The sequence below is a fragment of the Oncorhynchus gorbuscha genome, linkage group LG13 (assembly GCF_021184085.1).
Source record: "Oncorhynchus gorbuscha isolate QuinsamMale2020 ecotype Even-year linkage group LG13, OgorEven_v1.0, whole genome shotgun sequence".
NCBI classification, from domain to species: domain Eukaryota; kingdom Metazoa; phylum Chordata; class Actinopteri; order Salmoniformes; family Salmonidae; genus Oncorhynchus; species Oncorhynchus gorbuscha.
In genome coordinates, this window is record NC_060185.1 from 45,955,822 (window position 1) to 46,026,906 (window position 71,085).

The 71,085-nt window shown below is 42.7% G+C and overlaps 4 protein-coding genes and 1 long non-coding RNA gene across 11 annotated transcripts in view; 1 reads left to right on the forward strand and 4 right to left on the reverse strand.

The window, feature by feature from the left end:
• Positions 1 to 2,141: 2,141 nt before the first annotated feature.
• Positions 2,142 to 8,034, reverse strand: LOC123993007 (calpain small subunit 1-like). Its single transcript, XM_046294736.1, has 11 exons — positions 7,877 to 8,034; positions 7,502 to 7,573; positions 6,776 to 6,812; positions 5,675 to 5,767; positions 4,210 to 4,267; positions 3,996 to 4,060; positions 3,771 to 3,839; positions 3,088 to 3,166; positions 2,795 to 2,911; positions 2,629 to 2,687; positions 2,142 to 2,484 (listed from the first exon to the last, which is right to left on the reverse strand). The coding sequence occupies exons 2-11, from the start codon at positions 7,546 to 7,548 to the stop codon at positions 2,458 to 2,460; spliced, it is 651 nt and encodes a 216-aa protein (XP_046150692.1). The 5' UTR covers positions 7,549 to 7,573; positions 7,877 to 8,034; the 3' UTR covers positions 2,142 to 2,457.
• A 5,299-nt stretch (positions 8,035 to 13,333) lies between these two features.
• On the forward strand, positions 13,334 to 21,520 carry LOC123993008. 4 transcript variants are annotated; one of them, XR_006831343.1, is made up of 7 exons: positions 15,196 to 15,744; positions 16,601 to 16,702; positions 17,126 to 17,199; positions 17,470 to 17,542; positions 17,656 to 17,708; positions 20,742 to 20,914; positions 21,180 to 21,520. It is a non-coding gene; the product is annotated as an uncharacterized LOC123993008 (long non-coding RNA). The 4 variants fall into 4 exon arrangements; XR_006831344.1 differs by lacking the exons at positions 15,196 to 15,744; positions 20,742 to 20,914 and adding an exon at positions 13,334 to 15,186; XR_006831341.1 differs by having other exon boundaries at positions 20,742 to 21,520.
• A 1,223-nt stretch (positions 21,521 to 22,743) lies between these two features.
• LOC123993005 (A-kinase anchor protein 12-like) lies at positions 22,744 to 34,299 on the reverse strand. The gene is made up of 3 exons (XM_046294734.1): positions 34,135 to 34,299; positions 24,452 to 26,287; positions 22,744 to 23,437 (listed from the first exon to the last, which is right to left on the reverse strand). Exons 2-3 carry the CDS (start codon positions 26,094 to 26,096, stop codon positions 23,415 to 23,417), a joined length of 1,668 nt encoding a protein of 555 aa, XP_046150690.1. The 5' UTR covers positions 26,097 to 26,287; positions 34,135 to 34,299; the 3' UTR covers positions 22,744 to 23,414.
• A 6,384-nt stretch (positions 34,300 to 40,683) lies between these two features.
• On the reverse strand, positions 40,684 to 57,745 carry LOC123993004 (nesprin-1-like). 4 transcript variants are annotated; one of them, XM_046294731.1, is made up of 14 exons: positions 57,495 to 57,745; positions 53,259 to 53,743; positions 52,495 to 52,621; positions 47,695 to 48,005; positions 47,296 to 47,446; positions 46,960 to 47,142; positions 46,699 to 46,836; positions 46,268 to 46,462; positions 45,767 to 45,986; positions 45,474 to 45,574; positions 44,549 to 44,815; positions 43,109 to 43,255; positions 42,840 to 42,934; positions 40,684 to 42,392 (listed from the first exon to the last, which is right to left on the reverse strand). In XM_046294731.1, exons 4-14 carry the CDS (start codon positions 47,970 to 47,972, stop codon positions 42,179 to 42,181), a joined length of 1,989 nt encoding a protein of 662 aa, XP_046150687.1. In that variant the 5' UTR covers positions 47,973 to 48,005; positions 52,495 to 52,621; positions 53,259 to 53,743; positions 57,495 to 57,745; the 3' UTR covers positions 40,684 to 42,178. The 4 variants fall into 4 exon arrangements, with proteins under 4 accessions (XP_046150687.1, XP_046150686.1, XP_046150685.1 ...); XM_046294730.1 differs by lacking the exon at positions 53,259 to 53,743; XM_046294729.1 differs by lacking the exons at positions 52,495 to 52,621; positions 53,259 to 53,743 and having other exon boundaries at positions 57,495 to 57,744.
• Positions 57,746 to 63,912: 6,167 nt separating this feature from the next.
• The window catches only part of LOC123993006 (CAP-Gly domain-containing linker protein 3-like), a 24,156-nt gene continuing 16,983 nt past the window's right edge, over positions 63,913 to 71,085 (reverse strand). The window contains exons 7-14 of the mRNA XM_046294735.1: positions 69,887 to 70,123; positions 68,712 to 68,847; positions 68,222 to 68,371; positions 67,878 to 68,012; positions 67,644 to 67,767; positions 67,339 to 67,406; positions 67,143 to 67,215; positions 63,913 to 67,009 (exon numbers count right to left, since the gene is read on the reverse strand). Of these exons, the coding sequence (XP_046150691.1) occupies positions 66,955 to 67,009; positions 67,143 to 67,215; positions 67,339 to 67,406; positions 67,644 to 67,767; positions 67,878 to 68,012; positions 68,222 to 68,371; positions 68,712 to 68,847; positions 69,887 to 70,123 (978 nt within the window). The 3' untranslated portion in view covers positions 63,913 to 66,954. The remainder of the gene's footprint in view (positions 67,010 to 67,142; positions 67,216 to 67,338; positions 67,407 to 67,643; positions 67,768 to 67,877; positions 68,013 to 68,221; positions 68,372 to 68,711; positions 68,848 to 69,886; positions 70,124 to 71,085) is intronic.

The window sequence follows — 71,085 nt, forward strand, 5'->3', positions numbered from 1 at the left end:
TCATCTGGGAGCAGCAGTGTGCAGCTTTTCCCTTTCTGTTTTCCATGAGTTTGCATACAACTCCAGCACCTACGGAAAGTACCTGGATGTGTGTATGTTCTTCAGCCTTTGTACACAGGTTACGTATTTAGCCATACTTTGTAACTATTTTAAGCTATAAATAAATAGATAAACAGTGTCAAAGCGAATAAATAAATAGATAAACAGTGTTGATGTGATGGGTCAAGCTTAGCCTCCACATAGCCTATATTATAAGATAAAAGCACCTACGTCTATAAAGTGATAAACACTGTTAAATCGCCTCTAAACTTACCTTTAACTTAATGTATATGAGTGGTCGTGTTTGCCTTGACTTTGCCCAACAATCCACTGGAGCATCCGTCACCTGTTTGTTCATTGATCTACCCGGTCCCTCAGCATCATCTCGAAGGTTTTTGTTCCTGCCTTCCAGGTCCGCTCTGCACTCAGGTAAGTCCGATGACACGCCCCGATTACCACCCGCTCACCCAATTGGTGGCTGACTTCGACCTTACACCCTGACGAGTGGTGTCTCGTTTTATTGTCTCTAGTCCTTCCTCCACGATCACGCCCCCTTGACCAGCCGTTCTCTCGTTGCTCTGGAAACAGCCCGGATACCTGTGCTTGGCATCATCCGCTGTTCTGTGTTCTTCTCCTTTTGCCCATGCAGTGTGTTACTGTAATTTAATTATACCAATATGTATTCATTAATTGAATTCCCTCAATCTATTTTATGATAATTTGTAAGATTCTTGTTTGCATAAAATAGACGGAGACCAGTCTTTTCAATAATAGGTAACATAATTTATTCTCATTCTCGGAGCGCGCTACCACGTTACCACGAGCAACAGTTTATATACAATAACATGAAGTCCTTTCATTGCTTAACAGAATCCCCTCCTCTCGACCGGGACAAAGGGAACTTTAAAAGTTAATTCTGACCCCCCCTAGCACATACACAGGACACACAACACAACTGAATTAACTTTTGAACCCTCAACATTATCGATCACCACTTAGCTGAGTTCTAATTAACAGAAAACCTAGGAGTGCACTCACTGTCTTATCTAAAACACCCCAGAGCTAAGTTTTGTCGGTTCAACCATTGGTTAACTACCTTATCTGTTTACTTAATCCACAAACCATTTCTTTCTTCCTAGTTGGAATGGTGTTCATTAACTTGAATTACTCCTTGTCCGTGTCACACAATCCCTTCTTATGAGCTCATATTGTTAATCAGATATAATAAAACAGAGTATAAGTTTACTTAGTTACAGTTCCATTTAAAAATTTGTTCAGTCATTTAATCGTAATTTTCCTAACAGTGTGTAAATCAAATTAATAGGCTGCCAAGCGTAGGCTATTAGCACTGGTGGAAAAAGTACCCAATTGCCATACTTGAGTAAAAGTAAAGATTCCTCAATAGAAGATTACTCAAATAAAAGTGAAAGTCACCCAGTAAAATACCTCTTGAGTAAAAGTCTAAAAGTATTTGGTTTTAGATATACTTAAGTATGAAAAGTATCAAATTAAAATAATTTCAAATTGCTTATATTAGGAAAACCGGACATTTGTTTTTGTTATTTATGGATAGCCAGGGGCACACTCCAACACACAGATATAATTTACATACAAAGCATTTTTGTTTAGTGAGTCCACCAGATCGGAGGCAGTCGGGATGACCAGGAATGTTCTCTTGATAAGTGCGTGAATTGGACCATTTTCCTGTCCTGCTAAACATTGAAAATATAATGAGTACTTTTGGGTGTCAGGGAAAATGTATGGAGTAAAAAGCACATTATTTTCAATTAGGGATGTAGTGAAGAAAAAGTAAGTTGTCAAAATTATAAATAGTAAAATACAGATACCCCCAAAATCGACTTAAGTAGTACTTTAAAGTATTTTTTACTTAAGCACTTTCCACCACTATTAGTCGGTGATGGAAGTTAAGAGAGGTGCTGAGGAATAACAATCACCTTTATTAATGAATTGGTTTGTAAAAGTTGTGAAATTACTAACAATAACACAAAAATATGAGTTATTTAAAAAACACATGAGAGAACATTTATTTAATGAGCGAAAGTAGAACATAGAAATGGCAATAAATGAGATAGCTGCAAGTATTAGGTAATATTGCCCCCTTTATTGAGCACTAGAATGTATATATTACATTACATAGCAGTGTGGAATGTTTGAACAAAGGTGTGTTGCCAGAAAAAAGGAAAACACAAAACGTTCAAATATTTGGACTGTAGAAAGGTAGTAAAGTAAATGTGTGCTTTCCTGGTGTTTCTGCTATCTAGTGATAAATTGAATGAACATTCATGACAATGATGTATGAACATCTGTCAAACAATAATAACAATGGTAATATAAAATAAAAATCTTAAAATGGAGAGAGCGATTAATGAAGGCTTTTTGTAGGCTTTCCCTGATGTTTTATGAGTACATGGTCAACTGAAGCCACTGTGGAGAAAGCAGAACACAAAAAGATGTGTGGTTATTTAGGTCTAATTTCACTTCCTATATCCAGTCATTAATCTTAAAAATAGTCCCTAACCCTAAACACACTGTTCAAATGCAAAGAGAAAATAGAGAAAACTAATGTACCTCCTGGATGTTGACTTTGATAGTTCCATTATCATCTTTGTCCAGAGTCTTGAAAGCTCCTGAAAATGCACAAAACACTATTACTGAAGGGTAATGAAAAGGAAATAGTCTGAAATCAAGAACATAATCGGACTGAGCAGGGGAGGATTGAGGATCAGTCACTTACGACACATAGCGTCCAGTCTGACCAGGCACCCAATGAAGTTGTCAAAGTCCATGTTGCCCTGTTCATCACTGTACCTGCGAACCATCAACTGGAAGAGCTGATCGTTGAGAGGGAAGCCTGCACACGGACATAACAGGAGAGAGACACCAATGAGACCAAACACATATATGCAGGGACAAGCTGGCTTTCATCAGTTGTCATGGCTGTTTGTTGTCACGGTTATAAAGGGCCTTACAGTATGATGTCAAAGATATGCAATTCCATGTTCCGTTTCTCCTGGTCTCTGAGCTCACCTGCAGCTTTGAAGGTAGCAGGAAGCTCTTGTGAGGAGATGTGCCCGGAGCGGTCCGCGTCATTTGATATGTAGATGCACTGAATCATAGCGGAAATAAAGATACACCGAGAGGTCAAAGTTCATCAAATCAAACTATTTGTCACCTGCGCCGAATACAACAGTTGTAGACCTTACCGTGAAATGCTTACTTACAAGCCCTTAACCAACAGTGCAGTTCAAGAAGAGTTAAGAAAATATTTACAAAAAATAAAATTAATTATAAAAAGTAACAACGAGGCTATATACAGGGGGTATCGGTACCAAGGCAGTGTGCGGGTGGTTTAGGTTAGTCAAGGTAATTTGTACATGTAGGTAGGTAGGGGTGAAGTGACTATGCATAGATAATAAACAGCCAGTAACAGTAGTGTACAAAACAAATGGAGGGGGGGTCAATGTAATAGTCATGGTGGCCACAGCACCTTTTATTAAGAGTGTATTAACATAACATTTATAAAACAACATTCTTACATTAATGGAGTAAGAGGACTATTTGAAGTTGTAGGTGGTTTTATATGAATGCCTTGCAAATACATGCAAATAATTTATAGCTCAAGGCAAACGTTTCACTGAAATGTCCATCATTTCACACAATTGTTCATACAGTGCCGATTGTCAAAAATGTAACAAGAGGACTGAACTCACCTGCCATTTCTTGATGTTGTTCCATAAAAACTTGAACTCATGGAAACCTAGCTTTCCTGTGCTGTCGCTCTGTGTGCTCAGGGTTAAGGTAAAACGTAATATCAACTACTCTGATAGTATAGTATAGTATAGTATAGTATAGTATAGTATAGTATAGTATAGTATAGTATAGAATAGTATAGTATAGTCCTCCGTCCTAATACAGACACTGATGTGGAAGGATACGTCCATGACAGCCACCATGCTCCTGCATGACTCGATGCTAAAGCCATCAGTCTTCAGGTCACTACCTGAAATGAACACAGACAGACCACTCCTTCACTACAATACAGAAAACCATTCCCTGGAACCAGTCTTGCACTTCGACTCCATTATGTGTGCAAGAGGTGTACAAAGACAAATATAGACACAAGCATGGTGTTTGTGCAATAGGACTCACGTTTGCCAATGATCCTGTTGAGGATGTTCATCAATTCTGTGGGGCTCACCTCCATGTCCTATAATGCACAGAGAGATACAGTAAATCCTCATACGCTCGATATGCCTTCAAGTACTTGGGTCACAAGTCAGCTGACAAAAGGATAAGGACACCGAGACTACTTTAATGAACATATGTTTTAGGAGTACAATCATGGACCCAATGCATCTCTCTCTCTGGATTTGTGCGTGACATATTAGAACAACCTAAGTCATTGTATCAACTTTCAGCAGACACATTTGCGGCAGGTATATCTTCAGGTTTCATTCCATATGAATCTTGTGTTTCCCCCCCTTATGAGTGAGGCCTCAATGAGTTTGGGCTAGTCATCAGTTTAAAGTCGATCGTTGCCAGCTGAGCCTGCCAGTAGAACATGTATCCACCCCTATCTATGACTCACACAATCTACAACCCCACCCCCACAAAACCTAACCAGGCAAGAGAGCCGCCCTGTCAGACAATGGTAGGAAGCACATAGAGGAGGAACCAGTCCCTCTTCTTGTCAGTGGAATAAACCAGGGTTGGATTGTCAGCAAACCACATCCCGGGTCTCTTACTCCACCACTGCCTGATCCCACAGCAGTGAATCATTGTGAGCAACCAGGCACCCAATGAAGTTGTCAAAGTCCATGATGCAGTGTTCGTCACAGGAAGGAAATGTCTGTGGAGCCCTGGGCGTTAGTGACTATAACCAATGGGGCAGAATCAATGATTTAAGCCAACCGGAGCTCTTCACGGTACTCTTCCAAAAGGCTTCTATTAGTCGGCAGCAGTGCATGACAGACAGCACATTTGAAGCTTCAAATTCACCATGTCTGTGTAGATAGTTGAACCACATTCTGAAGACCGGCTCCAGATTAAGCAGGGTGAATGGCTGGAGGGGAGGGGTTTGGAATGCAAACAAGACTTAACTGGGATACAAGAGGCAACAACAGGGTTACACTGATTGTGCCAGTGTATCATCAGCCCAAAAATGAAATACCATCCATGCCATGGATAGTTGGCTGCACCTACAAAAGTTAATACACCACAAACAATACTGGAACTTAATTAACACACTGGTCGTTGGTCTGCACTATATTACAATAAAACACTAACAGTGGGTTAATGTAAATCATTTTAACAACTGTGTGTTGTCCTTGTGGAAACCCACATAACGAAACAGCCTCTTTAAAACATTCAACAACAGACCTGATTATACAATGGCACACTTATGGAAACTGAATTTGATAGCCGAAAGCCTTAGGTGAACGTCTCTCAATGACTCATAGCTGGAATCAAGAGAATCAAGAGGCACTCTTGACTTGACTTATCTGGGCTCTTTACTTCTCTGAATAGAATAGGAAAGGACAGTAGGTTTGGAGGTAAATAGGATCACATATGATAGTAGTAGGAGTGCATAAGTTGAAAAACAATAACTACTTACATCCCCAGCAAGTTGCTGGAACACCTTGCGGAACTGTCTCTCCTCGTCGTTCTCATTCTGCTCCGCGTAGGCCAGAGGTCTGCGTGGTGGGGGCTAGGACACAAACACAGACCAGGTTCTGTTAACACTAACACTCACAGCCCTCTTCACTGCGGTCTAGCATGCAGGACAGCAACAGTTGTGGCTCCTTTGCTCAAAAGAGTAGTGTTAACTTCTAAAACTTTCCAGTCGGCAGTGAGTGCACTATCATAAGACTATCATAAGACAACCGCTTGGGTTGTGCTGTGTCGGAGATCTTTGTGGGCTATACTCGGCCTTGTCTCAGGATGGTAAGTTGGTGGTTGAAGATATCTCTCTAGTGGTGTGGGGGCTGTGCTTCAGAAAAGTGGGTGGAGTTTTATTCTGCCTGTTTGGCCCTGTCCGGGTGTATCGTCAGATGGGGCCACAGTATCTCCCGACCCCTCCTGTCTCAGCCTCCAGTATTTATGCTGCAGTAGTTTGTGTCGGGGGGGGGGACCTGGACTACCTGGCCTGATGACTCCTTGCTGTCCACAGTCCACCTGGCCGTGCTGCTGCTCCAGTTTGAACTGTTCTGCCTGCAGCTATGGAACCCTGACCTGTTCACCGGACGTGCTACCTGTCCCAGACCTGCTGTTTTCAACTCTCTAGAGACAGCAGGAGCATTAGAGATACTCTGAATGATCGGCTATGAAAAGCCAACTGACATTTACTCCTGAGGTGCTGACCTGTTGCACCCTCGACAACTACTGTGATTATTATTATTTGACCCTGCTGGTCATCCATGAACATTTGAACATCTTGGCCATGTTCTGTTATAATCTCCACCCGGCACAGCCAGAAGAGAACTGGTCATCCCTCATAGCCTGGTTCCTCTCTAGGTTTCTTCCTAGGTTCTGGCCTTTCTAGGGAGTTTTTCCTAGCCACCGTGCTTCTACACCTGCATTGCTTGCTGTTTGGGGTTTTAGGCTGGGTGTCTGTACAGCACTTTGTGACATCAGCTGATGTAAGAACGGCTATATAAATACATTTGATTGGTTGATGATGTTCTGAAGGAATATTGGTGCTAAAGGATTTACTCACAGGATCTGATGGCACAAATTGACCAGGGTCGATGTTGCTGTTGGAGAAAACAAGAAAGACATATTACTATTTAATAAATGTTAGAAATGTCATGAATGAAGTCAGTATACTGATGTAACAGTATAACTTTAGACCGTCCCCTCACCCATACCCGGGCACGAACCAGGGACCCTCTGCACACATCAACAACAGTCATCACTCGAAGCATCGTTACCCATCGCTCCAGAAAAGCCACGGCCCTTGCAGAGCAAGGGGAACTACCACTTCAAGGTCTCAGAGCAAGTGACGTCACCGATTGAAACGCTATTTAGCGCGCACCGCTAACTAAGCTCACCGTTTCATATCCGTTACACTCACCCCACTTTTGACCTCCTCCTTTTTCCTCAGCAACCAGTGATCCGGGTCACGGCACCAATATAACAGTATAACTTTAGACCGTCCCCTCACCCATACCCGGGCGCGAACCAGGGACCCTCTGCACACATCGACAACAGTCACCCCTCGAAGCATCGTTACCCATCGCTCCACAAAAGCCACAAGGGGAACTACTACTTCAAGGTCTCAGAGCAAGTGACGTCACCGATTGAAGCGCTATTTAGCACGCACCGCTAACTAAGCTAGCCGTTTCACATCCGTTACACTGACAGTGTTTTGTGCGTGTGCGTGTGCGTGTGTGTGTGTGTGTGTGTGTGTGTGTATGTGTGTGTGAAAATGAGCCAGGCCTACCTCACAACATCCAGGATGCCACCAATGAGTCTTTTGGCCAGAAACATCTTGTGAAGGGACAGAGGCAAAAATCTACAAAAGGAGTCAAGAGAGAAACATCTGACATCAAACATCTGATCGATTAAACAAAAAGGCGACAACAGAGAGAGAAAACGAGCCATAATACAGTATGTCCGGCTGTAATAAATGTGTTATTGGTGTTGGGGCTCCCTCTGAAAACTTTTTCTCCCTGGCCTGTATTGGTAAGTAGCACAAACAGTATAACCTCTGCAGCAGATGTCAAAAGTGAGGAAGAAGACAAAACAAATCAACGTCAAACAGTCTGATAAACTTGTGAAGGCAATCTGATTCCCTTAAATTGATAATAATACTTACAGGGAACAAATGCGTTGCTGAATTCGGCAGATACTGACGTGACGGCACTCCTTTTTGGTACAAACCCAATTCCGCAAGGAGTTATTTTTCAATGCATCAGAGCTCCACACCCCTGCCCAATAGAGAAGTGCGCACCATAGGGAGAGACAGGTCGGAATGACTCTGGGTCCTACAACCCGTAAGTTTATGTCAAGAATAACTAGCATTTCCCTATTGATGGTATTAGGGATGATGAGACTAATTCAGACGACACTTTTACAACACTTGTATTATGTTTGAGTCACATAGATTTAAAATAATGATCAATTTAGGGTACAAGGCCTAATGTTCATTGCATTAACTGATGCTGTTTTACAAAACAATGGCATATGATTTCATGTCCTAATAAAAACATTTTTAGAATGTCATTTTTTCCTTTCGAACTATAGACCTATTTGCATAACCTACATCGTGCATGCAATGTAGATGTCTGAAACCGGGGAAACATTTGAAAACGAAGAAGCTACGCTGTGTGAACTTGTCCAATAGGAAAGTACATTCTCCTTCCCAAGTTGAAAACGTTTTCTCCGGTTTGTTGTCCACGGAAGACCGCCTACATTGTGATGTCAGACAAAGGACCCAGGCAGGCTGCCTGTTTACCCGGCTCTGACACTGCATTTAACGGGCGTGTAAAGTGAATACAAGTTAATAAAAATGTCACTTTTATTATGCTATCAAAGCATCATAGGTAGCCTAGATAGGCTATGATATCTTGTTAAGAACACTGTTTAGTTCAGCCAGATTAATCTATTTCAACAGTTGATTAAACTGTCGCAATCTACAGAAGGAGGCACACTTGCCTTCGTTTTACGCACGGTGCACCATTCTGGCGACAATGTAACATTGTAACCGCTTCCACTGACTGTATTATACGCAATGTAACACTATCATTCTCCCTTGATTAGGCCGGACAAATGATCCTTCTTTTTTTTACTCTATCAGTGTTAGTCAATATGGGTTTGTTTCACGACTAATCAATACAAGTAATAAATAGTAAGTGATCCGATCCATTCATTCATAGACATCCTGCCCCTGGGCAAATATTGAATCTTGGCTCACCATCATGCCTACCTACGTTCCAACTATTCAGCTATTTCGTTCCGATCATTTAAAACCCAACAGGTTTTTAATCTAAATGTTGTCCAAATCTATTTGCAGTACTCATATGTTTGACATTTTTTCACAGCTTGTGTTCCAGGAAACTTTGAAAAAGTAGAGCTTTTTCCTCTTCACCAAGACAATGTTTAACAATACTGTTATTCAGCAGAAATGTAAGTAGGCGATAACCTTGCTTATGTTCCTGAAAGTTAGGATAAAACTCAGTTATTTACTGAACCTTGTATAATATCATATAGCAAGAACATGATTGCCCCTTCTTCTAACTAGTATTGTAGGATGGTGTACTGTCAATGCAGGATATTTGTATGATATCATTACTGTACACAATACGCTACTTTATTGTGACTACAGTAAGAGCATGGGGAGGTTGGGGGAGGAAGTAGTAGCCTCTAGCCCTGGCTCTGGCCCTCAGACAGGAACAGATCTGGAGAGAGCTCTGTGACTAAGTTGTTTTCATAAGATGTCTGCTGTTTCAGGGTTGACAGAACACTGTGAACCTCTGGTAAAACTCAACATCTCCTGGTGCCTAAGGAGCTCCCGCTGCTTCGACGAGGTATTCGGTCTGAATGGGCTCATTCCGGCTGTTGTATTCCATAAACTCTCCAGTTTTTCCTTTTTTTCAGCTAGTTCCAATTGTTCTCAATTTAACAACAGGCAATGCAAGATTTAGGGTCTCGATAGGGAGAGTAGTGTCATTCATGTTTTTTTTGACTGTATAGACAGTGTGGTTTGTGCAAATACTTATTAACTTACTTATTAACTTTATCATACCTGTTTGATTTGCAGCCTCTGAAGGCAGGGAGCTACTTCAGAACGACAACTGTGAAGCAGGACGGATGCAGTGGGTTCTATGTGTTTTATCAGTACCCTGCCATTGAGTGCAAACAGCACATGACCCACAGTGAGGTACAGTATATGGCAATGGAGGGTCTCATAGGAAAGTATGGTAGCACTTTATTTTATGGTACCTCAGAAATATCCATGCATTTACATGATCAGATATTAATTACACAGTAATGTTGTGTGCCAGACTCTACAGCTATGCCATATAATGCAATATTCAGAGATACACATCTGTCACGCCCTGACCTTAGAGATCCTTATTTATTATATATGTTTGGTTAGGTCAGGGTGTGACTCGGGTTGGAGAATCTATGTTTTCTATTTCTTTTTTGTTTTTGCCTAGTGATGTTCCCAATCAGAGGCAGCTGTCTATCGTTGTCTCTGATTTGGGATCATATATAAGTTGTGATTTTCCGTTTGGGTTTTGTGGAGAGTTATTTTCTGTTTAGCTGTCTGACAGAACTGGGCGCGTTTGTTTTTTCTACTTTGTTATTTTGTTGCGGTGTTCAGTTTTATTAAAAATCATGAACGGCTACCACGCTGCACCTTAGTCTCCTTCTTCAACCCACGAGAGCCGTTACAACATCTGGTTTTGTGAGATTAATAACACAGCAATGACCTTCTTTGGTTCTAAATAAGGTAGCTACTAGCGAAGTTAAGTTCCTTCACTGTTTTCAGTGCCATGACGTCCTTGCGGAGCAGATTCAATGCATGAGCAGCACAGCCAATGGGTGAGGGTAGGACTCCACTTTACACAAAGCAGCCTTCATGTTTGCAGCATTGCCTGTCACCAATACCTTCTGTGGTCCAAGGTCATTGATGACTTCCTTCAGCTCATCTGCAATGTAGAGACCGGTGTGTCTGTTGTCCCTTGTGTCTGTGCTCTTGTAAAATACTGGTTGAGGGGTGGAGATGATGTAGTTAATAATTCCTTGCACGCAAACATTTGACCGCCCATCAGAGAGGATTTCAATACAGTCTGCTTTCTCTATGATTTACTTGAACTCTGTTGAACTCTGCATCCAACAAATGAGTAGATAAAGCATATCTGGTTGGAAGGGTGTATGCTGGGCGACGAACATTCAGAGATCTCTTCCAATACACATTGCCTGTGAGCATCAGAGGTGAACCAGTTGCATACACAGCTCGAGCAAGACATTCATCAGCATTTCTCTGACCACGTTCCTCCATTGAGTAAAAAACAACAACGTATAATTCCAGGAGGAACATGAGCTGTTGCTATCGATAAAGGTGTCTGCTTCATCATTTCCACCTCAAATATATGTAGAGGGACTTTTGTCAGAGGTTGCTTGTGAGCGCTGAGGGAAATGTATGCACTTGGCCAGATGATTCTGCATCTCTGTTGCATTCTTCACATATGATTTGGCACAGTATATGCAAATATACACAGCTTTTCCCTCTACATTAGCTGCAGTGAAATGTCTCCACACATCAGATAGTGCCCGTGGCATTTTCCTGTAAAGATTAGAAACAGATTAGTAAAAAAAAAACACAAATGCAATTCCATGTACAGAGAAATAGTTAAGCAATTAGATTAAACAAATCCTTTGTAAGATAAATGTTTTAAAATAAAACTTATAGACACAGGCAAATTAACACTCCTCAGTTAGCAGGCTCAAGTAAGCTAAAACCCACATGTTAGCAAAAACTAACTACCAGAAATGGTAAACAAGTTAGAAATGATAGAAACACTTTGCAGCTACTATTCGCTAGTTAACAAAAAAATAAAGTATGTCATATGAAATATATTCACCCCACCCAGTATTGTAATCAAAACTTAGCAGAATGCATGTAGCCCTTGGGCCAGACAGCGTGGGCTCAATAGCATCTCATAAGTGTGTAAGATCTTGAGAATCAGCCGTACATGTGATAGAAGAATGCACTGTGCATGCAGAGGATTGTGATTCCATTGAATTGGGGATAGTTTAACCAAAATATGCCACAAGACCTATAATTGCCTTGTGTATCCCACAAAAAAATGGTTCACTGTTATAAGCTAACTTGTTTGAAACATTTAAGCAAAGTACTCCAAATTCCCGGGCTCGACTTCCCATGGAAAATTTTCTGAAAAGTTTCCGACGCTTTGCAACCCTAATAGTAACACAGTACTTCACCTAGGTGTCATTGGAATGACTGTCTTTATCCCCCTGTTTTAGCCTGTCACTCTCAAGGACAAAGAGATGAGGAAAAGGACTGCTGGGAATCCAAAGGAGGTAAATCAACTCAAACACCCTCTGATATCATAATCAAATATATGCTAAGTGTATGTAGATGTATGTGAATAAGGCGATTTGGGTCCTGTGATTCCCAGCCTAGCAACAGGCCTCCATATCAGGGAAATCAGCTTCATCATATTTCTCTCTTTTAGACGTTTGCTGTCAAAGCAGAGGCAACTGTGGCCACAGGCAAAGCCCCAGATCCCGCTGCAAAGAAACAAGTGGTGAGTGTTTCCTTGTCCCCTAAGAGCCATGCCAGAATGAAGACACAGTTGAAGTCAGACGTTTGCATGCACCTTAGCCAAATACATTTAAACTCCGTTTTTCACAATTCCTGACATTTAATCCTAGTAAAAAATCCCTGTTTTAGGTCCGTTAGGATCACCACTTTGTGATGGCCACTCCAATACCTTTACTTTGTTGTCCTTAAGCCATTTTGCCACAACTTTGAAAGTATGCTTGGGGTCATTGTCCATTTGGAAGACCCATTTGCGACCAAGCTTTAACTTCCTGACTGATCTCTTGAGATGTTGCTTCAATATATCCACCTGCTTTCCCTTCCTTGTGATGCCATCTATTTTGTGAAGTGCACCAGGCCCTCCTGCGGCCAAGCACCCCCACAACATGATGCTGCCACGGGTTTTAATGACTCCAACCTGAGTGTATGTAAACCTCCGACTTCAACTGTATGTATGGTGTACATACACATTGGCTAAACAAACAGTGTGATTTCGATACACCGGCACACTATTTCTTTAATTGCCGTTCTTCATTTCTTGTACCGCAGGGACAACATTTGTTCAGCTAGCTATTTCCTAATGCCTGGCTGTCTTAGACGTAGAGATCCTATATTGTAGCTCTATGCTCCTAGACTCCCCAGCATCACTTTGATGCAATGGCTCAGACCTGGGAGGATGGCCTTACATGTTCATCATCCCACATCAAAGAGATCAAGGAGAAGAGCAGCACCGCCACTGACTCTGTCCCACCACAGAACTGGGACATCCAACATAACAAGGTCCACCGATCACATGAAACCTGTGTCCAATACACTGAAACTGCATTAACGAATAGGCTAATATTATTATGTCCTTCACCCCCTGCAGTGGAAGTCAGTAGGAACAGGAACCCTTTGACTACATCTGTTTCAGAATGACTTATGATCGTAAGTCAAATCTGCCGCGGTAAGTTGTCTACATGGAAAACAGTCTACGTTACAGCTTCATTACATGTAGTATAATGAACACAAGTAGCTTCTAAGGTGTGGTCCTATAGGACATACTCTCTATCTTACCGGACAATACAGACTCTCTAGTTCCTTGCCAGCTCACCTAACTGTCCCTTTTGCAGTTCTACATGGTGATGTGTGTCATCTATGTGTTGCTGGGCCTGCGCTGTGGCCTTGGCTGTCAGTCTGCTACTGGAGAGAGCTGCTCGGGATCCAGACCTAGATCGGCGGGGTCATCTTCCTGGGCATGCTGGAGAAGGCCGTGTACTATGCCGAGTTCCAGAGCATCCGCTATGACGGCCTCTCCGCTCAGGAGGGGGAGAGACAAGAACCTTACAGAAAAGCCACTTGATTTCACTTATGAAATTTCACCTGAAATTCACGTGATCACTTGAGAAACACGTTTTTGTCTGTAATTGGTCTTTTAAGGAAATCAACATGGGGTTTAAGTGGTCATATTTGGTGGACACCCCTAAACACACATTTTCAGCCAATTTTGTTTTTCTACCTAAATCTTCCTGGTGGGCAAGGTTGGAATTGGGTAAAAGATAGTTGCTCCTAGTGTGGTGCTAAATGTGCAGTTGTACTCCATTTTAATCATCTTTATATGTGTGCTGTGTCCTCCAACAGTCCAGGGGGCAGTAGTGTTTGTGGAGATCCTTTCAGCAGTGCGGACCCTGGCCCGTGTGCTCGTCATCATCGCTAGTCTTGGTTATGGAATTGTCAAGGGAGTCAGTCCCTTCATAAGAGGTCACATTGTTAAGACAGTGGAGAGTTTTAAACTCTATTTCCAATTCTGTCCCTCTCTGTCTCTGTCTCTCTGACTCTGTCTGTCTGTCGCTCTCTCTCTCTCTGCCTGCCTGTCTCTCTCTCTCTCTCTGCCTGCCTGTCTCTCTCTCTCCGTAGGCCAAGGCTCAGTGCATTGATATACAGGGTGGTTGGGGTGGGACTGCTCATTTTAGTTTTATTTTTACCTTTATTTTGACCTTATATTCTCCGTTGTCGAGGGAATCCTGAGGGTCAATTCGGGTAAGTCTGGTCTCTGTCCTCTCCTTTCTGATCAATATACTACCTCGATATTCCTCCAAAATATATTGTCCACCTAACAAGACTATTAAAACATTTTGATACGTTTTTGATACGGAACTAAACTAAACAATGCCATGATGCTCTTTGTAGAATATCTTCATCTTTGGCCAAAGGATGCCAGGAATCTTGTGTGTGTGTAGTAGTACCGTCATTCCACTGTCAGTGTTTGCCTGTCTTTCTCACAGGGTCAGGGGGCAGTAGCAGACTACTGTGTGACATTATTCTGGCGTTCACTGACTCGTGCGTTGTGTGGTGGATATCCTTTTGGAGTGGTCAGACATTAGAGGCCATCAGTCTGCCTGTCTGTCAGTCAGCGTGTTAATCTAGTTGTCACTGTATGCAGTTAGTCTGTCAGTATTAAGAACTATTTTATTTTTCTCCCTCCTGGGCATGTTTGTCTTGAGCTGATCTCCTCATCCCTTTTACCAGTGTCTCTCATAACTTCTCCAACAAGTTTGATTCCAACCCTCTTTGAGTGGCAGTTTGGTTCTAACCCTCTTTGAGTGGCAGTTTGGTTATACACGGGTCCTCTTGGTGTGTATCTGTCTATCAACATGGCTGCCTGAAGAGTATGTGATAATTTCCCCTCACTCCCTCTGTCACTCCCTCTGTCACTCCCTCCCTTTCTCCTTGCCCCTCTGTGCTTGTATCCGTTCCCCTTCCTCTCTGTCCCTTTCAGGCTGAAGCTGATCTGGTGCCGCTTGCTGCCATTCCGTTGGCTGTGCTCGACTCTACCCTCTGCTGGTGGATATCCTGTACTGTACTTCCCTTCACATCTCACTTTCTCTCCCTCCCCCCCTCCCCTTCGACTTCATATTCCAACGCTCTCACTTCCTGAAATCCCTGTGTGCCGACAGTGCCTTGGTGGTGGTTGGTGTTGGCACTTCTCCCTCTATTTCCGCCTGCCTTCGCCTTTGTCTCAGAGAAGGGAATAACCCAGAAGGGAATATTTCTAGAAAATATCCTCCGCCTCACAAAAACAAATGTAGACATCAGCCATAGTCACGTGGATTAATGACATGTTTAATTACAGGGCCACTTATAGCAAGGCTATCAAGAACTTTATTTTTCTCCTGCAGTTTGACAGGACAGTATTTTAGTGGATTCAGTTAGTTAACCAATTAGCCAGAAAACCAGTTAGTATAGCGATGACTAAGACCATACCAGGTTTTCCAGCCGTGCTTAACCTGGCCATGGGGGGCAGAGGGAAGTTCAACTCCCCCTGAGTGATGAGAAAATGGCTGAAAACCCTCAGAGACTTACACCCTGATTAGCTTGGGTTTACGTTCAAGTATATCAGCTCAGTTGACAAGGTAGGCAAACTCTTCGGTGTTGGTTATGTTGAAAGTCAATGGAAGAAGACTGGTATTATTGGGTTAACTGTTTCTGTTGAGAATTGTATTTCAAACGGTGGGCTGTTTGTTACCCGGGTGTGTCCTGGGGTTATGTTGGGAGTCCTTGACAGCCAATCAAATCTTTATCAGCCTGGCCCAGACCATGAAGCTCCTTCGCCTCCGAAGAAACGTGGTCAAGCTCTCCCTGTATCGCCACTTTACCAACACCCTCATATTCACCGTTATTGGCGAGGAGCTGTCTACGGCTGTGCTACTGCAACCACTTAACAGAGACATTTCATACATAGTGTACTATACACCTTGGTGTGCCCATGATTACAAGCATTCACTAATCTAACATATTTGACCTGTCACTGTTCTACTCTGCAGCCTCAGTAATTTTCATTATCTGGATGATGAAGACCTTCAATGTTTCAAAGTGCCAGTCAGCGAGTAGTGTTTGTTTATTACGTTACGCAACTTTTTAAGCCACAGGTGTCCAAACACGTGCGTGTGGTTTGAGTAAAAATAATAATAATCGAACTCAATATACTTTAAAATGTCTAAAACCAAATCGAAACTGTAGAAATGATAATGAACCCACATTCATAGTTTCTTGACTGTTTCCAGCGTGCTAACAAATGAAAAGCTAGACAGTCAGAGAGCATCGGAAATAACATTTTCTTGCCAATTTTGACGTCGAGGAAATATAACCAATTTTCCGCACACACACACAGTTGACCTCTAGTGAACTGGTATTTGGCATTCGATATATTATCTTTCACATTCTCTTCCTCTCCCGTCTCTCTTATTCACTCTCTTTGTATCTCTCCAGGACTGGAGGGAGCTGTGGATAGACTGCTTCCTGGCGGTTCCTCTTCCCCACCATCCTTCAGGTCATCATGTTTCTGTGGAGGCCGTCTGCCAACAACCAGAGGTAAGAGGTCACGGCTAAACAGTTCAACACAAGGCCAAAACCCTCTCAACCAAAGTCATGTTTGTTTTTTAATCTAGGGATTGGGTTACTGGCTAGGATCTTTCAGTATGTCAACAGAGACATCTGTGGCAAAGTTAGGGTCAATTCAGGACATAGAATTGCACTTGTATGGAGAAATCCCATGTCCAAGTCAACTCAAATTGAATTGAGATGGCACTGAGCCTAAGTGGGCCACGTTCAGTAGGCAAATGTTGTCGACCGTTGCCGATAGGAATCGCATGAATAGAGCCGACGTGATCCCTTAGTCTGTATGTCAGAGAAGATTGATTGTTCCACATAGACATATGCTATCTGAACGTTCCACAACATTGTGTCATGTTGAACGTGCCCCTGATCTGTGATGTCATGTCCTGTTCCCCTTAGATACACCTTCAGCCCCCTAGTGGACGAGGAGCGTGACGACGAGGCAAAGGAACAGCTGATGAATGATACATTTGGTAAGAGTCACTGCTGTTTTGGTATTTCAGTCATAGGAACACAAGTTGATACTGCATATGGTTCACTGGAGGATGAAATACAATAACTTACCCGGTCTTGATAGGTAGCTAGACCTCTTTGGCCTAGTTGTCACACGCCCATAGTGTGTTGATAGTCTATGGGATGAATGTACCTTGGTTCTCTCTCCAAGCAGCCATTTTTGATAGAACGTAATTGACTCAGCCAACATACGGTAATTATATCTGTGTTTCTGATCCTATCCTATTTAGTGTACTTCCAGAGGGCGTGAAGACGAGGGGTCTGAAGTCCAAGACATGTGGAACAGCCAAGCCGAACAAAGTGGTAAGAGCCTCCTCCATAGCACAGCGATACCACCCATACTAAGAATATAGGCTATAAATTACATTTTCTGGCTCAGAGAAGTTGTCTTGGTGATAGGATTTTTTTTTTTCCAGGATGAGGATCTGAAATGGGTGGAAGAGAATATCCCAACTTCAATGGCAGATGTGTAAGTGCGAACGAAATTGAAGTTATGGCAACGTTGTAAAAATTAACCATGATTGACAGTGATAATATAATCACTTTGACTAAAAGTGTATTACAGGGTGGTTATTACATAGTAAGAACATTGAAACTCTCAACTTAATTAAATCAGTTTTCAGTCTGTGATGATGTGTGAAACAATTTATTTATTATTATTTTATTTTTTTAACCTTTATTTAACCAGGTAGGCTAGTTGACAACAAGTTCTCATTTGCAACTGCGACCTGGCCAAGATAAAGCATAGCAGTGTGAACAGACAACATAGAGTTACACATGGAGTAAACAATTAACAAGTCAATAACACAGTAGAAAAAAAGGGGAGTCTATATACATTGTGTGCAAAAGGCATGAGGAGGTAGGCGAATAATTACAATTTTGCAGATTAACACTGAAGTGATACATGATCAGATGGTCATGTACAGGTAGAGATATTGGTGTGCAAAAGAGCAGAAAGGTAAATAAATAAAAACAGTATGGGGATGAGGTAGGTGAAAATGGGTGGGCTATTTACCAATAGACTATGTACAGCTGCAGCGATCGGTTAGCTGCTCAGATAGCAGATGTTTGAAGTTGGTGAGGGAGATAAAAGTCTCCAACTTCAGCGATTTTTGCAATTCGTTCCAGTCACAGGCAGCAGAGTACTGGAACGAAAGGCGGCCAAATGAGGTGTTGGCTTTAGGGATGATCAGTGAGATACACCTGCTGGAGCGCGTGCTACGGATGGGTGCTGCCATCGTGACCAGTGAACTGAGATAAGGCGGAGCTTTACCTAGCAGGGACTTGTAGATGACCTGGAGCCAGTGGGTCTGGCGACGAATATGTAGCGAGGGCCAGCCGACTAGAGCATACAAGTCGCAGTGGTGGGTGGTATAAGGTGCTTTAGTGACAAAACGGATGGCAATGTGATAAACTGCATCCAGTTTGCTGAGTAGAGTGTTGGAAGCAATTTTGTAGATGACATCGCCAAAGTCGAGGATCAGTTGGATAGTCAGTTTTACTAGGGTAAGTTTGGTGGCGTGAGTGAAGGAGGCTTTGTTGCGGAATAGAAAGCCGACTCTTGATTTGATTTTCGATTGGAGATGTTTGATATGAGTCTGGAAGGAGAGTTTACAGTCTAGCCAGACACCTAGGTACTTATAGATGTCCACATATTCAAGGTCGGAACCATCCAGGGTGGTGATGCTGGTCAGGGATGCGGGTGCAGGCAGCGAACGGTTGAAAAGCCATGCCAGCGTAGCCATACTAGCGTTTAAGAGCAGTTGGAGGCCACAGAAGGAGTGTTGTATGGCATTGAAGCTCGTTTGGAGGTTAGATAGCACAGTGTCCAAGGACGGGCCGGAAGTATATAGAATGGTGTCGTCTGCGTAGAGGTGGATCAGGGAATCGCCCGCAGCAAGAGGAAAAGAGTCGGCCCGAGAATTGAACTCTGTGGCACCCCCATAGAGACTGCCAGAGGACCGGACAGCATGCCCTCCGATTTGACACACTGAACTCTGTCTGCAAAGTAATTGGTGAACCAGGCAAGGCAGTCATCCGAAAAACCGAGGCTACTGAGTCTGCCGATAAGAATATGGTGATTGACAGAGTCGAAAGCCTTGGCAAGGTCGATGAAGACGGCTGCACAGTACTGTCTTTTATCGATGGCAGTTTAGTACCTTGAGCGTGGCTGAGGTGCACCCGTGACCGGCTCGGAAACCAGATTGCACAGCGGAGAAGGTACGGTGGGATTCGAGATGGTCAGTGACCTGTTTGTTGACTTGGCTTTTGAAGACCTTAGATAGGCAGGGCAGGATGGATATAGGTCTGTAACAGTTTGGGTCCAGGGTGTCTCCCCCTTTGAAGAGGGGGATGACTGCGGCTGCTTTCCAATCCTTGGGGAACTCAGACGATATGAAAGAGAGGTTGAACAGGCTGGTAATAGGGGTTGCGACAATGGCGGCGGATAGTTTCAGAAATAGAGGGTCCAGATTGTCAAGCCCAGCTGATTTATACGGGTCCAGGTTTTGCAGGAACATCTGCCATCTGGATTTGGGTAAAGGAGAACCTGGAGAGGCTTAGGCGAGTAGCTGGGGGGGGGGGGCTGTTGGCCGAGGTTGGAGTAGCCAGGCGGAAGGCATGGCCAGCCGTTGATAAATGCTTGTTGAAGTTTTCGATAATCATGGATTTATCGGTGGTGCCCGTGTTACCTAGCCTCAGTGCAGTGGGCAGCTGGGAGGAGGTGCTCTTGTTCTCCATGGACTTCACAGTGTCCCAGAACTTTTTGGAGTTGGAGCTACGGGATGCAAACTTCTGCCTGAAGAAGCTGGCCTTAGCTTTCCTGACTGACTGCGTGTATTGGTTCCTGACTTCCCTGAACAGTTGCATATCGCGGGGACTATTCGATGCTATTGCAGTCCGCCACAGGATGTTTTTGTGCTGGTCGAGGCTCAGTCAGGTCTGGAGTGAACCAGACCTGACTGTTCTTAGTTCTGCATTTTTTGAACGAAGCATGCTTATCTAAAATGGTGAGGAAGTTACTTTTAAAGAATGACCAGGCATCCTCAACTGACGGGATGAGGTCAATGTCCTTCCAGGATACCCGGGCCAGGTCGATTAGAAAGGCCTGCTCACAGAAGTGTTTTAGGGAGCGTTTGACAGTGATGAGGGGTGGTCGTTTGACTGCGGCTCCGTAGCGGATACAGGCAATGAGGCAGTGATCGCTGAGATCCTGGTTGAAGACAGCGGAGGTGTATTTGGAGGGCCAGTTGGTCAGGATGACGTCTATGAGGGTGCCCTTGTTTACAGAGTTAGGGTTGTACCTGGTGGGTTCCTTGGTGATTTGTGTGAGATTGAGGGCATCTAGCTTAGATTGTAGGACTGCCGGGGTGTTAAGCATATCCCAGTTTAGGTCACCTAACAGAACAAACTCTGAAGCTCTGCACAGAAAGGATAGTTGAGAAGACAACTGTAATCCAGTTCAGCTGTAAATCAAGCCAACATGTTTTCCTTTCTGTCCCAGTGCACTGCCCCCTCTACTGGACTGACGAGTTAAGACAAGGTGTTATTCCTGGTGTGAACAGCAGGTGGTGCAAGCTCCATGCTTATTAAAGAGCAGTAGCTCGTCGGGTTTACATCAGCTAGTTTATCCCTCCCAGTTTTCTTGCTGGTTTGAACAATGAGAGGGTGTGGAAGGTTGGTAGCTTTTTCATTTTTTTTACAACCCCACATCAAATAAAGTCATTAGGATTGTCAATGCAAGGGATATCTGTAAGATATATTTTTTACTTCAAAATGTGAATATACTTGTATGGAAAGGGTCGTCGGTAGATCAGATCGCATGTATCTTTTCTATTAAAGCTTTTGTGAAGATCGATTGACTTCAATGTCCATCTTTGTTTTTCAGTCCACCATGTCGCCTTTGGAAAGTCATTCCAACTATGCTTTTATTTACCCACAGGGGACCATGACTAGCAATTTTGAGATGTCTAAAATGGAATAGACAGAGGGAGACGATGTGCACTGCAGACAGAGACCGTGCGTTGGACAACCCTATGTCTGTATATGAAGGATATTATCCCGTATGAGCTTTGTAAGCAGCGGTTGTAAATACGATGGGATAAACTATGACGTAATGAGCTCACTATTTTAATTTTATTTTTGAATGCCTGCTTATTTATATTTTTGTGGGTATCTGGTTTCTTTTTTTTTAGATTCTTTACTACAAATTGTATCTTGCCTTTCACTGTTTACATAGGTAATGTGCGGGAATGTGATTAAATGTGTTTTTCTTGTCCAGTATGCAGTCTTGCACTTGGCCCAGCACAATCATACACACTCCCCTACAAATCTCCCCACACACAGACTCGTTATTTTTCTTCTGATCTCTGACTGTCCCTCTCTCGCTTTCTCTCACTCACTGTTATACACAGACACACTGCACCACAGTCCCAGGTTCACCATTTTCTTTCATTTTTCTACACAAGTGGCCATTAGTGACATTCCACTGATCTGTGTATCATACAATAGCCTTTTTAAAGAGTGACTGTTTATCTAAGCGGGTGAAATGCTCCAGACATTATAGTCAATACACAGTGACCTGCCTGAGGACAGAGCACCATCACTGCGTGGGTCAGAATTGATTTATTGTGTCTGTTCCCACTGATAACCACCAACTATCTGGTCAACACATCCAACAACGAGACCCCTGGGGTGTTTAGCTTACAGCTTCCACTTAGTATTTCCAACAATATTGTATTACAGTTGTGCGATATTGCAAAAAACAAATACCTTTTAAGTCCTATTGTGAGCTACTGTTTGTTCCTAAAAATGAACTGCTGACACACATACGAAAACAACGCCGCCTTTATTTGTCCTAATTGATTTGTCATTTGGCAGAACAACAGGAATGTAATGACTATGTAATGATCGTGTCATGAACACCTTTAGATGGTTGAAGTCCACATTCCTGGGATGGCTGTGGCTTGTGGGTAACATCCCATTTCAGTGCTGCCAACCCTGTATTTGCCTGTCACTGCAGGTTATCACTTCATGCCCATTTTGTGTCCTATTTCTTTTAGCTAGCCTATAACGTTACATAACACGTATCTATTATGTTGGGTTAATATCTGTTATAATATGCTCTTACAGTCTGTCATCTCCATAATAACTTAATCCCAGAGATTTAGTTTTAACAGACAACAGTATGGTGGTGATTTCATGTATCGTGCCGTATCAAGTGTATTTACCAGAATGGTAACAGACATGTCCCTCAACTGCCAGGGCAGTGACACCGACTATAGCAGACATGTTTATCTGCAACAGGATGTCATTTACTCTGAAGGAGCTCACCTGTTGACGCAATTCATTGTGAAATGGAAGTACTCCAGATAATGCATACTGCACAAATCTGCCATTATGTAAAAGGATGTAGGATTATCAAAATAGAGATTAATGACCAATAGCATTTCCAGAATGCCTTCCTACACACAGTACGTCAAACATTTTATGCATAAATAGCCTCCACAATTACGTTTTTTTTAGTTGTTCGATTTGAATCTTTATTGTTCTAGTTTTTGACAATTTCCTAGCGAACACGTGACACCATTGATCAACAAAACATATCAACGGCAGATCAATCTGCGTTACAGTGAGAAGATGTGTTTAGAAAAAAAAACATTTTGACTTCATATTTTATGGTGGTTTATTCATGTACACAACAGTCTAAAAACAACACAGAAAGAGATTAAAACACATTACTTAATTAAGGAATCCACATTGGGGGGTGTGGGGGGCAGTCTTTAGGGCAATCATTTCAAATGTGCACTTTGAAATATCTATTGACAAAACTACAAACAAAAATGGCAATTGATATAAAACTAAGTATTTTTGATCCTGGAATGAGAGATCATAGAGATTAACATTTGACAAGGATGGAATGTCTTCCCTTCTGCTGACAATATAAAATCTCACTAGTAGAGGACAAGCAAAACATTTACATTGATCATGGAATGGTAAGCAAGAACTGTGCTGATTGATGACTGATTTATTGCTTTTGAGTATTTTTTCATCTATATGGATTGCATCGCTCTCACCATGAAGAATCGTGGCGAAAAACATGTGATTACTCCGTTGGGGGGGGTCAAAGCTCCTTGCTGAACGAATCCCATGCAGATCTAATCCTCTTTGTGTGTCGTCACACGTTTCCCGCCTTTTTCTCTGGTGAATGATAACAGAAAAAAAATGTAATGTATTAAAATATACATTTAAATCAGAACATTCATAGAAAACATTTTAATTGGTCTTTGTGAAGTGTTAGTATTACTCAAAGACTATTGGACAGATTCACAGGACATTCGACTTACTCCTTACGGTGAATCACAATATTGTAGACATGGCCCCTGACTGAACTGTGAATCGAACATGCAGGAAAAACTACTTTCATCGATAAACTGGTACCCCAGGGAGAAAGGTGCTAAATCTTGTTCCTAGACAGCCCAAGTGACACTTTGATTTAACTACTAATCCTTTGATTGACTAAATGTTATTGATGTTCTTTGACCCTCTTTCCCTACAATAATGAAGTGACCCTGTTATACACAGTGACCTGTCTATTGTGTGCTGTGACATGGATACCAATGAGTAACCGTTTGGTTCAGTGGTTTTTTTCCCTGACTATTTACATGCTTCATGTTACCTACTGCAGCGTTGAGTGTCCTTAAAGGGATTTCAAAGTGTTGCATCAAAGTAGGTGAACGGCTTCCAGTATCACATAACTACACTACGCTTCCACTTAAAGCTTCACCCAGCACCATATTTGTAAACGCTCAATGACGAAAACTGAGGTCAATATCACATGACCTTTTCTTGAACAGTTAGAAAATGAGAAGAACTTTCTGGACATCGGTCAAAAGTGTTCCCACTATTGGCACAATGAGAACACTTTTGACCATTGTCCAGAAAGTTCTTCTCATTTTCTAACTGTCCAGTGGCCGCTGACATAATTGTCTGTATGGTGGATGCAGCAGCCTCATAGAACATCCTCTTCCGCGCTTCCTCTTGGTCACGTGGCTCAGCGTTGGCCTCCCCTGACTCAGAATGGGACCCTCCATTTTGAGGAATCCCCACCCCCCTCTCAAAGCTAGTCCCTAGTTCTAATTTGGCCTGTCATCATGTTAGCTCTATTTTTCTGGAGGTCACCATCACCACAGTCTATTTCTACTGCAAACTCACCAATTTGGGCAACTGCATTTCCTGTACCGAGGTTCAGCATCTTCGCGTCCTTCATGGAGTTTGTGTTTTCTTGTTTGGCCTCGTCTGTTGGTCCGTCTTTCTTCGGGGTCGTTTCATGATTGTGTATGGCGTCTTCTTCAGGCGTGCCGTTCGTGCACCCATTCTCACGGTTGATTTTCACCTCTGCCACGGGCTCTGCTGGTGCTGCGGGCTTAGCCGAGTTGGCCTTCTCTGGCTCAGGACCAGACAGTGTGCTCGTTGTGGGCTCCTTTGCCTCTCCGTCGGCGGCTGTGTGCTCATTGACCACCTGAACCTCGTTGCTCTCGCCCTGGGCAGCGTCTGCTTCTCCCTGCCGGCTGTCAGACGTGCCAGCTGGGGCAGCCGCGCCCTCTGTGTTCTTCGCCTCCCCGTCTTCTGCCTCCTCACCCTCTTTCGGAGCTCCGTCTCCCTGGTCCACGCTGGTGCTTTTCCCCTTTCTCATGATGAAGTTTTTCAGCGAAACGGCACGGTTGAAGTGCGTTCGCTTGGTCTTGGCCGACTTGGCCTGCTCTTTGCCTGCCTCTTCCATCTGCTCGGCCAGTTCAGATGCGGCAGCACCTTCCTCCTCCCCGCTGGCAGCCACCGTGTCTGCTGACCTCTTGGACTTGGGGATCACGCGTTTCTTGAAGGAGGTCCAGATCTCATCTGCGTGTTGGTTCATTGATTTGTGTGGGGCGGCGGTGGCTCCTTTCTCCTCCTCTCCGTCTGTGTTGGTCTTCTCCTGTGTTTCACCGTCTACCTGTGCCTTGGCTTCGTCTGTTTCAGGCGCAGCCGCTTCATCGTTCTCTGTGGGGTTTTCCTCCCCTTCCGCCTTCTCGCTCTTATCGGCTTTGCTGATGCCTACGACTGATGGGTCTCTCTTCAGCCCCTGGAATGTCCATGACCTTTTCAGTTTCCACCCTTTCTGGCCACTGGATTCTGAAGCCTTGGAGTCCAGTGTACTTGTGTCACCAGGTGTGCCCCCAGATGCACCCTCGCTGCCCTCAGCGTCCTTAGACTCTTCTGTGCTCTTCTTGTGACTCTTCTGGGCCATAAGCTTCTTGAAGGAATGCCAGCGTTTCATGTGTTTGGTCGCTGCACTAGAGGCAGGCTTCTCTGACTCTTCTGCTGCTGGGGCATCTTCTAATATGTCCACTGTGGCATTGAGGGCCTCAGGGTCCTCTAACCTGTCCAAGGATTTGGATCGGACCTTCACCTGGTTCTCCGGCACTTTCTCATTGGCCTGGTCCTCTGCCGCTGCCTCTGTGCCATTGGCTGCCGGCTCTTCTGCTTGGGCAGAGGCCTTTTTCTGCTCTGGGTTGCCCTCTCCATTAGCCTCCACAGCCTCAGTGCTCTGCTCCTTCTTCTTCTTCCCTCCCATGACTTTTCCCAGTCCACTCTTATTCAGGAAGGAAGAGAAAATATTCTCAGAGGCCTGTTTAGCTTTGCCATCGGCCGGCTGCTCTATGCTCTCTGTGGTCTCTCCGGCAGGTTGTACCTCTTCGGGTGGAGACGTGACAGCCTCTGTGACAGTGTCTGGATTTGTGGGCTCCACCTCTGTTTTGGTCTCGGTGGTGGTGGTGCCGTCTTCCTGTACAGGCGCTGCACATGCATCTGTCGCCGCCATATCCGCAAAAAGTTGTCTGTGTCGTTATATCCCCTCTTTTTCTTCAGGAGTTCAGGTTAGTTCTGTTTGTGCTTGAATGGACTGAGTTCATTGATCACGAGCTGACACGTATGGCAGTATTCCCATCCAACTTCCCTTCGGAGAGGAGGACCTCTGCATCATATTCCGTGGTGAGAATGGGGGCCACGAACCTGGTGGAAATGAAATGAGAAATGATTCAATGTATGAATCAACAAGACAGATAGTCCAATTACTTAGTCTAGGGTACTCCAGACAGAGCAGATGCAATACACACGGCATCTCTAAAACAGAAAAGCTCTGCTCAAAAGGATTTAAAGTCAATGCATCCAAACACAAGCCAACATAATGTAACGTGACAAATTCTATGTGAGAGGTGATGGGTAATTTGAAGAATGTGGAAATGACATGTATGGCCCAGAGCAGTCAGAGGGGAATAAACACAGGGCATAACATGCCCCAGATAATCTCATGCTGCCACAAGGGTTTGACTCCTGTCACCTAGAGGCTAGAGAGCATTGCTGTTTAGAAAGTGGATCAGTGGTTTTGTTTAGTATTCAGCACCATTTGAAGGGTTTATGTCTGGGCTTTAGTATCCAGGAAAAACAAGCTGACATTCTAGATAGTACGCTTACACAATAAAATGCAATGACAGCAGAGTGAAAATCTAAAATCTTCAGCAAATCTCCATAATGGAAAATGAGAAAGAAAAAGGCGTAGCTAATTTTTAAATGTCTATTGCTTGAAGAGATAAAATGTCTGATTCCAAAGTAAAAGCCACCTTGATAAATGTCTTTATATGGGAAAGTGTTTATAAATGCATCATAACATCATTACAAGGTTATAGGCAAAACAGAAACTAACAAATAAATGCCCTATTTTCTCTGGCCATGATTTTCTATAGACTCCGACCCCCTTATAATAGACATCTCTTCACCCACAGACAACCCCTTTATCTCATATTGTGTTTTGGAGCACTGCCCTTGTTTTCCAGTCTGCATTGGGTTATTTTGCAACGTAGCAATGTCATCCATGGTTAAACTATCTTTATAGATTAATACCGATTTCACGTTATCTCCGAATCATCCATCTGAGAATTTGAAATAGATTCTCTCTCCAATCTAAAACACCAGAGGTGCACCTTATGATGTCGGCTAGTCATACTTTGGCATATTCGATGATTCAAACGGTCCCTGTGACTGCATGTGACGTCAAATGAATACAGCAACATACATTGTAATACAATGTTCTTGTATTTCGAGAAAGGAGCACGATACCAATAACACATTTTAATCTGATTTCCCTGTTAGGTTACTACTGCGTGCAAATGTGCGTCTGTGGAGGGAGTGGAGACCACGCTTGCATGTCCTGCCACAAGGACAATCGCGCGCTTTAGCCTTTTTGTCTGGTTTTCATCCGAGTACTCTATTCCCCCTTTGTTATGTTAAACCGGCAGTGAGAGCGAGGGGGTTTAAGATGCCCCTGCGAATGAGTTTAGCTGTGAGCTCCAATCATGCGCTGCAGAAATAGAACATAATTTTAATGAGGGAGAGACCAACAGCGTGAGCAACAATAGGGGCCTCGGCAGTTCGCATTCAGAATAAAGGTACCCCATTGAAACTAATGCAAATAGATAACAAAATAGTGGAATCATGCCACAATTGGACTAGATTTTTCTGGGCGAATGTTGTTACATAAAGTCAACAAAGGACAATTATTAGTTTACCCCCCCCCCAAAAAAAAAAAATATATATATTGTAATTGCACTGCATAGCCTACTCATCAATGTTGTAAAAAAAAAAAAAGAAAAAAGTACTACTTAGTGGCAGAATTTAACTTTTTGGGCGACCTGACCAAATTCACATAGAAATGTGAGTTATAGATCTATCATTCTACTTGAAGGCAAGTTTAAGAAGCAGTATATTTGTTCTATGTGCCCTATTTCTATGCTTCCCGTTTTCAAGTTTTGTTTTTGCATATTTTACTTTCAGTTTTGTACACTAACTTCAAATGGCTCAAACAAAAATGTTTTTTGTTATGGAAAAAATATTCCACAGATGGTACAATGATTCTCTACACTACATATACTTGCTCAAACAAAAATAGCTTAGGTTATGGGAAAAAAATATTCACAGATGGTACAATGATTCTCTACATTTTGTCACGTAAACTCAAATTAGGTGAACTGTTAAGAGTTTTAGCAACCAGGAAATGGCAGAGGGATTTCTTTATAGTGTAACTAACTAAGTAGGGAAAGAGGGATACCTAGTCAGTTGTACAACTAAATGCATTCAACTGAAATGTGTCTTCCGCATTTAACCCAACCCCTCTGAATCAGAGAGGTGCAGGGGCTGCCTTAAATCGATATCCACGGAGCTTGGGGAACAGTGGGTTAACTGTCCCACTGGATGTCAAGGTGAATGCAGAACAACATAGTGTTTATTTTTATTTTACCTTATCAGCTCTGGGATTCGATCCAGCAACCTTTCGGTAACTGGCCAAACACTCCTACCCTCCAGGCCACCTGCCGCCCCATGTAGGCTTTGGGGTATTTGTACTTTACTATTTACTCGGGATGCACCAATATTACAATTTTGGCCGATACCAATATCCAATATATTTTTTTTGGCAAGTAGCTCACAGATGTGCATTTCAACTAGAGGTCGACCAATTAATCAGAATGGCCGATTAATTAGGGCCGATTTCAAGTTTTCATAACAATCGGTAATCAGCATTTTTGGACACCGATTATATTGCACTCCACGAGGAGACTGCATGGCAGGCTGACTACCTTTTACACGAGTGCAGCAAGAGCCAAGGTAAGTTGCTAGCTAGCATTAAACTGAACTTATAAAAACAACCACTAGTTAACTACACATGGTTGATGATATTACTAGTTTATCTAGCTTGTCCTGCGTTGCATATAATCGATGCGGTACCTGTTAATTTATCATCGAATCACAGCCTATTTCGCCAAACAGGTAATGATTTAATGAGCGCATTCGCGAAACAAAAGCACTGTCGTTGCACCAATGTGTACGTAAACATAAACATCAATGCCTTTCTTAAAATCAATACACATATATATATTTTAAAACCTCCATATTTAGTTAATATTGCCTGCTAACATGAATTTCTTTTAGCTAGGGAAATTGTGTCACTTCTCTTGCGTTCTGTGCAAGCAGAGTCAGGGTATATGCAGCAGTTTGGGCCGCCTGGCTCGTTGCGAACTTTGTGAAGACCATTTCTTCCTAACAAAGACCGTAATTAATTTGCCGGGATTGTACATAATTATGACATAATGTTGAAGATTGTACAATGTAACAGCAATATTTAGACTTAGGGATGTCACCCGTTAGATAAAATACGGAACGGTTCCGTATATCACTGAAAGAATAAACATTTGGGTTTTGAAATTATAGCTTCCGGATTTTACCATATTAATGACCTTAGGCTCATATTTCTGTGTGTTATATTATAATCTATGATTGGATATAACAGTATGACTGAGTGGTGGTAGGCAGCAGCAGGCTCGTAAGCATTAATTCAAACACCACTTTCCTGCATTTACCAGTAGCTCTTCGCTGTGCTTCAAGCATTGCGCTGTTTATGACTTCAAGCCTATAAACTCCCAGGACTAGGCTGGCAATACTATAGTGCCTATAAGAACATCCAATAGTCAAATGTATATGAAATACAAATGGTATAGAGAGAAATAGTCCTATAATTCCTATAATAACTACAACCTAGAATCTCTTACCTGGGAATATTGAAGACTCGTGTTAAAAGGAACCACCAGCTTTCATATGTTCTCATGTTCTGAGCAAGGAACTTAAACGTTAGCTTTTTTACATGGCACATATTGCACTTTTACGTCCTTCTCCAACACTTTTATTGATGTATTAAGTTAAAATAAAAGTGTTAATTCAGTATTGTTGTAATTGTCATTATTACTTTGTACTTTATATATATATATATAATTGGCCAATACATTTTTTGATCCTCCAATAATCGGTATCGGTGTTGAAAAATCATAATCGTCGACCTCTAATTTCAACAATACTGTGTAACTCCGGTAGGGCAACATCTGAAAAATAGCGCCTACTTGGTTAGTGTGTACTGGGGCTCGAGGTGCTTGACCAGTCAGCGAAAGCCAACATCATCCACGACAGAGAACAGTTGATTGTCAAGGGCAATGAAAATCCATCATCTTGACAATGGATTTTGCCTTTGAGTTGTCTCGCTGAATTTTTTTACTCTTTCAAATGACTGCTCGACTTGAACTTGTTTAGTTGTTGGAAGTATCCGCTTAGTAATTTTCTGCTTTTGTTCTGTGTAGCGCTGTATTTTCCGTGGCGTCATTACGTCATCTACCTACGTTATATAGGTGCGCACGTCAGCATTGACATTGGTTTTGCACATCGGTGTTAACCTAGACAATCGGCCAATGTCGATGTTGGCATTTTTAGCTAATATCGGCCCGATTCCGATATGCTCACCGATATATCGTGCATCCCTACAATTTACTTTTAGTCCACTATATTCCTAAAGAAAACATGTACTTTGTACTCCCATGTATTTTCCCTGACACCAAATAGTGTGTTTGTAAATGATGTCTGAGTGTTGGAGTGTGCCCTTGTACGGCCGTTAAAAAAAAGCCATTTGTGCCGGATGTTTTGATTAATATACTGAACAAAAATATAAACACACATGTAAAGTGGAGATCCCATGTTCCATGAGCTGAAATAAGATGGCATATATTTTCCAAAAAAGCTTATTTCTCTCACATTTTGAGAATACATTTGTTTCCATCCCTGTTAGTGAGCATTTCTCATTTGCCAAGATAATCCATCCACCTGACAGGTGTGGTATATCAAGAAGCTGATCAAACAGCATGATCATTACACAACTGCAGCTTGTGCTGGGGGACAATAAAAGGCCACTCTAAAATGTGAAGTTTTGTCACACAACACAATGCCACAAGTTGAGGGAGCGTGCAATTGGCATGCTGACTGCAGTAATGTCCTCAAGAGCTGTTGCCAGATAATTTAACGTGCATTCCTCTACCAAAGGTTGTATTTGAGAATTTGGCAGTACGTCCAACCGGCCTCACAACCGCAGACCAAGTGTAACCATGCCAGCCCAGGACCTCCACATTCGGCTTCTTCATCTGCTGGATCGTCTGAGATCAGCCACCCGGACAGCTGATGAAACTGTGGGTTTGCACAACCGAAGAATTTCTGCACAATCTGTCAGAAACCGTCTCAGGGAAGCTCAATGGGCCGACTTCAATGGGCAAATGCTCACCTTTGTAGAAGTGTGCTCTTCATGGAGAACTCCCATTTTGTACTGGGCAGATGGCAGACAGAGTGTATGCACTCGTGTGGACGAGCAGTTTGCTGATGTCAACATTTTGAACAGAGTGACCCATTGTGGGGTTATGGTATGGGCATGCATAAGCTACGGACAACGAACACAATTGCATTTTATCGATGGCAATTTGAATGCACAGAGATACCGTGACGAGATCCTGAGGCTCATTGTCATGCCATTCATCAGCCTCCATTACCTCATGTTCCAGCATGATAATGCACGGCCCCATGTCGCAAAAATCTGTACACAATTCCTGGAAGCAGAAAATGTCCCAGTTCCTCCACGGCCTGCATACTCACCAGGCATGTCACCCATTGAGCATGTTTGGGATGCTCTGGATCAACGTGTACGACAGCGTGTTCCAGTTCCCGCCAATATCCAGCAACTTTGCACAGCCAAATGTGTCACGCTGCATGAAGCAAATGGGGGGTCACACAATTTTTATCCACACCCCCTACCTTTTTTTAAGGCATCGTCCAACAGATGCATATCTGTATTCCCAGTCATTTGAAAACCTTACGATAAGGCCTAATGAATTTATTTACATTGACTGACTTGCATAAACAATGCAAAAAAGCTAAAAGTAACCCAAGCATAAACAATGCAAAAAAGCTCAATGTAACCCAAGGTTACTCATTAGGTACAAAACTAGGAAACAAAACAAGCTACCCTGCTCCTAAATCCATGGCACACCAGCCCCGTAACTCAGTAAAACACTTGAAATTGTTGCATGTTGCTTTTACATTTTTGTTCAGGATATAAGGAATTTTACTCAAGTATGAAAATATTCTAGTTTTTCCACCACTGATATTTATATATGCACTGCACAACCTAAGGATTCCGAATCCATTAAATTGGGTATCGGCCTACCCAGTGACACACACACACAGAACACAACTCTGTGGAGTTTACACAAATATTAGCGTCTTAGCTCTTATTTGACTGGGGAAAATCACCTCCCCAGTTAGTCTATCATGCGTATTGAAACTCATATTGCACTCTACAGCCTAACCCAGCGTTTCTCAAACTCGGTAACCCAAAGGTTGCACATCTTGGTTTTGGCCGTAACACTAGACAGCTGATTCAAATTATCAAAGCTTCGTGATTAGTTGAATCAGCTGTGTTGTACTAGGGCAAAAACCAAAACGTGCACCCATTGGGATCCTGAGGAACGAGTTTGGGAAACCCTGGCCTAACCTATGGATTGTGCACCCATAAAATGTATCAGCCTACTCAGTGACACCCACAGAACAAAAATCTGTAGAGTTTACACACATATTAGCGTCTCAGTACACACATATTAGCATCTTTTGCGCAATACAAGCCAAGTTGGGATGTTCTACAGTCAAAGTCCCACAATAAGAGCTAAGATGACAATATTTGTGTACAATCTACAGAGTTATGTTCTGTGGGTGTCACTGGGCATGCTGTTACCCCATTTCATGGGTGCACAATCCATAGATTAAGCTGTTCAGTGCATATTAGTTGAATGTAGCTCAATTGTGGCAGGATTCCACTATTTGTATACATTTCAATTAGGGGACTTTTATTTTGAAAGCAAACCGCCGATTCCACTGTTGTTGCTCACGCTAATGTTTTTCACGACACACTGGTGAAAAAGCCAATGCATATGCTTGAGACAGCAGGTGCCCGTGCTTTTCAAACGCTCATTTGCATTGCTAATGTAACAAAGCCACAAGCCCAGTTTTGTGTAGGCTAGCCTAAAATAAACGTCTTCCGAATTATTTTAAACTTATGTTTTCCTCTAGAAATGTTTGGGCTATTGCCTATGTAAGGGAATTCAACCCGTTAATTTAACTACAACCACAGAAATTATTTCAAGTTGTAGCCTAGACGCATTCCGAACAATAGATGGGCTGGCCTATTGAGAAAGCTGTCCCGCGTTATAACGCGTAAATGCATCATCACTGGCAAAAGTCATGTCGAGGGAAAAAAATGCTTTGTAGCCATCTTTTCGATGAATGAGTCAATATTACATTCATATAATCCTGGAATCAACACATGCGTGATTCGTAATATGAAATCCTCACTGATAAAAAAAAACAACAGCGCCACATTCCCATCAAATCCAGCGCTTGTCTATTGACTAGGCTACACATTCTCTTATAATGTTTTCCCTCTCGTGAGAGATCACATTTGTAAAACGGAATTAAGGTCCTACTTGGCCCCGTTAAAATTCACACTTGAATGCCCTTAAATTATAACGTGTAAGGAGGCAGTCTGGCGAATGGGAGTGGAAGTTGATTTAATGAGGAGCCTCAGGTCCTCAGACACCAAAGTACGTTTTGGAGCGCACAATTGTCTTCCCAAACAAGTGCCTATCGAACCAAAGCAATGCCAGAAAAAGACAAACATTTAATGTATGTAGGCTATCCAGAGTTGCGATGCACCGAGCGCGCACGTATCACCCATCAACAGCCTGTTCATAGTCCCTCAACGTTGAGATCCTCCAACAAAAACCAAGCTTTGCTGCCCATCCAAGATCTTCATCATCAATAGCCATATTGTATGACTATAAAGGTTAATTAAACGGTAAATGTAAATCACATAAATTAATCATCATATGCATTTAATAGCTTATTTAACAAACAGGCTACAAGAAAAAATACGAATAATCTCTGCAAACCTTGTTTCGTGTGGCTAAATCCGTTTCTGTGTGCGGGAGAAAGGTAATAAACTGCTCCAGACGGGAAAAGACACAAACTAAATCCCTGCTCGCATCCTCATGCCTTGAAGCAGCCAACCCAGTGTGGAGAATTGCGCGGGGACGTGAGGGTCGCGTTGGTATTAACAGACGCGCAGCTGCGGCTCCGCAAATACAGACCATCTATCTCACCCGTTGCCCTTAGCAACCACGGAGATCACCCACCCCACCCCCACTACTAAGCGGGTTAATTTTAGTAATTTAACCTTTATTTAACTAGGCAAGAGGGTTAGAGTACGGTTCGGATTTATTTCCCCTCAGTAATTTGCCCAGTTAGAGCGAAGAGCCACTTGCATTTGATATGCATACAATTGTGCGATTTAAAGCGCAAAATCGTGTAATCTTAGGACAGGTTATCCTCCCATGTGCTCCCATTCCCATAATTTTGGTATGCAGCCAACCGTTGCTTTGTATCTTAGTCTTGAACTCATGTGACTTGGGAACAATGGCCCTTCAAGCACATGAAGAACAATTGACACCTCGAGTGGATGAACTGTCCATTGAAAAGTCAATTCATTTAATCAATCACAATGTCCACCACCAATTAAATACACAGAGGAAAAGCCCTTTTATTACACGATTTGTCTTCTTCTGGAAACCATCTCTTGATTCCACAGGATGTATCCGCCTTCGCCTCACCAATCAGCATTGTTCAGCCATGTTGGAGAGCCAAGTGGCCATTTGCTTGCCACACAGTGAGACAGCAACACAGAAGACAAATGAAGGTGTATGGAGAGAAATAGCCAATCACAAAAATTCCATCAGTGGGCCTGGGGCGCCAGAACAGAGGGAGGATGCAGTGGAACATTGTGCCGTGGGCTCAGGCAGTCTGTATGGATGCCATCATATCCGTCTGTGCCTATCCGTTTTCATATTGGACAACATTTGTCCCCTGGATAGAGTAAATTGTGCGCTGCACTGGAAAAGCATTGCTGCGTGATTCATATTTTATAAGACAGTACATCTGCGAGAACTTGGTCTCTTTCGTTCCCTGAGCCTTCATTTCCTTGTGGAGGATGCCAGCGTGTCTATCTTTGCAGGCTAGGCTACACTGCTGGCTTTGAGTCAGCAAGGCATCCATTTAATGGTTAAGGGCACAGGGGGCATGGTGCAGCTGAGCTAGCCCCGTGTCATGCATGGCTCCATGTGAAATCCTCTCCTTATATGGGATGTTGCATGGTGCATCGAAGGGTTTAGGAAAGGTGCAGACATTAGCTGAAGCGGGAATTCAGAATGTTACCAAAGTTTGGCACAATAAATAATTTGGTGGGCATGCCTTGGTAGGGTGGAGGATGGCGCCTCTGTTACAGTAGGTGGAGTTTCTACCATCTATGCTTCCTCAACAACAATACACAGTGGCTCTTCCCAGTAGCCCTCAGTTAGCTGTTCTTTTAGGGGTGGTCATTTATCTCCAGAGTGGGGTGTTTGTCTTTTGTGTGGGATCACCCGTTAGAACTGCTGGCTCTCCTATGCCGCCTCTGACCAGCTTAGGCAGGTTGGAGCCAACGTGCCTGAAATATTTCATCATTCCTTCCCCTCCATCACTAGCTGACCCAATCAGAGAATACATTATTTTCAGCCGCTATCCGAGTGAGCAAATCCCAATGTCATTTGGATGTCGCAGACAGGCAGAGGGAAAGCTGTCTGTGCCTGGAGAGGCTCTTGCCGCCTCTGGTGACGTGTGTGTAGGGTAATGACATATTTTCCATTCAAGGGCTTAATCATAAATAACACCCATTCAGATGCACCGCTACATTTCAGTCATTTAGCAGAAACTCTTATCCAGTGATTTACAGGAGTAATTAGGGTTAAGTGCCTCACTCAATGGCACACCAACAGATTTTTCACCTAGTCAGCTCAGGGATTCGAACCATCAACCTTTCGGTTACTGGCCTAAAGCTCTTAACCGCTAGGCTACCTGTCACCATAACAGTCAGTACAAATTAAGTACCGACCTACAAGGTATGGGAGCTTTGAACAGTGTCAAAGTAATGGCTTTAGTTTTTGGCATTCTGTATCGGATGTATGTCTGCTCTCAGACCCAGACATCACACAGCCAGCAGACAGCAGAGTCCCTACAGGGACTGAAACATAAAAACAAATGTCCCCCAAGCTGAGGGATTTCAGTGTGAACACATTTAAGTGAAGCCTCACTAATGCCAGGCGACAGTGTGTGCATGTATGTCAGGCTCACACTTCCTGTCAACTCCATTTCCCGGTCTCTTGTCCAGGGCGACAAGGTCTTATTTTAAGAAGCCGGTTTCTGCAGCCTGATGACCAGCACGTGCTCTGACACCCAGCCGTAAACACACTGGCTCGGAGGCACTGGATGCCAATCTAATTGTATCTGCAGCCTCTTCATTTACTGCAAATAGATTTACAATAGGCCGACATCACTATCTATAAAAGTATGGTGTTAGAAGGATTAAGCCTTCCATTTAATCAATGTGGACTGCAGAAACAATGACGAACAATAGGAAGACCATGGAGGAGGAGTCAGGGTTAAAAAGAGGAGGGAGGGGGTTACTTTTCAATGCCTGTGCCATGATGCATGCCTCGGTCAGCCTCCAAATATTTCTCACAAGACATCCATTCAGACGAATTACAACAGAGTGGAGGCGATAGGGAAGGGTGAATTTATCTGGGCTAACAGTCATTGTCAACTGAAGTAGCCTAGGCACTGGAATGAAAGAGTGCTCAAAATCGTATCCATCTTAAGAGAGAGCAAGGCAGTGTAAAGATAGGTTTTTTCATCTGGCCGATTTGAGGCATCCATTAGCATTTAGACCGAAAATGTTTGGGTTTTGATGTACGCAGTCCTCCACTCTTTTTGGGTCCATTTAGGTAATGGCACTTTCCACGGTACATTAATCTGTGTAATTAGGTTTGAGCCACACTCTCCTCTGAAACAGATCGTGACGGGCCAGGGTACCTCTTTTTTTTGTAGTTTCTGCCCTGGAGGACAATATGTGGAATGCTTTATTATTTTTTTATCATCTGAAGTCAGTGCTCATCGAGAGCAGGGAGGAAGCAATGGAGTACATGACTGTTTGACAATGTTGACTGATGGACCCGCTGATGTACCGTGATTCACTGATGAGGCAAATATGGAACACACCTCTGGTTATCTATCCAAATGAGGGAGGTGGTTTGCTTCCTCTGCGTTGTCATACCATCCCAATCAACCTTCCCATAACCAGACAAACCAATGATTGGTTAAACCATAGACTATAATCCCATACCTCAACCAACGGCCACTTCAGAGTTCATCCGCACCAAAATGGATGCCATGACTGTGTCTTCACACATCCATCCACCACCACCTGTAGGTGTCTTATGGGCACGTCTCCCCTCATCGGTGTTCACAATGCATTTAGATACTTCATCTGGATGTCCAGGGAACGGTCCACACACACACACACACACACAGCACAGAAAGCTGACCTTTCTAGATGTGCCGACTGGTTGTGTCGCTCACAGGGGAGGCCACGTTGACGCCACTGCTCATGCATGGGAGACTTTGGCGTTGCAGCTGTCATAGCCACCCAATACTACAACAATCCTGTCCTGAAGTGATGCCTTCCCAGGGATTTCCCTATAATCTCTTTATGTGTGCACAACCTGTCAATCTCAATCATGGCTGTTGTTGTGCCAGCCTCCCGCTGAGGGTTGGATGGGAGGGGTGTGATGTGGGGCCCTGGCCAATGGTGATCCATTCTGTCGATTAGCTGCATGCTATCTCCCCTCACCAGTGCTAGGCTGAGGGCAGAGATACGATGGGGACCAACCATGGATTTAGCCATTGTGACATAGGGTAGGGGACCTGTGACAGAATACCTATGGAACAACAGAGCTACACAACTGTGAAACACCATTTTGTTAGTCAATCCCTCTACCAACCCTAGTGGATGTGAAAAACCTCTTTCCACAGGTGGGGAACATGTAAACCATGTGCCCTAAATCTCAGGAGGTCAACATGTGTGTATTCCTCCAACACTTGACATTTTCATTAACTTAGTTGTAACCAGTAGTGTAAAGTACTTAAATAAAAATACTTTAGTACATTAAAGTATTTTTGGGGGGTATCTATACTTTCCTATTTATATTTTTGACAACTTTTACTCCATACATTTTCCCTGACACCCAAAACTACGTTACATTTTGATTTGATTTATATATTTTTTTAACTAGGCAAGTCAGTTAAGAACAAATTCTTATTTTCAATGATGGTCTAGGAACAGTGGAAGGAACTGCCTGTTCAGGGGCAGAATGACATATTTGTACCTTGTCAGCTCGGGGGTTTGAACTTGCAACCTTCCAGTTACTAGTCCAACGCTCTAACCACTAAGATACCCTGCCGCCATTCTGTCTCTGCTTTGCAATTCACACACTTACCAAAAGAAAATCCCTGGTCATCCATACTGCCTCCGATCCGGTGGACTCACTAAACACAAATGCTTTGTTTGTAAATTATGCCTGAGTGTTGGAGTGTGACCCTGGCTGTCTATAAATTAAAAAGAAAATTGTGCCATCTGGTTTGCTTAAAGGAATTTTAAATGTATACTTTTGATACTTAAGTATATATAAAACCACATACTTTTAGACTTACTCAAGTAGTTTTACTGGATGACTTTCACTTTTGAGTCATTTTCTATTAAGGCATCTTTACTTTTACTCAAGTATGACAATCGAGTACTTTTTTCCCCACCATTGTGTGTAGTGCAGAAAGCAGGATGAAGGAGTTACTCACTAAATATCCTGACAACTAGCCAAGTGAGCCAGCATGACAACACTCCCTCCCCTCCATATTGTTTTTTTTACATGTAGACGTACTCTGACAAATATGCAAATATTAAATATGTGATATGAGAAAGTTGATAATTTTATAGCTGACAATTTAATCAGACATAAAATTCAAGGCAAAGTATGGAGTAAAGTAAAGGATTTACAACTCAGGAAGCCCAATGGCTTGTGCAGTTTGTGTTGTGATTCAATCAACTTGTTTTTCTTATTTACAGTGCTAACAATGCCTCCTTGTTAGAGCTCGGTTGGAATTTTGTCCAGCTTATTCACAAGAGCAGCTTCACAATAACATACATTTTTTTGCTTCTCTTAAGTTGAGGTAAGATACTGTATAACCTGTGATATATAGTGGGAACACTTCAGGCAAGGCTTCTATTGAGCGTAGAGACTTGCAGTACTGTCTCTCTATGCACTTTCTTTCTGCAAGGTCAGTTGCACCTTCTGGAGTCCAAACTTCAATAGTTAGCATGATCATAGCAGTCCTTCTCAGGAGCCGTCTCAAAACTCAGTTGGCGATGGTAACTAACTTGAGTCATGCTAGCTCATATTATATACACATAATATATATAATATATATATATACATATATATATATACACACACATAATATATATATGTGTGTTTGTGTGTATATAATATATATATATATAATATACATATATACACGTATACATACATACATTTATTTTATAGCCTCTGAAATATACTGCTGGTGCAGGAATATAGCAAAACAAATCATTTTGCTGCAGAGAACCATATCCACAGAGAAAAAAAAGTTCCTTTCATCTCAGCTTTTACTAAATTGGCCTAAAAAAATTGGCCAGTACTGTACAGTTAGAGAAGGATTCAGGGACAAATCCAGGGGTATAAAGCAGACATTCTTCACACTGGCTTTTACAGTACGCACACTTGCTGTACAAACGGTACATCAGTGTCAGTGACTTAGAAGTCAGCTGGGAAAGGTATGTTTACTCAGAATGTCTCAGGGGACAAGTCTCATTTACTCACACCCATTTCTCCACTTGCATTTACATTTAAGTCATTTAGCAGACGCTCTTATCGGCCCGCAATGCTTGTCCTTCAAAGGATAATAGCAGCATTTACTTGTTCCGTTTTTACAGTCATATGGCCGGTGGTACCAGATCCCCGGCAGTACATCTCGGTCCAGAGTCCAATCTAGCGTACCATGCCCTTCCATCTTTAGACAGGTCCTAAATTATGTTGTAACAGTTGTGCCAAACACACAAACCAGCAATTTGCTCTCTATAATAGACTCCCCCTCTATGAGTCATTGGGGAAACAGGACAAAACAACCAAAAAGCATAGATTGAAAACATAAATTTGCCTCATTAGCATGTTAATCAAGACTATGTCTCCTCTTCAGCCACACAATCCTGATTCCCTCACCCTATGCATCAGAATTCACTTTCAAGGCCAGCCATGGACAGGTCATCTGCAAATTCTTCCGATATCCTCTCATTTGCGTACTAATTGAATTTATAACATTCTTGGGTGCATTTTTTTTGCATGCACCAGCACAAAACCCCCTTTCAGTTCACCCACTAGCCCAGACACTTGCAGGCCGTCGCACTATGGCAAAAATCAGAATCACACGACATACCATTCCACACACACATTCCACAGTAGAAAAAAAATTGATCTATACTCCTCTGTTCACACTGTTCTTTAATTTCATGATGCATGTACAGATCTTGAACTCCACATATATAAAAAAAACAAAAAACAAAAACAGGAATCCTTTACTGTATAAAGGGGAAGTTTAAAAATCATCCATGAAAATGCAAGAAGCTGAGGAATCTGATTTGAAGAAATCTGATTAGTTATACTTCGCTACATGTCCACGCTGATACACACTGGATGGACAAGAATCAAAACTCTGTGCAAATACTCCCCCACAAAAAAAACACACACAAGCATAAGGTAGACATATTCTAACATTTTCAGATGAGCTGCATGTACCTCACATAATATTATGGAGTTTTGATCCAGTCACTTCTTAAGACTGACATTACATTTGTGACATACGGATGAGATCCAGGATTGCATCCACTATGTCAAAAATATAGCCATTGACCATAAACCATTACATAACACATACAGTATGTTTAGAGGCTTACACGGTCTTCACTGGCCTCAGATGAGTTGGCTTTTGCCTGATTGTTTTCCAGCTGGACCCCGTTGGGGTCGCAGCAGATGTAAAAGAAATTCATTGAGTATATACTAACGACCCACGCACATGCAAACAAGGTCTCACCCACAGCGGCAGCACAAAAGGAGTGCTAATTTTCCATAAGTGCATTAACCAGGTCACCTATCCCATTGACCTACAAATGGGTTCTCTCTGCAAGTCGCCCTAGTAAATCCGAACTCGGGCATTCAGTATTATTCATTTGAGGAAACCCCACGTGAAATGGAGAGCTTGGGACTAACGATTACCTGCAAAAAGATGATTCTGAGATAATTGGCTTCAAAGTTCCGAACCCTCAATGGTTTGAAAGGTGTCAGCAATGTTGGTCTGATATTCTCTTGAATTTAACAAGATTGGGGTGTTGAGTACTATATGGGTAGAGAACATTGAACAGAACAAGGCTTGATCAATAACTCAATTTGGACAAAAATGCAGATCGAACCAATAGTCCCAAGCTCTTGCAATATAGAGTGCAGAATAAATCGAAAGCTCTCTAGCTTTGACATAATAAATATTGATATACAGATCATTTCAAATGCCCAAAAGAGAATTGCGCAAAGTATTTGCTGTCATTAAGTCGTCCATATAGATTATAATCACCACATAAATAAGTTACAAATCAATCATGACAGACCAATCAACAAAAGTGCTAGCCTGGCATAGTAAGACATTATGAATGCCATTAGAGAACGTTATAAAATGAGGCCTATTAAGTCATGAGCTACTTCTGCCAGCAGGCTGGTGGAGGGATTCAGATAATAAATACCAAGGCCACATTTTTATTGGGCCTAATAGTTCTTAATTTCTCTCTTTTCTCATACAGCCTCCTTGTTAATAATGCCTTACTCATGGTTTTGAAATGGAAAGGCTTTCTGGGACTGTCCCCCCTGAATAAGGTGTGTTCAGGGCTCACCATGGATTTATTGTGACCACCTTCTGGGACACTTTTGTCCCTCAGGTTGGCGGGGGCCCGTTGACGTAGCTCAGGGCCAGTTGGAAGGTACGGGCAATGGAGTTGGAGCGGTGGCACTCTGGTTCCATGAAGAGTGTTGAGGGCCAGACCAGCAGGGCTAGGAACACAGCCAGCAGGACGACCAGGAACAGAGTCTTTAGTGCCCCCAGGGGCCACGAGCTGCACTGGGTTTGTCTGTCAGGGCACTCATTTGGCCTAGAGAAGGAGGGAAATGGATAGAAGGAGCATGATAGAATTACAAAGTCTCAGCATCGTTGAAGTCAGGGGTTGTTATTGACCTTGGGGACTGGGAGTGTGTGCTGTTTTTAATGTCTATAAATCACATGGAGTGAGATTTGCTATCATCTTCTAATTGGTATTGAGTAGAATATCAAATGTCATGACGGGTACTTGCAGTGTTGTAGTTATGAAAGTTAAGCCTAATTGAGTGTATCTACGTATAATAAGTAAAAACTATGATAGTACAGTAATATAAGTTGAACCAAAGCATTGAATATTAACACATATAGGCTGTTTACACAGGAAGACCAATGCTGATCTTTTGCACAATTATTGGCAAAAGATCTGATTGGTCAAAAGATCAGAATTGGTCTTCCTGTTTAAAGGCAGCCAAAGTTTACATGTGAATACGACTTTACTCACAGTTGCTCACTATGGACCACCTCCCATGAGGCATTGCAGTGCAGCTCTTCCTCTGGAGACTGGCAGATAAACAGGGGAAGCAACAGAGAGGGACTCTGTGTGTGTGTACACACACACACACACACACACACAGGGGATGCATTCATTTTGGCCTCTGCTCTGTAGGCCTATACAACATTTTACAAGGCAGCTGGCAAAGGTTTTTACTTTTAGTGTGATCTGCATGCATACAACCTGCCATCTTCACATAAATAATGTGATACTGTTACCTGTGGGTTTGATTGAAGTTTACAAGTCATCGTATCAGACTGGAGGTCACATGACTGTGAGTTGCAGGCGGCCAAGCACAGCTCCTGGGTGTGTGTCTGAACAGCTATGTCCCCAAGACTGTGGCTTCCCTCAGAGCAACAAGCACACTGACACACAGCAACAGCAGTTTGGGTTACAGCACAGGCTAGAATCATTCTACATGCAGTGTTTCTATGCAACAAAGGCCAATTGTAAATGAAGAGACGTCGAGATGTGGTCCAATGAGCCCCCCCCCCCATGGGACCAAACCACCAGCGCCTCTATCCACTCACTGGGTTCTGACGACCGCTCGTGGCCTATGGTGTGCCTTTATTCGCTCGTCTGCAATTACAACAGACATAAAAAAAAATCCAGTTAACGCTAGAGCGTTCCGCCGTCCCTGTAAAGCTGCCAATTAAGCCACGAGCGCAAAGACATTACAAGAACCCCTTTGAATTGGAAAAGTTTCCTCTGCAAGGCTTTGCAGTGAAATCAGGCTTTCCATCAGCACAGCAATTCACTTTCTTATGGACGTGTCCCCCTCTGGCGAACAGAATGCTTTAGTCAGGCTGGGCTTCAGACAGCTTAATTAGAAAGTAAAAAGCACCCTCCACAAAAAAAACAGAAGGTAAATGTTCCTGGGCTGTTTCTGTTCTGGTGACACTTAAAACGTGGCCTCTGCTACACCGATATATTTATAAATCTTAATTTTATTGTTTTGTTCACGAGTGAGACGAGGTATAAGATACTCTTTGTAGGCGGTGACACTTCCAAAATAGTGGGCAATGAATTTAAAGCTGCATGCAATGACACAAAACACAAAAGTGTGGATGAGTCTGAATATTCACTTTGTTCGTGATGCCACTGAATTCTCCATGCATTTTTGCAAATATTGAAAAGGACAGTTGATTCTTAGAGTTCGTCACAGTATAATTTGTATTTTTTTTATTTAAAAAAGTGAGCCTTTTCACAAAGCAGGTCTGCATAGAACTAAACACCTTTGTGTGTATTTCTCACTATTACATGCCCCTCTGGACCAATGCTAGTAAAGAGGCACATAAGCAGAATCTAATCAGTGTGGAAGGTCAGGAGTCTTGGAGGCTCCAAGGCACATCTTCTCAGCCGTTCCAGAAAGCTACACACACGAAGATTCTCATGTGATGCAGTACGCCGCTCAATGAAGGCTACTGTTGCTAGTAGCTCATTCCTCCAACTTTCCTCATTTGACTGCAGAGGCTATACTTTTTTTAGGTGTGGGCAAAGTCAATGTCCTCAAAGGATCAGAGGGTTTCTGTCTAAGTCATTATTTCCACCAATTAACTGAGACGACAATGAATTCTAATTTGGAGGAGATATGGGTCAGAGGGGACACTAGATCAGTCTTAAAAAGGCAGAGGAGTTTTACTGGGTTTAAGGCATACCTTCCCAGTACTGTCGGTCTGGACAGCCTTTGAGTAGGCTCTGTGCTGTTGGACTGAAAGGACCCTAGAGGGGACGGTGTGGCCACGCGTCTGTCCCAGCCAAGCGCTGATGCGAGCAGGGTCAAAGGTCACAGGCTCCGGGGAGGGTCCGTCGGGCGTGGAGGTCGTCCAGCGGCCAGAGAGTAGAGGTCTGTCATCTCTGACACTCTGGGTTGTGGGAGGTGAGAACACCTCTGGACCTGCATACTCAAACCTCCTCTCCAGACTCTGGAAACACCAGCCACAAGTGAGGATAGATAGTTCATTCCAGGAAAAATTACACAAACACATTTCATTGAGGTTTTCTGTTTTAATATGCACAATCCTCAGAGGCTTTGATGTCTTTATATTGCTGGCTTAATCAGATGCTAAAAAAACCCATTTAAAATACATTTTAAAAAGTCCTACACTAATGCATCTTCCACTATTAATTCCAATGGGTTTTGGTTTGAGTTCAACAGCAGTGCAACACAATCAGCATTATATTAGTCTCACCAGCAAAACAAAACTTCTCCCTACTGACACCGATGATAATGGAAGTATTGGCTTTAGGGTTAACTAGAAACAGAGCACTAAGATTGCTTTCGCTCTAACACACACACACATTTTCCACCTCTCGCACACACACACACACACACACACACAATAACTCCTTGTTAATCAAATTGAACAACAACATTGTGCCTCATCATAAGTTCAATGGATCATTTGTTTCAGCCTGACAGGCAGCTGCACATACTTCAGTATACACCAAATTCCTTTGCCGGTTGAAAATAAGTTTACATTCCTGATAATATTGCAAAAACATGTTGACCTGCCTCTGAGCCTAAGGGAACAGTGGCCGAGAGAAGCGCCAGGATACAGATCAGTAGGTGGAGCTACTCACCATGTCCTCTGCTGCGCTGTTATTTAGATCAGACTGAGAGTCTATGGAGCTGAGGTAACTCTGCCTCTTCACACCATCTCTGGCCAATGGCTTCTCTCGATCTGTTTGAACGACACAAGCACACCTCAAATCTTGTGCCAAGCCTCACCGACGCACATCGAAAACAATGACAGCGTCAATCATTTAAAAATATTCTAATGGTATGCCAATGTTTGAGGATAGAACACGTGGATTATTCTAGAAGCGTGATTAACTTTTAATTTGAATCCATTGTAAATTGTTTCATTGCCTACCTGTGTGAGTGCTGAAATATGACAAGTCAGCGTCGTATTGGGAGACGGGGCCCCCGATGTCGACGGAGGGGTCCCACTCCAGCACCATGTGGTCCAGGTTGGGGGGGTTACGCTGGTCTGGGGCGCTGCTCTTCTCAAACACACCATCCTGCTCCAACAGGATCTCAGATGGACAGCCGGAGTCAGAGGCTTGAGTCAGTACCCAGTCATCCTCATACACCTGACATAGGGAGGAGGGAGCAAAGGGGGAGGTATAAGCGGAAGGTAATAACGATGCTATAAAAACACACTAATGGTAGAGTTGTTCTTGGTGTTTGGACTGCAACAGCTGATCAGAGCCAAGAGAGAAATTGACATTTCACAACCCAAAAACCACCTCGCTTCTCTTCACTAGCTTCCTGTAAATCATATATGCCTTTCAGAACAGCGGACAGAAGCTTAGAAGAGCAGGGTCTTAAGAGTGGCAGGTGCAGTTAAAGATACAGGTTAAGCAGACCATACCAGTCTCATGCTGAGCAGGCGTGTGTGCAGACGGCCCACTCCCTCAAATACTTGGGCACAGTAGAGCAGCAGCTCCTGCAGCCCCGCCTCGATGTCTTGGGCGTCCTCTGGCTCGCTCCTCTGGATTAGCGCCTCACCCCGCTCCAGGAGACAGTTCAGGCGCCCTGCATTCTCCCCCACTGCCTCCTGGAAGGTCTGAGGCCACACACACACAGCAAAGTCAAATCAGAGTGGAGACATTTACCAGGGGAAAGGCCTGGTACTGGCATCTGGTTGCAGCAAGTCAGGGACAGTTCATCAGAATTACAGATAAATTACCAAGTAAAGTAGACGCAAAATTATGTTAGGATCAAGTGAGGACCACTGATTACGTGGTCAGATTACTTAGCTGGTCAGTCCTGTCCAGTACAGTCTCAGGCCATGTCCTTTACCTGCAGCTCCCGCATCTTGTCACAGGTGTCCCTTCCAGAGAAGTGTTCCACCTCGGTCAGCCTAAGGTCCATGTCAGCAAGCCAAACAGCCATCTCCTCCCTCTGGCCCTCAAACTCCTCCCGCTGGGACACACGGTGCTGGGGGAGGTGCAGGAGAAGACAGGGTAGAAAAGAGAGCATGTGAAGCGGGAGGGAATTGGATGTAGCGCAAAAAATAAATGTCCCCTATATACACTGCCTTAGACATCTTGTGCCTTCTACCTTGAGTCTGCGGCAGACACTCTCAACGGTTCCGTGTAGGCGGTCCCATCGCTGACCACAGTCCTTGGCCATGCCCAGCAGGCGTGACCGCATGGCCCCATCAAAGAGCCTGGTCAGGGTCCTGTTCCTAAGGGTCAGACTGTCCAGCTGCACTAACCGAGCCCCAGCCTGGGTCCTCAGGCTCTGGGAGGGGAAAGCACAACAATGGGGGGGGTTTATATAGAGACTTGTTGTTCTGTCTGTTCTATTATATAGGTGAACAAAAGAGTGCTGTAATAACACCACCAACAAGGGGCTTTAGACTGCCATTAGACAGCCTGATCTGGTCTCTTTTACCTCAAATTTCTTGAGCTCCTCCTTGGCAGTGACAAAGAGCACATTGGCAGATCTCGGGGAGTCGGCAGACTTCTCAGCCAATTGGAGCCAGTCACCGAGAGAGGAGCACTCCTTCATGAACTCATGCCATAGCACCCATTTTCTTTCCAGCCTTTGTGAGATAAAAACAAAGGCCAGACTGGTAAACAGAAAAGCACATTGATTAGGGTAGTATGGTTCACTGCTAGGAGAGACTGCAGAATCGCCCCGTTGATCAATATAAATCTACTATCCATTAATTAACTATCCACGTTAATTAGGTCTTAAAGTCAGCAAATACACATGAGAAAACCCCATAGGGGAAGAGAAAACAAATGTGTTGAGGAGTTGAGAAAGGAGACTTTTCTGATACCCACTTACTGGACACATCCATCCAGAGACAGGCTTCCATCTTGGATCAAGCAGCTTCCCAGTGGCAGACAGTCTTGGGGCTCCTCACTGATATCTAAAAGAGGAAGGAAGTGGGACTCAGAAAGTAGGGGCTCAGTGTGCTCTAGGATCAGGTCCAATCCCAAGGGGTTGTTCACAGACTGGGTAGCGACTCGACGTTCATCCTCCTCCGACATTATGTCACTTCCAATGCTGCAGGGACAATGGTGTCCATGACTACCGGCTGGGAGTTGCACCTCCACAGGCATCTTGGGCTCCACCTGTCACCTGGGCAGCTCCACCTGTTTGGGGTGGGAAAGTGTCGCTGCATTACAACACTCCGAAATGAGGGAACAATCACAACGCATATACCCAATGCAATTCATTTGAAAGCATTTTTCACACGAACATGTAACAATGTCTATAGTATGTTATCAGATGGAACCTACATGCTTTCAATGCACTCCGTAAAAAGGTGCGATCTTTGAAGAAACTATAAATCAAGGGTTGGATGTCTTGGAGCACTGTGTTGGGTGAGCACCTGAGTCAATCCATCAGGGTTATACATAGAAGTAATACAAACAGAGTTCTGAATGACTGCCCAGGAATTGAGAGAGACAGCGCAGATGGTGCGTAGCTGAATGCCTCTCCCAAAGTGTGGCAACTACCCGAACGGTCAAGAGGTAATTTTCTGGGCCATCTAATCGTTTTGTAGTAGCAATCCCTCTTATGAATTATGACTCAGCAGTCCCACACTTCAGACCATTCAAAAAAAAAAAAAAAAAAGGGTTCGGAGCAGAAAACAGGACGTTTTCACATTACAGACTGTTGGATAGGAAATTATAACAGTAAAGAGTAGTCTTTCAGTCCCGTCGATGTTGACATTAACCATTTCTGCCTGCCTTTAGAAAATCATAGAACAAAAGTTGAGGGTGTGTAATTAAACCAGTCTGAACTATGCACTTGTCTGGTCAGTGCATAGGAGATGTTGTACCCACTGTGACTATTAAAACCTACCCAGAAACCGTGATGGACGGCGGCATTCACGCAAAACTGAAAGCGCAAGCCAACACATTTAACCATGGAAAATATGACTGGGATTATGGCAGAATACAAACTGTAGTTATTCTCTCCGCAAGGCAATCAAACAAGTGAAATGTCAGCAGAAAATGTCGCAAATCAACGGCTCAGACACGAGACTTGTGGCAGGGTTTACAAACAATCACGGACTACAAAAAGAAAGCCATTCACGTCACGGACACCGACGTCTTGCTTACAGAAAAACTAAACACCTTTGCCAGCTTTGAGGAAAATACAGTGCCACCGACGTGGCCCGCTACCAAGGACTCTGGTCTTTCCTCTGTGGCCGACGTGTAAGACATTTAAGCGTGTTAATAAGCCTCGCAAGGCTGCCGGCGCAGACCAGCTGGCTGGTGTGCTGACGGACATGCTTCAATTTGGCCGCCACTGTTCATCAACCCAAAAAGGCAAGAGAACTAAACGACTATCGCCCGTATCATGCACTTCTGTCATCATGAAGTGCTGAGTCTAGTTAAGGATCAGATCACCTCTACCTTAGCTGACACCCGAGACCCGCTTCAATTTGAATACCGCCAAAATAGATCCAGATGATGCAATCGCCATCGCACTGCACACTCCTCTACCCCATCTGGACAAGAGGAATACCTATGTAAGAATGCTGTTCATTGACTATAGCTCAGAATTTAACACAATAGTAACCTCCAAGCTCATCATTAAGCTAGAGGCCCTGGTTCTCAACCCTGCCCTGTGCAATTGGGTCTTGGACTTCCTGACAGGCCGCCCCCAAGTGGTGAATGTAGGAAACACATCCACTTCACTGATCCTTAACACTGGGGCCCCACAAGGGTGCGTGCTCAGCCCGTTCCTGTACTCCCTGTTCACCCATGACAGCGTGGCCATACACGCCTCCAACTCAAACATCAAGTTTGCAGACGACTACAGTTGTAGGCCAGATTACCAACAACGAGAGCCTACACAGAGGTGGTGAGGGCACCGAGTATAGTCTGCAAACCAATGTTTTGTTGCGATTGAGAGGTTGGAGATGATCGTGGACCTCATGAAACAGCAGAGGGAGCACCCACCTATCCACATCGACAGGACAGCAGTGGAGAGTTAAGTTCCTCGGCGTACATATCCCGGACAAACTGAAATGGTCCACCCACAGACAGTGTGGTGAAGAAGGCGCAACAGCGCCTCTTCAACCTCAGGAGGCTGAAGAAATGTTGCTTGTCACCTAAAACTTTTACAGATGCATAATTGAGAGCATCCTGTCGGGCTGCATCACTGCCTGGTACAGCAACTGCACCGCCCACAACCGCAAGGCTGTTCAGAGGGTGGTGCGGTCTACACAAAGCATCACAGGGGGCAACCTCCCTGCCCTCCGGGACACATACAACACCCGATGTCACAGGTAGGCCAAAAAGATCAAAGACAACAACCACCCGAGACACTGCATGTTCACCCCGCTATCATCCAGAAGTTGAGGCAGAGTACAGATGCATCAAAGCTGGGACCGAGAGCCTGAAAAACAGCTTTTATCTCAAGGCCATCAGACTGTTAAGCACCCATCACTAACACAGAAAGGCTGCTGCCAACAGACTTGAAATCATTGGCCACTTTAATAAATGGATCACTAGTCACTTTAATAATGTTTACATATCTTGCATTACTCATCTCATATGTATATACACTGAATTTTAGATAATCTTGCCTATACTTTACTTAAATGTGTGTGTATTAGGTAGTTGTGTGATTGTTAGATTACATGTTAGATATAGCTGCACTGTCAGAACTAGAAGCACAAGCATTTCACTACACTCGCAATAACATCTACATGTGACCAATAACATTTGATTAGATTCATGCAGGCCGGTCTGTTTTATCCTGGTTGTAGGCCCGGTCTGTTTAATCCTGGTCTTGTCTGTCATCTTACAGTATAGTAAAGTATAATAGTTTCGCTTTCCTTCTTTCTCTCGCTTTTATTCAGTGATTGATGGCACATTGGGCAGCAGCCTGTGAGATAACGTTTCAGAGTGGGCACAGGTTTCTGAGGCTGTCAGATCTTTGATCGTGAATTATAAACAGAAAAGAGTCTTTTTGCCAAACGTTTATCCAAATAACATTTAGAGCAGTGATATTCAAAGTCGGGGTCGTGACCCCTAGTAGCATCACGGGGGAACTTCAGTGGCGTTACCAAAAACAAAACCTTACGAGTACAGATCATTGTATGGGACAAAATGTTTTTGAGAAAGATAATTGTATTTATTAGTTTTTCATTTTGATGTAATGAATTGATGCTTATGTTGATGTAAATTTGTCATTCAATTTTGGGTGGGGGTCGCAAATAATTATTGGGAGAAAAATATGGGGTCCCTGCGAAAAACAACATTTGAATACCACAGATTAAAAATTGATTTTTTTTGCATTCATTAGCTACAGAGGATACTTTTTGATGCAGTCTTCTCATTGTCATTCATAACTCATTTCCATGTTGCCATGCTTCAGGGCGGAAGGCATGTTGCCATGTGAAAGGAATGACAGCTCCTTCCAGGGGAAGTAGAACAGTGTGGAGGATGTTTCCAACACACATCACTGGCAATCTGCAATCCCACTTGTGAGAGTCCATCGACCCAACTGTCTAAACTTCGTATTCCTTTCAGAACCTCTTGAGGAACAGTCAGGATTGCAGAAGTTCTTTAGTCAGTGCAGAGATTTCACTATCAAGTTTGAACTCTTGGCAAACTTCTTACGTGGTTCTCAGTTTGTTAATTTGTGTGGCACAAAGACGTGAGAAACTCTCCATTTGAGCCAACCTCTCAGACAGTGACATGCCCACAACTAATGACTATAGGTCACATAGACTGCCAGGAAAAACTTTGTAGGGCCTAACCCTAACCCATAAAAATGGAAGGGGATGATTATATGACCCAAAAGTAAATATTGCTTATCTTACGGTGACATGAAACAGGGAACACAAGGTTCACATGGTTACCACTGTGTTATGCCAACCCAATCTGCTCACATTACTAGTGTTGTCAATCAAAATGTCCCGTAAACAACTTGATTGAGATGCCCTGGAGACTTAACACTTCACAACAAATCACCACAGGACTGTTCTTTTCCATGGCAGCCATTTTTTTAATGAAGTTAAATAGAAATCCAGATTGTGGAAGTAGCCTGTAGGCTCTTTAAGAATTCCATCAGCCTTGGAGGCCGAAAAACCACTTCTTCACACTTGTGTCCGGAAAAGTTAAGTGGGCACCACTGTTTCCCTGGTATAAAAAAAATGCCAAATAGATTTCCCCCGGTCCCTTACCTGATGAATACGCCATGGAAGGTTGGCTACTCTGGTACCAGGGGCTTAAGTGTTATCATCGGCAAGTCTAATGTCACACTTGATAATCCGGCACAGCAGACTGCTGCCGCACCGACTGGCCTGAGGTTGACCTCTGCCCTTAGACTAATCATACAGAGTGAGACTGGGAATAACACTACCAATCAAACAGATTTCTCAATGGTCATCTCCCTTCATATTCAGATAGTAGAGAAAGCAGGGCTCTCAAAATGGCTGCCAGCCATTGGTTAAATATGAATACCATGAAATGTCCTTTTCTTTTTACTCGAGAGAGCAGCGTCAGTCAGTCGCATCTGAACATTCATACGCGTGTAGCTGACTGCTCCATTGAAAGAGAGTCACTGGATTGGGCCTCGAGGCGATGGGAGTTGAAAGCAGTTTTATTACTTTCGTACCTGTTAAGAGGAGCTCAGTCCATTCTGGAGTATAATGGAACATGCAGATGTCACAGCTTCTGAAGGGCACTCGTAATTTCTGCAGGCTGGGAGGGAGAGAGGGCTGGGCGGCAACGAGGCTCCAGATCTATGGTGAGAGGTTAATCAATTCTCCAGTGTTGAGTAGTGTGTTTTGTGTGTGAGGGGGTTAGGGTTGCAGTATATGATGGAAGCTGACAGCCAGTAGTTGAGTAACATGTAATTCCATGGGGACTCGGGCCAGAAGCTCAGGTTTCTACACATACATGCCTGTATCATTTACAACCTCCATAAAAAAAAAGAAAGTGTCATGTTAGGTTTCAGTCCCCCTCTAGACAGCACAAAGGGCAGGGGGCTTCTCTGTCTGCAGGTGATGATACAGTCTCAATAGGCTACCTCTCAATGACATTACATTTACTCTGTTAAAACCTTCCTCTTTACAGTATGGCAAAGGCCATCCGTGTATATAGTAGTCCCAAGACACTGGATGTTAAGTCAACATTTCTGCACAGATTAGAGTAACTACCTGCCCATGAATAAATTAATAGGGATATGACAAGTAAACTAATGTCAGCTTACGCCCACAATGTGCATGAGTCATATTACTGTTGGGGTAGAGGTGGAGGGGGGCAAAGCAGGTGCATATTGGTAGTTTTCCATAACAATACCCGCATTTGAATAAGTGAGAGCTGAATGAACCCAAACAGTGAAACTGCTGCTGCTATGGAAGAAAAAAAAAACTATACCTCTCCGGCTCAGACAAAAGGTGAGCTGCTGACGTCATCAGCCAACGATTGCCCAGACGAGCCCTGCTGCGCAAGAGACGCATGAAAAATAATGACAGCGTCAACACAGCCATTAAAGCATGGTTGGCCACTGACATTTCCTTGATGGATGCCTCATCAGCTGACACCGGTAGCATCCTGGACCACCTGACGGACAGGCTGGGAGCGAGAAGCAGAACATTACCAGGGAAAAGAGGTTAACCCGCAGAGTCAGTCTTCTATTCAGTCTTTGACAGAAAGTATCAACTGTCATTTGCCTAAAAATTGACTCAACCTCCAGGTCACGTACTGCTGGCTACATGTTCTTATTGGGACAGTGTTCGGGGACAATAATTTAATTGGCAATTGCATCCCTTTAGCCGTCTGACTTTGTGGACACAAAGTTTATAAGCAACTGGGATAGGTCGTTCTTTGTCCGGGTGTGTGAAGGCAGCTCCTCTCCTCTTCTGATGGGGAAAAACAAACAAAAACAGCTATTGGTATGCAGGTCCTATGCCTGGAGAAGAGGCTCAGGGCTGAACAGACCGAGGCACCACACCGCTGCATGAATCACATTTATCTGCCTGGATACTATTAGATGGGCTCTACAGCACCACCAGTGACCACGTAGTTAGTCTTGCTCAACAAAAATTAAACTTTGACTTCAGCACTTTTCAGTCCATGCCAACTAGTTCAGTACTTCAACGTCACTCGGAGGGCAAATGCAGTTCAGTCGAAAGGACTAGGCACAGCAGGCATAATTAACAAATAACAAGTACAGAGCCATTGGAAACACAATATACTATTATTATTATACCATAGCTGAAATAATGACATCTTAACAAAACACCTTGATCTGTTCTCATCCCAACAGTTAGCATGCCTATCGACACGTTTACAGTGCCAGTCTCTTTTACAGCATGTCTCCCTTCTGTGCCATACTGCGGGCAGAGTGAGGAGGAGCAGCAGTGGGGGACATCCGGTGGGACAGCCAGTGCGTAGCAGAGAAAATGGAGCGCAGCGTCACGTTGTCAACTACTCCCAACCCATCCCCCTCAAACTCGCTCCCCTCACCCCAATGGCCCAGAGACTGCGGCCATTGTCTCGGTAGCACAAAAGACTCAAAGTGAACAAACGTGCCTTTCTGCTGTCCGGATGGAGTGCGGAAGACAGGCCTGGGACACCTGATCTATCCCTCCATCTGCACAGAGAAAGAGGCAGCCAGGGAGAGAAACTCAGCGTTAGTCACCCCCGAAACTGATCCAAGATCAGAACACTTAACACAGTCAGTTGCGGGAGAGGAAAGGAGCAAGTCCAGAGGAGAGATCTGGTGACCCTCAATGGAAACTTTTTCACCCTCCAACTAAGTCTCTGCATTAATTGGAGTGAGAACGAGAAAGAAAATGGCAGAGACAAAATGGAAGGCAAAGCAGAATAAGAGAGAAAGGAGAGAAACAGCAATTGAAAGACAGAGGGACAGATAGGAGAAAGGATGATAGAGTGAGTGAGTTGTGTACTGAGACTGTAGTATTCAGCCCGAAGTGACTGAAAGACAAATATTAGTTTATACCACTTTGGCACTCTATTCAGCCCTCAGTGACTGAAAGACAAATATTCGTTTGGAACTACTGCACTCTAATAAAAAAAATGCAAAAAGTGGTTAAACATCAAATAGACTACAAAAGCTCACTCCTATTTCATAGGCTGCTAGAATTACTGAGCCTTCCCTACTAATATTTACTAAAAAGGTGCGTTTGAAAGCTATGCTACGTTGGTTAAACCCGACCCCATGTTTCCAACAGCAATACCTCAGTATTTAGATTTCAAGTCTCTGTATAAAAATGCCTAATGTGATGAGTACAAGACAACAAAGACAGAAAACAGAGAAATTACGTGAACACAATGGAACAAGAGGCTTGGCCGGGAACAGGAAGAGATTGTGTGGTGAAGTACACTTTAGGTTACACAGATTATGTTTGTGTCAGATAAAATATATTTTAATGAGGGCTGTATCTAATGTTGTGCTTGATCAGGCATGGGAAACTGGTGCTCTGGATATCATTTAACATTTACATTTAAGTCATTTAGCAGACGCTCTTATCCAGAGCGACTTACAAATTTGTGCATTCACCTTATGACATCCAGTGGGACAGTCACTTAACAATAGTGCATCTAAAACTTAGGGGGGTGGGGTGAGAGGGATTACTTAACCTATCCTAGGTATTCCTTAAAGAGGTGGGGTTTCAGGTGTCTCCGGAAGGTGGTGATTGACTCCGCTGTCCTGGCGTCGTGAGGGAGTTTGTTCCACCATTGGGGGGCCAGGGCAGCGAACAGTTTTGACTATACTATCGCTAAGAGGAGAGAGGGAATAACCCCAGTCACATAAGAGCCCAGGACTGAAGAGAACAATGTTATTATTATTTAATTTGGGAAGGGGGGGGGGGTCATCTTTCTCCAAATGCAGAGCACATTCCTCCGTCATTGACCGCACCTCTCGTTAGGGTGACCATTATGCAGCCACACACAATGCCATATAGGATAAGGGAATGTAACTCAATTCTTAGAGGGCTAGACTCAGTGGTTGACAATGTTCCTTGTGTCCTACAATTCATTTATTAGACATCAGGGGAAATTAACAGAATGAAATGTGTTTTGCTAAATAACTAAAAGAGCAAGCTAATGAGTGCAACGGAAATTGACTGGAATGAAAGCCAAAAACCAAAAACCTTTCTGGAAACAATTTAGAGGCCTGCGATGGACGTCTGTAAGAGGGGCATAGACGGACAGATAGAGACTTAATCAAAATGGATGTCTGGATGGAAACCAAAATAAATCACATCACTTTAAGAGTCCCTGTTAAACAATACAGTTTTGGTTATATGCCATTTAGGAGAGCAGCAGGTAAATGAAACAGATCCGGAATCCAGTTCAGAGACACGCTACTGCCAGATGCTATTCTTGAGGAGCTGAGCCCCTGAAGAGGGGACATTTTGTGACCACGATTAAGAGATCTGTAACCTTCAATGATGAGAGGGTATCATATCAATCCCGAAATGAGAAAGGCCTGCAATTATCCTTCTGATTAATGTCCTTACACCCTTTATCTCTATGTCAGGGATAGTAAATTAAATAGCTATCTAAGATATCCTGACATCTGCTCACAAAATCATGAGTTGGGTTTCACAGACAGCACCGTTGTCAGCTTTCTGGTCCAGGGCCTGGCACTTATCTGAGGGATGTTGCTGACTGATTCAGTAGTTAATTAGCCGACACCAATTTCTTCAGGTCAAGCACTGCTCAAAGGAGCAGGTTCCTTTTTTATCTAATTGCTGGTCACTAATGAAAACATGACTGTCAAAGGGCTGTGAAGATACACGGTCATTCCCTTTAGGCCTATACAAACTGGCTTTATTCACTGGCATTACAAGGTTTAGACATCGGCCCGCAAGCGATGTGCAATTTGTCGTGTAAAAGTACTCTACCTTTTGTATTTATTTCACCTTTATTTAACCAGGTAGGCCAGTTGAGAACAAGTTCTCATTTTCAACTGCAACCTGGCCAAGATAAAGCAAAGCAGTGCGACACAAACAAGAGTTACACATGGAACAAACAAACGTACAGTCAAGAAGACAATAGAAAAAAAATCTACATACAGTGTGAGGAAATTAGGTAAGATTAGGGAGGTAAAGGCAATAATTACAATTTAGCAACTAAACACTGGAGCAATAGACCTTGTGAAAAAAAGAGCACAATTTTCAGTGAAAAGTAGATGGCTGAGGAGTATTTGGTTCCACTAAGAGTTGTAGGTCCAGCAGTAAGGCTATTGATGCCACATCCTCAAAAAAGTAATAACCTCAAGGCATGACAGGGAATTCACTTGTAAAAATGAGTCATGCATACTGTAGTTTCATAGTACAGCAGCCAGACATTAACCGGTTCCTTGTGAAAACAATTTAAGTGGAAATGACACTTTAGGCCTACATGTTAGTACTACCTGAGATAAACACCATTACTGCCTGCTCTTGGAATTTGTAATAACATTGACGAAACTCATATGTTGTTAATGACCCACTTTGTCTCTCGCCAAACAAAACGTGAATGAAATAACATGTTACAATTGTACATTTTAATAGACCTACCCGAACGTTTAAACTATGCTGACGTCAAAAAAATAAATCACCAATAGCATTGAGACAGTGAAACAAACGGGCAACTTACGATTCTACTTCGTCTGGATTCACAGGTGGAATTCATACAGCTGGGAGGTCTTGACACTTGGAAGCCCCATTTCGCTTGACGCCTAAATATGACAAATACCTATTCGAAAATGCGGAGGGACGTTTGTGCACGCTTAAAGAAACAACCATAGGATGTCATTTGTGAAGTTGATCTGCTTTCTCTTGTAGATGTAACCACTATCGAATGAGCACGCCGGCGTTATGAATGTACCAGGTAACTTGACCTGTCACAGGTAGTTTGAAACCACACCCCTCGCGGTCTACTCACTTGCATTAAACTTCCGCCTACCTGCATGTGTCCCAAACAAAAATAGGATCTATCAAAAAATGTTTCCTTATCCATTCTTTCATCACTGAAAAATACAGTGGACAATTCAATTGAAGATTTTTTTTTTTTTTACTCAAAACTCCGGACTGTGATACAAAAAATATATAATTCAAAGACAGATGTCTGGATCTTTTTAAATAAATGCAAACGTTTACATGTATCATACAGGCCATGTGCACAGCTCTTCTAGCCCTTATATGTAATTATTCAAATGAAGGCATATTGTAGGCCAGTTACATAAGGATGGTATAAAAAGAGGTTGAAGTTGTTTGTATAAGATTTTAATTCTAAATTGCAGTCATTTTATACTCATATGAGTATAACTTCACTGACTTGCCTAGTTAAATAAAGGTTAAATACAAAAATCAGTATATTATCATTTTCACCCCAGTTGTCTTGAACACAGAGAATATCTTGGTAAATCTGTTTGGCTCCACTCAAGTGGAGGACCCCCATGATTTACAGTAGATCCTGTGGTTTTAGGGGACAGTGAAATAAGATAGAATTTATACAGATTCAGGGTACATTGTAATTGTATTTGTGTCATTAGAGAAGGCACAGCTGATTAACTCACACTGTACTAATAGGTAGCCAACCAACCCCCCCCCCCCCCCCCCCCCCCCCCCCCCCCAGGAGTCCCTTTGTTGTTGATTACAGTGAAACAAAGGAGGGGCATCAGAAAGGCAAACATTCCCTTCACTGTAGTCACATATACAGACTACAGAGCCTCAGTGTGGGGCATGAACCCAGCATGCCAGAGAGAGCGATTGTAATGTCTTTATTCTTTTGAAACTTCTGCGAGTGTAATGTTTACTGTTAATTGTCATTGTTTATTTCACTTTAGTATATTATCTACCTCACTTGCTTTGGCAATGTTAACATGTTTCCCATGCCAATAAAGCCCCTTGAATTGAATTGAGAGAGAGACAGATTCAGGCTTTTACATTGATGGCTTCACTCTCTCAGCTCATGTCTTAGAGGAGGGCTCAGTCAGACGGTTTTCGTTGGTGCTTCAGCAGAAACAGGGGGAGTGAGTGAGAGAGATAGAGATTATATGCTTACCGCGTTCCCACTCTCCAACCGAACCTAACGCCAAATCTCTTTTTAACAAGGGGAGATGGGGGAGGGGCAAGGCATGCGAGATAACTCACTGAGCACGTCTGAATGGATTACCCAATCGGCTAATTATGACAAAAAAACACTGTAAATATACATCAGAGTGGTTTTACTCTCCATGCCCTCTCTCTCTCTGTTTTAATTATGCTATGTGGTGGGAAGGGGGTTTACCAATTGGCCTTTCCGGGGAAACAAAAGAGAAGAGCCACTGGTGAGGAGGCCACAGGCTTCCTTTGGACAGAGTGCAGGGAGGAAGTTCATCATCAGAGCTCCACAGAGAGAATGAGATGGCATCTCAGTAGTCAATACAGAAGACGATGACAGCCCTCACTGGACGGTGTGCGTGAACTCTTTTTTTCCCTACCTGATTTGAGACACAAGGAAGAAACCTAGTTTGAATGGTCTTCTGTGGCCAACTTAATTCATTCCATTGAGATATGTAAATGTACAGTTAGTACTATAAAGTGGACATGGTTGTGAGCAAGGTAGGCAGTCAATGGCAGAGTAGGTGGGATAGTCGTTTAGCGAGGCATGCCGAGTGCAGAGGTCTGACAGGGTTCACAGCAGCATCAGCAGGAAGGCGACCCAAACAGCGGATCCCTTCCATTTATGGAGAGCCCTTCCAGGAGACACAGCCTTTAATAAAAGCCACATCTAATGGACAAAATGTCTGTCCCTGGTCTGGCCTATTAACCTAGAATGAAATGGTGCCCCTATTCTGTTGATGTTTATGCTGATTGGTCCCTCCAATGTAATTCACAGCCTTCATTTTTGTGACTGACTTGTCTACTGCCTTTGTTAGACTTAGCACATCTATAGGAGTTCTCTAAAGCATGGAATGTTATGTAATGGCTGTGGATGGTATTATCATTTTGGGGCATGTGTATTGCCTACTACTGCCCATAGCCTGAACTATACTAGACAGACAGTAGGTAGGCACATTGAATCTTTGATAAGCAGAATCATTATGTAAGTGGGCTGGCAAATTGAGCTACTTTTCCATGCATACTTGATGCGATACTCACATAAAATTCACATTCCCTGTATGGTGACGAATTGAAGATAAATTATGATTAAGTCATTGGCATTGATTTGTAGAGCTAAAACACGAGAAGAATACTACCATTTTGAGCCACTACATATCTATTACTGGTGTGAGACACAATTTACAGTATGTAAGCGATTCTTCAGGCATTAAGATTGTTTTTAAGATGCCAGTTTAACAAGTCACATCATCTCGATAACCCCAAGAGGATATCATTTCCACAAATTAAACCTAGTAATAAACACTGAGAAAAAAAATATCTCTTTAACATGAACCCTCCCTCCCTATTTTAGAGTTTCTTACTCCCATCGGAAAAAGCTGCAGTTGTCAGCTCAGGTCTTCATCTCAACCAAGAGTAAATATTTTAGCATTACACTTAGCGGGAGCAAGGCAAGTAGAAGCCTTGGTTAGCATCCTAGCTGATTGAATCTTAGAGGAGTCAATGATTTAAAAAAAACATTTCAATGCTGTGCTTTGTCAGGGAGGAATGCTTATGCTGACCAAAGATGTCTCTTAATTTGCCACGCAAACAGACATTATGTATGACTGAATGATTGGTGCAGAGGACATAATATCTCATCGGGAAAGAAGACTCCCTGTATTTTGATTATTCAGTTTAACGAGATTGGCCCTGATGGTAACATATTGTACAATATGCACATTTTATTTCTGTATTTCACGTAGGTTAACTTTATGAGAATTAGGTCATTTCTGGGTTAAAGCCCAAAACTCTAGAATAGTCAACTCTCAGTGTGTGCAGACTGGAAAGTTGAGTGATGACATGAGTCTTGTTAAGTGAATGCTTGTCCAAATCATTCACAGCAGGCAGAGGAAGTCAGGTGAAGTAAATTGACATTGAAGGGTAATATTTTGTCAGAGGTTGTACCTTCAAACTAGGGTACTCGGTAGTAATAATGAATCCTTGTAGCAAAGGCCCGGCATGCTTTCTCCTGTCTGATTGTGTTTGTGCAATGATGTCTGGTTTCACATGCAAGGATGTCATATGCTTTTCTTTGGCAGCATGTACAATGTTACATACTGCAATTGTCAAGACAATGTAACCACATAAATTACTACGTTAACCATAGAATCCCATTCATTAAACATTAAACTGCCACTGGGAGACAGATCACTCCATTCAAAATGTTGTTTTTTATACATACGCTCCCATTTAGAGTTCATTGTTACATATAGTTTAACATCAAAGAGCCAGCTATGGTCTGGTTTCTTATCTCCTTCATTGATGAGCATATGAGTTTCTTTACATTTACACAATCAGTACTGTCAACATTTGCAAGTCTAACATGCCTGAGATGAGACCTCTTTCATCTAAAACATGGATGTACATATAAACTACACAGATCATATGGCATCTAAATATCATATGGATACTTGTGTCATAACTGAGTTCTAACAGACACATCTTTCTTTGAACATAAACTACCCTTTGGTCAAAGGTCTGAATGGTCATACATAATGTATTCCTAACGATACAGTATGATTTTAAAACAAATTTCGGATCGTATGTTAGTCTATTGGACAGATATGAATAGCGTACATAAAAAACTAATATAAACGTTAACCTATACTCGGTTTACGTAGGGATCTACAAAGCATCTCTGATTGGCTCCAGTAATTGACTGGAATGGAGTAGGCTAGGCGTATTACTCTTGATCCGTTCAGTGCATAAACAGTGACATGTGCCGTCTCACACCACCAATCAAAAGAAGGTTTCAAACACGATAATTTGGGGATTACATATTTCACAAACGTTGTTCGTGGATAGGATTCGGGTGCTAGTATCGGGTAGTTGATTATTTCCTTGTCTCGTGAAGTGTTTTCGCTTTGCTCAATTGATTGTGCTCGTGCCCTACTTACGCTTCTAATCAACAAAGTAAACAAACACATTTTTAGTCTTTAGGAAAGGACACCACCAGCTGGTTACAAAGATAATTGCAGCATATTTCAGACAAAGGCCACACATAACTGGGTTATGAATAACTATGCCAACAAAAGGCTACTGTGAATGCTCACAAAATAATTTTGACGTTGAAAATGGAAGTTTGGGTAGCCCACATATACGAAAGATCATAAGACTCACTCATGCGACTGTCTTTTCTAGACTACAGGTGTAGGATCTTAATTTGAGCCAGTTTGCTACCGCAGGAAAATAATAACGGTACTATAGGAAATTTGAATTATGTGCACTATAATTAGACATTTTTGTAGGGGTTGATGCAATTTTAGTAAGGGAAAATCAAATATGACATTTCAAAGTGTAAATGAGAAACTTCAGAAGCCTTTGAAACCTCAAATACACGACAATTTATCCAGCAAAAGGTTGATCAAATTAAGATCCTGCACCTGTATTTATATTCCAGAGCGCGTAAAACCTGTCTATGCGTAAAACAAACAGTAGGCCTTTCTTTCCTTGAAGTCTCTGTAGTATGCAGTGACACCTAAATGCACTGTACATAACTGTACATAACCTAGCCTATTATTTAATTTGAGAGCACATCTGACATTATAGTTTGACACCATTTTAACATAAATGATTGACATGTTAATCCACTTAAAAAAATAAAAAATGTAAACGTATAAACCAAGAAGCACCATAAGGCACCATAAAGTTAGTATCATCCGTTTCGACCGTACTATCTAATCAGTCAGTAGACAAATGCCAAGCAATCACGTGTATTACTTTGATTCAAGGACATCAAAGTCATCATCCTTTGAACCAAAGATGTATATGTTATTTTATGATGAACCAGGACAGTTTAAGATGGACATCTTCAAGAAAGGTGAATCCATGATGCGCCATTAGGCATTTCATTTGACAGCTACTCTTATTTTTGAAGTGTCAACGGAGGAGTATATAATCTGGGGTTCATCATAAGAGTGCACATTTGAAGGACAGTTACCTTGGTTGGAGAGGTGAGACAAAAAGTAGCTCTGAGCACCAACCTAACTATTTTTAGGGACTTTTAACTCTGAGCATGGATGCGACAAAAATCTCAAACTTAAGTATCGATCACATTTTAGGCACTGAATAAGGACCTTCTTTTCCAACTTGGACCGAATCTTTAAGATCGTGTTACATTTGATTATTTCACAACATAGACTGTCGAGGCCACAAAGTATTGAACTGTAGAGCTTCATTGTTACAAAGTATAAGGCCTATTTTTCAGACCTACCGTTTTTTTTCTCTCTCTCTGCTTGCTTTCGACTACTTAATCATGTTTATTTTATTTGTATCTCAGGGTCTCAGCCTCTGTGCACTTACTTGCACCAAGATGGAAACCAGACCAAGATGGACAGCCAGACCAAACAACTGGAACAGCTGTTCGAATAAACGGATTACACTGTCGACGGACGGACGGGCCGAACTAGCCAGGAACACGGGCCTCACCGATGAAACCGTTAGGGCAAGAGAAGGATACGTTTGCTCTTAGCTTAAAATTGGTTTAGAAAGTGTTTGTGAAACTGTGTAAGTCACACGTTATTTTCTGGACTTCTCTTAGGTATGGTTAAAAACCCGTCGTGCGCTCCGAAAGAGGCAGAAGAGCAGCACCAAAGCAAAATCCCCAGATTTGGCTATGACGAAAATAGATTTGCAAACAGTCTATAACAACCGCAGTTTCCAGGGAAACAGCTTCTCGCGATTCTTCAGACGATAACAAGCACATTTGCTTTCTTTACTCTAATTTATGTTCACTTGAGGTCATAGGCCATTAGGCCTACTCACCATGCGCAAATATCCCCAAATAACAATTCATTGGTGGACATTTAATGTAAAAACTAAATTCAATTGTTAGACCTGAAATAAATGCACATTTGAGCAATTACAATACATGTCCGAGTGATTTACCTACCTCTAGTTGTTTGAACGAAAGCAAGCAACAGAAAATGTAGAAAACAACATAAACTTTTATTAGATTCATAGTCAGAGTTGTAATTATAAGCATTTTCATTCTGAGATACACTGTTGGAAAAAGAAACTTTCAGAAAATAAAGAGCATGCAATAACACTATAATAAACTATAAACTATAATAAATAAACACTATAATAAATCCAACATTACCAACATCCCCTTTACCTGTTTTGGGACACAGACACCAACACACTATAAAACTAAATAAAAGTACACTTAGTGAAATTATCCAAATATATTTTTAACAAACTGCTATGCCATGTCTATGAAGAAAATTAACCATTGTTGAGATCAAGTTTTAGAATAACATCATGTTTTTGTTTTTTAATAATGACAGTACACAACTTAATAAGATTATATCAATGTTCATAATGTTGAATAAACAAAAATTTGAAGAGTGGAGGACTCATCAATTTAGATTCTTGTCATGTTAGTTGTAGAGATGATAAAAGTGACACATTAGTGACATCTACTGGCATATTGTGGGACTTATTATGCTACTAGAGCGTAAAGGTCAGGCAATAACTACACCATTTTGGTCACTTTACTTGAGCATTAAATATGTCAACCAACTACTCAACTCGACCATTTAGTAAATATGAACAATGTTGCTATACTTATTTCTAATGACATTTTTCCAACATGAGTAGTAAAGACAAGACATGGTGATGTATTCATACTCATTATCAAGCACTTCAGCATGAGGCGAGGATGATTTTCTTATCTACTAAACAATGCTCACAATAGTAAAGAAACTCAGTCCTTCTTGACACAATATCATTTTAGTATATTTGGCTAACAGAAGATTTGAACAAAGTGAGCTGTCCTGACAAAGTTTGCAACACTTTGTGTTGACATAGTCACAATTCAATTAAATAAAACAGGAGAAAAGTTCCAATTGCCACAGGTTCCTAAGTATCCCATTACATGACTTTGAGGTGAGTTCCTGAATGAGTTCCTCTCAAACTGGATATACTAATGTCCCTTATTCAGATCAAATGAAGCTGAAGCCGACTCCCTCATAGCATCCTCGTTGTTCTGCGGCTCTCTTACAGACCTAGTCATAACCGTACGCTAGCAATATCAAAAACAACCACACATTGTTGCCTTCAGTTCCACATTGTTCAGTACCACATTGGATAAGTGGCGATTTCGGAATATGACATGGTGCACAGGCCCTTCCTGATAATGAGTATTTCTTGCCGTTTCACGGTGCTGTTATTAACACAGGATGCTCACAACGGTGTTCAAAGAGTGCAGGAGCAAGTTCAGGTGTTTTTCTCCTCCTCGTGATGTGCTTACATAGTGTTCAGTAGATAAAGACACTGTGTTCAGTAGATAAAGACACTATCCATATCCACACAGCTAAGTACACAGGTTAAATTATTTCTGTTTTCATGCACACTCGTAGGTTTTGACATTAAGCACACACAAGTTTAGAAGGTCAGATTTTTATCTAATGCTCACACTCACAAACCTACCAAAGTCTAACGTTGAGAGAGAAGGAGAGAGAAGCATTGGAGGATAGCCAACAGGGGGTGTAAACTGTGGTAGCACTGAGCTAGCCTGAGATGAACACCATTGCTGCAACAACAAACCTAGAGATGGGGTGGAGGCCACTGGTTTATCAAGAAATGTACCTTTAACAAGTATATTGTGGTACCCTTGTAGATTTCATATTTCTATAAACAAAATGTAACTGTGGGAAAATAAAGCTTTTTGCTAACAGTACGTTTAAGTTAAAGTTAAGCAAAAGTTATGTTATTGGTACTTCATGCCACACAATAAAGACAACAGCTTAAACAATATTAATCTAGGTGGTTTTCCCTTACATTACCTGCCATTACATTTTGGGGTTAGCAGGCATTTTGGTTAGCTTAACTTGGATTTGAGACCAACTGGCTCAAAGTGCAAGAAACACCTTAGACCAAGTTATGAAAGTCTTATTTGACCCAGTTATTGACAAAAGGGTGCTGTCTATATTACCACGATTTAAACCATTGCTAGAAAAGTGTCTTTCAAGGGTACAGAAGATATCTGTGCAGATAAAGTTCTCCTTCTGCAATTAAGTTGGGACATTATGATGACCATATATGTACGTGGTAGCATTACCTTTGACCTAAAACAGGTAACTAGTATTTAACAGGGCTCTGTCAACAAATTTAGTAGGCTACCAGAGACCACGAACCTTGTTTTTGTATCACCTGTGAGCATACTATAATTTACACAAGCCCATTAACAAGCAAATCAATATTATATACATCATTCCAATTGCATATTTGGGAAAATGCTCAGAGTGCAAGTGGAGAAATAGCAGATGTCGGAATCCTGAATAATATTAAACCCTGTTTACTTTTGAACATACAGCATCAGAAGAACATGACCATATGTTCATATCACATCTTTTCACAATAAAAGGCATGTTGATGTGCACATTTATTTGGAACACAATTTGACTCACACATCCAGATTTTGGATAAATCCCTTTAGCGCAACATGGCCATCTGCAGTCGGTTCACACTGACAGACCATGTATTACTTTGAGGCCCTTGGTCTCCTCTGAAATACAGGGAATTAGGATGAAGCAGCAGAAAAACAACAAAGTACAGCATCATGTACTTAGTCATTTGAAAGGTTCCCTAGTAGAAGCTCCATGGCATAAGAAGTTGGCTGACTGGACAATGGGTGTTGGCAACTTCTGAAATAGAGTAACTTACAAAAACTAAGTGATTATATCTATTAAATAATTGCTTTTGTAGGGTTTGTATCCCAGATTTCGGGTTACAATGATTTAGTCTCATTATTAGTGTTACAAACGGAATGCGGGATGTTAGTTAACATACAAGGCACTAGATTTTGCTATAGGACTGATTGAGATCATGGGGGGGGGGGCGGAGGTTCACTACTGTAATTCTGACAGCAACAGCCAGAGGAAAGCATAAATGAAAGATGGACATTAAGAGGAGGAGAGCAGTAGATCTTTTGAGGAGGAGGAAGAGGAGGAGGAAGGAGAGTGTGGTTAGGACTGCATCTCAGCACGCAGCATCCAGGGGAACCAGCAGCAGAACAGCAATCTGAGAAAGAGGATGAGCAGGAGGAAGAGGAGAGGGATTCGAATCAGTGGACACATTCATAAACAGGAGCTTATTTCTAATCTGCTATTTGTTGACTCAGAGACAACAGAGGCAGGAAAAGTAGAGGGTGTACCTTGATATTGAATTCTCAGAGGTGATGTCCTTGGGTGACCTCACCGTGTTGAATTTACGCCTTGGCTGGTTCACTAGAATAAACAAAGAACATCTTTGGATAGAATGCAGACGTGGGAGGAGAAGGTACAACATGACATGGGGTGGCGTGGCACGCTGGCTAACATGGCCGGACGGATTTGACCTTAGATACTTACTAGACACCTGGTGGACTTTCTTCACCATCGTGCCGTCGCCGATATGACCATCCTTTGGTCCGCAGATTCTGAGAGATTATTAACAGCATTAGCTAGTATTGTTCCAGACGGTCAGTCTGTTCAGAATGAACCTTTACAACTCACAACAGAGCATGTTGTATATTGTCTAGCTCTCCGTCTGAGAATGACCAATAAGCATGGTTACACAAGGTAACTGTAAAATGCTTTCTTATTAATAAAGTTGTTACATAATTTTATTTCCGGGTCCTTTTTTGAACCAAGCGTTAAAGTAGGTGATATGTTACCTCTGCACGCGAGATGGGGGTGCAAAGACGCCGTACTTGGGCATGCAGTTGAAGTAGCGGACACCAAAAACAGACCCATCATGCTTTCCTGTGGGATTCTCCAGCTCCACACCAAACCAGTAACCTGGACACACACACACCATCAATCATTAAACTTGACTAAACATCTATAATAATTTGTCAAACATTTCGTAAAAACATTGTTGCAGTGACTTGATTTCACAACAGACCCACCTGGGGCAAAGTCTGTCTTTCCGTAATAGCGTATGATTCCCTGCTTCACACCAGCAACCAGCACCTGATCTCCAAGTTCCACCTTCACCCCATCCGGGTCCAGACTGGCTACGGACATAGACTTCTTCCTCAGAGCTGACGGAGAAAATCAATCAAATGTTTGTTAACATAATATATAATAGTGTGTTATAACGTCTATGAGTCATGTGTTATTTATGTGCTGTGCTCCTATCAGAATGAATGCAATGGCCCTTGATGGGAAGACTCTTGTACCTCTCAATTTAATTCAATTCAAGGGCTTTATATTGGCATGGGAAACATATGTTAACATTGTCAATGCAAACCTTTCTCTCTCTCCATTATTTCCTTCTTTTCTTTCTTGTTCTTTCCTGTGACGCGGGAGAAGTCCATGCGGGGTGTCTTGGGTGTGGAGGTGACAGAGGAGGGGGCCAGCTCAACAGCTTTAGCGATTTTTGACACTGGAGCAAAGATACCTTCAGGACAATAGAAGTGATTAGAGAAAACACTGAAAAAAGCTGTAAGCTCAAATCAGGTTTACCACAGCTGTTTGTCTGAAAACTAGCTGTACACAAAAGTCATGAAATCAAGTCTTCTCTTTGCTCTTTTCTCAAGGGGAATCTTGACACACTTCAACAAAAGATTTAATTTAAAAAATCCCAAAATGGTCATGTGAAATAAGAAATCAAAATAAAATCAAGTGTATTTAGGGAGCCCTTCTTAAATCAGCTGATATATCAAAGTGCTGTACAGAAACCCAGCCTAAAACCCCAAACAGCAAGCAATGCAGGTGTAGAAGCAATAACAGGTGGTTACCCAGTTTGGGGGGGCAGATGAAGTAACGCACCCCTCCCACACTTCCGTCGTTCTTGCCCTCTGGCTCGTCCAGCTCCACCCCCACCCACTGGCCACTGGCGAACTCCGTGGTCCCACAGAAGCGCAGGGTGCCCGTCTGTGGAGGAGAGACTGTGTGAGGGCCAGGATTCAACATCAGCTCTGACAATTACCTCTGTTGTTTATGTTGGATTTTTACTAGCAAATTGAAATAACCTTGTTGCTCACCACAGGGGCCCATTGGAGAAAAAAACCCACATGATTTGTATTCTTGAAGGTGATACCAGGCAAGATTAAATAGTTAACAACACTTCTCCACAGCACTCAGACTTCTCTAGACCAGGGCAGCATACTGATTTGCTGTTTTTCTGTCATACTTGACTACTGACATACTAGGCTATGGTTAGTAGAGTAGTCTACAGATCTCAACACAATACCATGTTTTAAGTGGTTATATTGTGGTCAGTAGGACATACACTATATATGCAAAAGTGTGTGGGCACCTCTTCAGGTTGTTATAGCAGCAAAGGGGAGACCCTCCCACTATAAACGAGATGTTCGACGCGCAGGTGTCCACATACGTTTGGTCACGTAGTTTGAACACAGTGAGAGGTGCAATACAGCTGCACATTATAGACAGAAAATAAAACACACAGTTGAACTGCAGTGAGTGATGCATAGTTAATGTCAAATGAATGCATCAAGTGAGACTACGTCATTTAGTGCAGTCAGTAATGCAGTCAGTCATGGAAATACACCTGAAAACACAATTAAATGTGTTCAGTTACGCAAGTAGACACACAGGTCGAAGGGCTACCCACCTGCTTCAGGTGATGCAAAGCTGAGATGTCAATTTCATCACTGCTCGATTTTTTGGGGAGCTATACGTGTTAACACAAGTTGGAATAAATGTTTGCTAGAATTCACATGTTCTCTTCTCACACAGTACAACAAGCAGCAGGGCTCCACCACATAGGATGAATGCCTCGCACTGGCCATTTAAAAAAAAAGATAAAGATAATTGAAAGCCATTTAAATGGTCTCATGCACATAAACGTGCTCACAAAATTCTGCAGTTCATTTTAATTGACGGTTTCAAATCTTTGAGGCTCCCATTTCTCACCCTTTGCTTCCCAATCCCGACAAAACACACAGACCTTCATGTCGTCCAGCACCACACGGTCGCCCAGTTTCAGGCCGATGGAGGTGAGCATGAGGTTGCCAGGGATGTTGTCGTAGTTGAGCAGGGTGGCGCGGGGCAGGTTGCAGCTGAGTGGCACAGAGTCCAGCAGCAGCTGCTTCAGCTCCTTGGCCACCATGGCCGCCTCCGCTTTGTCCAGAGTCATGTCCATGGGGTCAGGGACCACCTCGGCTGGCCCCTGCCCTTTATCATTCTGTCAGAGAGAGAGAGAGAGAGAGAGAGAGAGAGAGAGAGAGAGAGAGAGAGAGAGAGAGAGAGAGAGAGAGAGAGAGAGAGAGAGACAGACAGACAGACAGACAGACAGACAGACAGACAGACAGACAGACAGACAGACAGACAGACAGACAGACAGACAGACAGACAGACAGACAGACAGACAGACAGACAGACAGACAGACAGACAGACAGACAGACAGACAGACAGACATAGGAGGGAGAGAGAGAGATGGAGAGAGATGAAGAGACATGAGGAATAAATTGGCATATTTTTACTGTTTTGTGTAGAAGTCATCCCTACATATAACAGAAAGAGCGACTGCACCTAAAAAGCAACTTCCCATTTTGAAAATGGCCTATGTGGCTTCGATATTAGCCATAAACATTTATTCTAGTGTCAAAATTGACTACAAAGTGTAAATGGGATAATTTGTCTCGTCCAAAACTGAGAGTTAAGAGATGATAGGAAAATATTGAATGTCACGGAATGAAGGCAAGTGTAACAGTTTTCCTTGGATTGGGTTTACTTCAATCCTGCCCACATGCCTACAGCTGGCAGCCCCCAAGTAATCATCAATTTGGTTGCGTGGCTGCACGAGACCTGATCATAATGTCCATGGTCAATTTGGTTTGACATTCGATAGCTCTATGGGGCTAGTTAGGGACCATCAGTAAATTACACAATGTGCACAGAACAATATTTGAAAATGCCAATAGCTCCAAATCGCTAACCAACTATAAATTGTAGAAATCCATATACAAATATTGCAATCATTTAATGAGACAACTAAAATATGTGCAACATGAAAATATTGTGTCATTTACATTGTGTAATTTATTGATGGTCCCTAACTAGCCCCAGCGGTATCTAATGTCAAACCAATTTTGCCACCGTCGCACACCAGCCAGCTGAAACTAAGTGGTGAAAGAAGTTGGCTA

Excerpts from the sequence above, each read along its gene's own strand:
- LOC123993005 (XM_046294734.1), bottom strand. The coding sequence starts at position 26,096 with ATGGCGGCGACAGATGCATGTGCAGCGCCTGTACAGGAAGACGGCACC. Across the intron at positions 23,438-24,451 it reads AAATGCAGTTGCCCAAATTG|AGAAAAAGGCGGGAAACGTG; the intron begins GTGAGTTTGCAG and ends ATCATTCACCAG.
- LOC123993007 (XM_046294736.1), bottom strand. The coding sequence starts at position 7,548 with ATGTTTCTGGCCAAAAGACTCATTGGTGGCATCCTGGATGTTGTGAG. Across the intron at positions 6,813-7,501 it reads GGCATCCTGGATGTTGTGAG|CAACATCGACCCTGGTCAAT; the intron begins GTAGGCCTGGCT and ends TTTCTCCAACAG. Across the intron at positions 2,485-2,628 it reads TCAAAGTCAACATCCAGGAG|TGGCTTCAGTTGACCATGTA; the intron begins GTACATTAGTTT and ends CTTTCTCCACAG.
- LOC123993004 (XM_046294730.1), bottom strand. The coding sequence starts at position 47,972 with ATGCCTGTGGAGGTGCAACTCCCAGCCGGTAGTCATGGACACCATTGT. Across the intron at positions 46,837-46,959 it reads GTGTCTGCCGCAGACTCAAG|CACCGTGTGTCCCAGCGGGA; the intron begins GTAGAAGGCACA and ends CACCTCCCCCAG. Across the intron at positions 42,393-42,839 it reads GTGGTCCATAGTGAGCAACT|GCCAAATGAGTGCCCTGACA; the intron begins GTGAGTAAAGTC and ends CTCCTTCTCTAG.